At 41.1% G+C, this 59,493-nt stretch overlaps 1 protein-coding gene across 1 annotated transcript; it reads right to left on the minus strand.

Moving 5' to 3' along the window:
• Window positions 1-547: 547 nt before the first annotated feature.
• On the minus strand, window positions 548-57,985 carry LOC110541216 (thioredoxin domain-containing protein 8-like). Its single transcript, XM_021628007.2, has 6 exons — window positions 57,923-57,985; window positions 26,369-26,473; window positions 22,884-22,943; window positions 20,736-20,801; window positions 4,092-4,160; window positions 548-1,895 (listed from the first exon to the last, which is right to left on the minus strand). Exons 1-6 carry the CDS (start codon window positions 57,983-57,985, stop codon window positions 1,833-1,835), a joined length of 426 nt encoding a protein of 141 aa, XP_021483682.1. The 3' UTR covers window positions 548-1,832.
• Between the last annotated feature and the right edge of the window lie 1,508 nt (window positions 57,986-59,493).

Consider the following 59,493-nt stretch of genomic DNA (forward strand, 5'->3'; position numbering starts at 1 on the left):
CCAAGAGTTAATGTGTTGGAAACATAACCCTCAGAGTACCAGTGTTAGATGAGGGATGTTTAAGAGGTGATTAGTGGATTAATATTACGGTTTGAGTCAGGGTATCTCTCGGCAGCCCTGGCTGTCCTATGGGAAGGCTAGAATGTGGGAAGAGAATTTCAGGCTTGAGATAAGCACTTGGAGCTCTCAGTCTCTTCATATTACAAAGGCTGCTGTCTGGACTAAAAAGTGCAAAGCATCATGAACAATACAATCTCTAGTTTAAAATGGAAAGAGGCAAAATCTGATTTGACAACTGCAGTTTTCATACATACCTCCATCCTTCTACTTTCTCTGCTCCTCCCTTCCTCTTCTTTCTTCTCTGCTCCTTCATTTTTTGTGAAGAACTAGGAAATGAACCCATGGCGTTCAGCATTCTAAGCAAGTGCTCTATCCCCAGGCCAAACATAAGTGACTCACTAAAATGAGCACAGATCTGAAAAATTTTTGAGACAGGATCCGAAATTTTTTTTGATCCTTAATTTTATTAAGCAGAGAGTGTGTCTGGTAGAGTTACAACAAAAAGTCTGACATTATTGTAGATGCTCAACTATATCACATTCCTTCAACCCTTAGTTTCAATTCAGGCATCCCACAGTCAGGGACCTAACAGAATCTTCTGGAAAAAAATCGAGAAAGCCATCAAATTACTTCATGACTTTTTTTCCCCATGAGTAAGGAAATATTTTTAAATTAAAAAAACAATTTTTTTCATACAATACATATCGATCATGTTCTTCTCCTCCCCAATTTCCTCCCAGACCCTTCCACCTCTACTTTTTCTCTCTACATGTTCTTTCTTTAAAACAAACACCCCCCAAACTCCAAAATACCCCCCAAACACAAAAATGGAAAATCAAAATAATTACAAGATTAACAAGACAGGACAAAATAAAGCAAAGCTCCTCCCCCACAAAATAATACAAAAAAAGGTCTACACAAATACTATTGGGTTAATTTCTTGTTGGTCAACTTACCCCTGAGTGTGGGCCTGACCTGAAGTTAATATGCTTATTGGTAAATACTGATTTTTCCCTTGTCAGTAGGTATCAATTGCAGATAGATTTTCAAGGATCAGAGACTGATCTACTTTACCCTTCTAGTGCTGGGACCTCATCTGGCTTGGGCATGTGTTGGTCTTATGTATGCTGCTACAGTGTCTGTGAATTTCTATGTGCATCAGGTTTGTGCTGTCTAGAGGACAGCTTCCTTGAAGCCATCCATCTTTCACATAGATCCCCATGGAAGAGTTTGATGAGTATGTCCCATACAGGACTGTGTGCTCCAAAGTTGCCTTGGTGTTTATCACACAATAGAAAGCAACCTGGGACAAGTAATATCTCCGGGTGCAGTTCAATGGTTAAGAGTCCTTGCTTAGCATGTGTGAGGCCTTGGACTTAATTCTTACCCCCCCCCAAAAAAAAACAAAATAGTAGAAAAGGAAGCAACGCTCCCCCAACCGTGGCATACCTAAGAATAGCCAAGTTTGTTTATCCTGTGAGCTGCATCTTTGCTATCTCTAGAAAGCTTGGTGATTTGCTATTACTTAGCTTTACATGGGAAGGTCATGAAAACATCACCCAAGGAACATGCCCAGAGCATGGCTGACTAAAGAGAACAGTAACATAGTTCCGGGACAGCAATGGTTTCAAGCAAAGTCTTGGGAGGATAGTAATACTATATTCCTCTTACAAAACATCAGGAGAGAGTGACAGGACATGCTGAAAACCAAAACACAAAATTTGCTGTTGCTTTAGAAAATGTCACAGGTATATTTGGTTTTGGGTGGCAGTTTACATTAGCTCTTGAATCTTCTCTTCCAGTGTTTTAATGTCAGCTCCATGAAATTCAAAAATCTGTTTCAAATACACAAAGGCACAAAAATCTTTATTGATTCAAGCATTGCAAAGACATCAAAGTGTCAAGGAGTTTTGTGTATGATCTGTAACATTGTTTCTCATTTCCATAATTTTAAGACACTTCAAGTACAAATACACATTAAGTAGATTAAATTCATGACCTTTTATTGTCACAAGATCAGGTACATTCAGGCGGTATAGCCATAAGCAATGTGATACTCTTTCAAATGGGTGATATGAGTATTTCTCCAGAATTGTAAGTATTTACAATTCTTAATGTATGACCAAAAAACATACAACCGTGCTGGAGAGGAAGGAGCCCAGTCCTTGACCTCAGAGCTTTTTATGTATTGGCATCAAGGGCTTGTTCATTTATATACACAGTTTTCTAAAACTAAAAATCTTTTTGTGACTTCCGCCCAGGTCATGGTTATAGAATTGAGTCCAACAAGTGCATATTTCCTCCAACCTCAACTCAGGGTACACTTTATAGTGTATGGCATATTTTAATTGCAGTATTTTTTAGTAGTATATGAAATAACGGACTCTCCTTCTCTTTTCGATACAGGTTTTAGGCAGCCAACTCTGACCGTAAAGTGCTGATTCTCCTGCCTCCACACATAAAGTGCTGGGATTACAGGCATACCGAAAACATGCCCTGCTGAAACATCTTTTTAAATAGGTCTATGTTTGATTTGGGGATACAGCTTAGCTGGTGAAGTGCTTGATACAAAAGCATGAGTTACTAAGTTTAATTCCCAAGAACCCCGCTAAAAAAGTGAGGTGGAGTGAGAGACTGTGTGTGAGAGCAATCCTAGAGCTGGGGAGGTGGAGACAGGTGGATCCCTGAGTCTTGATGGACAGCCAGTCTAGACTAATTGGTGATCTCCAAGCCAGTGAGAGACCCAAAACCATCAAGATGGATGGTTCCTGAGGAACCATGCTGAGGTTGTTTTCTGACTTCCACAGGTACTCACGTACACTCATAAAAACACACACACGTGAGCACAATGCACTTAATAAGGACATTAACCTGCCCTTTCAACCCACTATCACATCACTACTAAGTGTATTAGTCATTTGGATTGATGGAAGCATGTAAATAAACTGAGGCAAAGATCAGGTGAAGTTGAGCTCTTGGTAAGCAGGAGTTTTAAAACTATCTCTTAAAGTAATTTATTTTTATTCTTATTTTATATACATTGGTGTTTTGCTTACATGTATGTCTGTGTGAGTGTGTAGTTCCAGATTTTCTGGAACTAGAATTACATACAGTTGTAAGCTACCATTTGGGTGCTGGGACTTGAACCCTGGTCTTCTGGAAGAACAGATAGTGTTCTTAACTACTGAGTCACCTCTCCAACCCCCAATAAGCAGGTTTTGAAGCCAGGAATGTGTTAGGACTTTGGAGTAAGTTGTAGTGGAAGTTTTGGTGTCTTTGAAAACTCACTTATATTACTGTAAACAAGGTTTTGTTTTAATACCAGGTGTGAGATATGGGACTCATTCAGATTGTTCACAGTAGCAAACTGCCTCATGTAGGCTCTGAGAGGGGTTCTTTGCCAGCTTCAAATAGTTTAATGCTGAGAACCCTGGAGAGGGGATAAATGCCAGAACCCAGACTGAGGGGTCCATTCCAAGTAAGGAGAATGCTGGTGCTCCCCCTCCTGTTTCTGGTCGTCGTTGTTGCAGTTTGAGGAGAAAAAGAAGGAGGAGGAGAAGGAGAAGGAAAAGAAGGAGAAGAAGAGGAGAAGGAGGAGGAGGAGGAGGAAGAGGAGGAAGAGGAGGAGGAGAAATTGTTGTTGTTGGAGATATCCTGAAACAAAGACTGGACTTGTCCCAAGGAATCCAACCATCCTAAACAGCAGGGAGTAGCCAAAGAGAACTACACCCCCTGTCCCCACTAACATTCTTTTTCTCCTACCTGGTGTTGGAAGGGATTGGGGTGGAAAAGGGAGATAGAGGCATGACAATCCAAATAAAGTAGAGTTTAAAGCTAGCACCCACAGTAGGGGCTGGAAAATTCCAGAACAAACCTCTGTGCTCAGTATGCTGCAGAGAAGTAACTGTCCCCACACCTCCTGTTTCTGCGTTCCCACTCAGTAGCATCCCTTCTGGGTCCACCATTTTATTTACTTCCTGAATGCAACCCCCAAGTGTGGATTACTTCCATCTTGGTCTCATTTCACTTACCTTCCTGCTCTCCAGTCCATTTCTGACATAGCAGCACATTGTTCTTTTGAGTCTTGAGAATAGAGTGACCTATGTGTGGGTGCAGAATTTCATGATTTATCTGAGTTGCCGGTATGTATTCATCTTCCTATAAATAGTTCTCCTGGGTTCTGACCAGGGAAGGAAGGTATCAGAAAGGATCTGCCAATGGGCTCCTTTTCAGGGCTGAGGAAATGTCACTTTGCAAAATGTTTGCCTAAAGTCCTGGGTTTGGTCCCCAACACCTCATAAACCAACTGAGGTGCTGTACTCCTGTAATCCCAGCACTCAGGAGGTGAAGGATGAGGGAGGATCAGAAGTTCAAGGTCATCATGAACTTCATGGTGAATTTGAGTTCAGCCTGGGCTATACTAGACCTTGTTCTTCCTGTTGGTCTGATGCCAACTGGAGAGTGGCTCTGCAGCACGAAGGGAGTTTCACATTCGGGTCCTAAAGGGACTTTGTCTCTTGCCTCAAGCCAGAGCTGGAATGGAACGCAGGGTTTTGCTTTCCACTTCAGTCTCTGTTTTTCCCATGGGAGCTGGAAGGGCAGGCATCATTACAAAACAGTGGCTCTCACTTGACCTTCTTTTGGACTCTGTGTCCCAGGATCCTCCTAAATCTTCATCCTTTCTTTTGCTACAGGGGAGTCTGAGGCAATTAGACACCATATGAGGGAAGCAGAGCATTTCCAGAGAAGAGAGGGTGTGTCTGTTTCCATGACTACCACCATGCAATTCTAAATGGTCTTCTGGACTCCCAGGGCCCCATTACAAGGTGTTTATCTTATCGCTTGGAAATAACCTCAGTGGATAATGTTTTGTCCGCTTATTTCAGCCCACTTCCTACTTCAAAGGACAGTGTGAACTCAAAAGGGAAGGTTGGGGTTCACTCTACAGAGAATCCTTTTACTGAAAAAAATCTGCATCTCATAGTGGGATGGTAGAAGCTATGGAGTGCAAAAAAATAGTGCACATCTCTGGAGAGGGGTGATTTGCCTGATTTTGCCGTTATGAGATTCCTGCTGTACAGCCACCAAGAACATCCAGGAGCAACGAGAACCATGGCTAACGTGGAGTCTAACATCTTTCTGGAGATACACCGAATCTACCACAGGAGACTGTCACCTACCATATCATATGAGCCAGAATTTCACAAAATTCCATAACTTCTTAGTAAAACCTTAGAGTATTATGGAAAAAAAATCATATCTCTCATATCATTACCTTATCTATGCTCAAAAGCAACCTCAATTCTCAATTTTCACAATGAGTTGCTTTTGCATACTTTTGAACTTTACAAGCAAAATTCTACAGAATGTATCATATGTCTAACTTCCTTCACTCATGTTATTTATCTGTTGAACAGTAGTCTGTATGAATTTCAGTATTCCTTTGCATGAGTATAATGTAATTTATCCACTTGGGCTATGGGGAATGGGGAATGATGCTTCTGGGATCAATCTCTCTATCTCTGACAGGATCTCATGTAACTCAGGCTGGTCTTCACCTTACAATATACCCAAGGATGGCTATGATTTGTTGTGTGCACAACCACACTCTGTTTATGCCATGCTGAGGACTAACCCAGGGTCAGCTAGGCAAGCATTCTACCAGCTACCAAGCATTCCTAGCTCCAGAAACTGTCCTGACAGAGGATGAGTTCCTCCACATCCTTGACACTTGGTATCACCAGTCTGTCATGTCAGCCATTCCCATGGCTTTAAATGACGTTGCCTTTGCTCTCCAGTTGGTAACTTTTAAAGTGGACTACAGCAATAATCACATAACTTTCGTATTCAGTTTTGTGCATTTTATATCCCTCTCCACCATGACTCGCAAAACCACAAATGTACTTACAAGATCATTTCCAAGCTCCTTCACTGTTTTTTCCCTCTCCACAAAAATCCACTCTTCTAATGATGTCTAAATTTTGTCTCCTCACCTCACCACCATTCATTACATGAACTCTGAACTCCAGGGATATTTCAGATAGGATTTATTTGCTTAAGATACACAGATTGAGAACCCTTTGTTTGAAGTGCTTAGCTGCAAACATTTCAGATCTTGAAATATTTGAAAATAAATGGGATATCTTAGGAATGGGTCTAAAATCTAACCTGAAATTTGTTTATGTTTCACGTGTATCATCTATACATAGCCTGCTTTAGATTCCTTTATGTTGCTATGATAAAACACTCTTACCAAAAGCAACTTAGAGGTTAGGAATTATTTCATCTCACAACTTCCATATTGCAATCTGTCACTGAGATGATGAGCAGTAGTGCAAGGCTACCGCTACCTGGAATCAGGAACCACGGGGGAATGATGCTTGTTGGCTCAATCTCTGGATCACTTTCTGTTTTATGCTTAGCTTTAAACAGCCCTGGACCACTGACTAAGGAATGGTGCCACCAATGTTGGGCTGGTTACTCCTACATCAATCAATAAACAAGGCATGCCCACAGACCAACCTGACTCAGGCAGTTCCTCAATTGACATTTCTTTTTCCAAGATGACCCTAGCCTGTGTCAAGTTGACATTTAATGCTAACCAAGGCAGTAATTTTATACAATGCTTTTTCTAATTTTTTTCATGAAACTAAGTCTGTGTTCATTGAAAGATCAGTCTTACAGCATCATGCTGGTACAAAATATCAGATTTTGGAACATTTCTGACTTTGTATATTTGGCTTAAGGATACTCACATAGTTTGCTTTTAGAACTTGCACTTAATGAGTACCTACAGTGAGCCAGATCATTGTGAACAAAAAGCTACAATCCCCTAGGAGCTCATGCATTACTGATAATTTTATGCCATTGTTGTATAAGTATGGAAATGATTTCGGATGCACACCCATGCCAAGCTATAACTCTCTGCTTCTCATCTAGTCCCATCCCTCCCTGATGATAGCTATTCCATGAAGCCTTCTGAAGCATTTTCTTTTCCATCTATTGCACTCTGAACTTTCTGCTATGATGTTATTGATTTTGTCATCTGTCTACCCATTAGCTCAAGAATGGAGATTATAATTTTTCATTATATTTTTAGTGTCTAGTTTGTAACTCTCACATAAATTAGCCTTTATTAGAAAAAGCTCAGCTTCACTCAATTTTGGTCACTGAAATATGAGTTCAAGACTCTGGATAACATTAAATTTCAAGAATTGTTATCTATCTCTCTGATGATTAGTGTTGAGAGGGCCTGGTTAAATATTCATTTTCTTGCTAGACAGACCAGGCCTGAGTTTTCTGTTCCTCAGAAAAAGAAACTTGAATTGCAGGAAAAACCACAGAAACTGTCTTGGCCAGAACAATTGACCTAGGGAGGTAAGGTTGCCTAGCTACTGGTCTGAGAAGCACCTAAGCCCTGATCAGAGTCACGTAGTCTTCACAGCAAAGACCAAGCCCCAATCGAAGTCACGTAGCCTCCATGGCACCAGCCAATCCCAGCCGAGATATAAACCTACAGTAGGAATCCCCCTCTCTGGATTTAAAAGGGGCCTTCAACTCCTCTGGAGTTGCTGCCATGTTATGAGGGTGGTGGCCCCAGCATGCTAGTCTTCTGCAGAATAAATACCCTTTGTTGTTTGCATGCTACTTGAGTCAGGGGTTGTTCTTTCTGTATCTACTGGACCCTTAGAGTGTTAACTGACAACTTCATAGACCCTAGAATCACCTGGAGATGGGTTTTGGGCATGCCTGTGATGATTATCTTGATTACATCAATTGAGGTAGGAAGATCCAGTCGCTGTGGATGGCATCATTCAATGGGATCTTGGACTGTATAAGTAAAGCATGCGCACACTCACTGTTCTCTCTTTGTGACAGCAGATATCATTTGACTAGCTGCTGTAAGTTCTTGCTGCCCCAACTTCCCTGCCATGATGTCTATACATAGAATTAGAAGCAAAATTGAATCGTTTCTCTTCTAAGTTGATTTTTTGTTAGGGTATTTTATCACAGCATCAGGGAAGTAACTCCTTCCTTCCCACTTTCTTGCCAACCTTTCTTTTTCCTTCCTTCCTTCTACTTTCCTTTGTCATGCTGGAGAACTGAACCTAGGCCCTTCACACATGCTAGGGAGGAGTTCTACCACCAGGCTACACCCTCAGTGCTGTATTCTTTGTCTAGTAGACCAAAGACAAAGGTTGCATCCATGTGGCATGTATCCCTGTCTAGTGGGCTTTGCATTTGGGAAGTTAGTAAGCAGACTGACTAAATGAGGAACAGCTGCTGGTCAGAGCTTATGCAGGGGGCCTTGCTAAGGAGAGCTATGCAATTGTCCTGGGATATCACTGAGGTTTAGGGGAACGTTAAAGTCCACAAATGCTCCAGAGTGCTTGCCTAGAACCCAGACTTGTTTTCTCATAAACTTTTAATCCTCTCTAGATTATATATAACAACCGCTACAATATAAGTGCTGTGTAAAGAGTTGTTACCCTGCATTGTTTTAGGAATAATAACGTGAAAGACAAGTTTGTACATTTTCAGTATATACATTTTTCCAAACATTTTTGATATGTTATTGGATGCATGCAAGAATGTGGAATCCACTTATAAGTAAGTTCAATGGTTCATGTGTATTCTGACCAAAGTGTTTCTTCCTTTTAATATCTCAAAGGCTTCAATCAGAAGTATCAGGGAGTGAGTTTACAGCTCTCTTATGCCACCTTTATTTTAAAAATTTCTTCTCCCCCTCACACCTTTGAGATAGGGTCTCACTATGAATCTCAGGCTAGCCTTGCACTTGCAATTCTCTTGCTTCAGGCAACCAAGTGATAGAATTACAGGTATGTCGCCAAACCTAGCTAGGTCATTTTTCATGCTGCTGCTGCTGCATGATAGAAATAATTGCAACAAAAAAGATAAGAGCTTGTTTTTTGAGGCATTGGGAGGAGGGAGACTATTCAGGACTAAAGGACTACCCAAATCCAACATGATTTAAAACAACTTTCATTACGGACATTTTGAAACACACAGAAAAATAGAGTATAAAAGTGACTCTTTCATGATTTACCTATCACTTAGGTTTAACTAGAGCCAGTATTTCCTATGCCAAAAACATTCTGACATTTACATCAAGTGTCTATTGCTGTTACTAGGAAAATGTGAAGGCCTCGAAGACTGTTTTCTTCCTGATGAATGTCTGAGAGTCAAAAATTAGAATAAAACGCCTTGCTAGGTTGAAGTATAATTTTGGTTGAGTGAATACTGAAGTTATATTTGGACCATCCGCATGGTCTGGATTGAGCTCGTCAATTTCCCAGATATTTGTACTTAGTTAACATCAGCAAGTTAACAATAGCAGCCATGGGGCTGTACTGGGCCAGGGTTATGGAAGGAAGCTTCAACCTCGAATACCTCAAACCATGAGGATGTCAGGAGTTGGCTACCTGCCCTCTCCCAACCTGGTATCACAAAGCTAGGTCATTCTTCAGGTACTGTTGCTGAATGCTAGAAATAATTGCAACAAAAATGATAAGATCCACCTAGGCTGACAGTTTTCCCATCATCAACCCTAGTAAGAATTTTTACTCTGACAGTTAGCAGGTTTCACTCCTTGGTTGACTTCATAAGGGTTCTCCCCACTCCATCCCTAGACCAACAGCTCCTTGAGTATGCAGATGAAGCATCTTCCAACACCCCAGCCCTGGCCAATGGGACATAGCTAAACAAACCTTGCCCCAGAGATCGTGGCCACTTCCCCAGGGGCATAAATACCTCCCTTACCCCAATAAACAGAACCAATTTCCCAAAACTATTCCCAGGCATGTTCTTTACAGGCTAAACTACCCTCCCTTCAGCCCAGCCCAGTGTGCAAGGGGCTTGACTACCTCAAAGGAGAAGTGAATGCCCAGCAGCAGAAATCTCTAAAGTACCAGCAACTGTACAACCATAAAAATAAAATAAAATAAAATAAACAGCACAAACCAACCACCCCAAGACCTCTTTGGTAATACAATTTCTAATTTATCATAGCATGATAAATACAATTTTCTAATTTATTATAGCATGAATAAAAGGAAAATGCCTTCTCATTTTAAAAGATGGTTTGAATAAGATGGAAAAGTTAACTTTAATGATAGAAGTTTTAAAAGCTGCCTCACCTGAGGAGACAATAGTAGTTGCTGTTGATTCTATCTTGCTTCCTTCTTCTGACTCAACCCCTTATCTCTCTAGAACCACTTACATTATGAACCTCATACAGAATCTCACTGGCTTTCCTATGCCTCAGGCAGACCTTGGAAATGCAAATAGTTCACTAAAGTCTTTGGAGTTGGCTAATATATTGAGAAGGCATCTGGAAGACATGCCTTCAAATTTGAGATTAGGGCAAATATTTGTAGTTGGCTCATGTTCTCACCACTTGTCTCTTTTGAATTTGTTCTAACAGGAACACAGTAATTTACTCATTTTCTTGAAGCTGCTTCCATGTCCTACTCTTTGGGCATCAGCGATTCAAATGATGACAAAATACATTTCTTTTACTGTGGTGGTAGCCAACCTCTTTTGTTCAGATAATACTCATTAGGGGTTTGTAGGCTATTCAGATTTGTTGTGGAAATGCAAAAGCAGACACAGAGCTAAATGAACAAACAGGCATGGCTGTGCTCCTGTGTGAGTTCATTTGTCAATAGGTGGAGGGTCAGCTGGAGTGTGTAAATTCTTATCTGTGCCATCAGCTGGTTCTGTTGAGCAGACATTTGGTGCTGTTGCAGGGCCATGTCCTTGATGTAGTGTGGCAGGATGGGGTATGATGTTGTTGGGGTTCATTTTAAGCTACACTGAGACTAGGAAAGGTGATTTTGGACTGTGGCTGCCAGAGCTGAACTTCTGCAATCACTGGGAGTGTGGAATGGGACTTTGTTCTTTGGAGTAAACACAGCTTCCAGGGTCGCTCTTCTCAATAATTTATACCCTTCCCCACATTTCCATTGGGAAAATCTACTCAGATGTCCAGCTTTGGATTTTCTACAAGTCTTGGCTTATCTACATTCCCACCCCCACCCACCCAAGTCCAGAGTTGAGTGTCTTTTCAGCCTAGATGAAGGAGTAAGCCCCTGTCTATTCTCTTTCTTTCTGAGGTGCTCTGATCAAGAGCACAGCTAATCTTTTCCCCTCAGTCCTTATAGACATCCCAGGAAACTGAACCCACCTTCCCTTCTTCAGACAGGAGAAAAGCCACCACCACCCTGTCCTCACTTTTAGGCCTTGAGAGTTCTGCAAAGCAGCAGGACCTTTTAAAAATCTGGGCAGTTAAGCTTCACATGTGCAGCCCTAGATCCTTTCACAGGCTGGCCATCTCAAGGGCTAGACTTCAAGAGAATCACTCTCCACATGTGTTCCAGCTATGATCTTCTATGAGCACCACTTACCACCAGAAGTATTCACGACAACAGGTCCTATTTTGCTTATCTGCGTGACTCATTGTGAGAAAAGAGCTAATGTCTGGTTGCTTATGCCGTGCATGTCACAGGGACAATCTGTGTCCTCTAACAAGAGAAGGCATCAAGCGATCTTTCTGGATCCCACTAATGAATATTCCCCCTGCCCCAGTTGCTCTTATTCAATATTCTTTGATGCAATAAATCTTAACTCTGAGTACAATTTGTTCTTGAGTCTTCCCATTTCTCATAAATCACCAACCCTTTAACTACTTCATGAGCTCCCAGGCCTATGGATCTCCAATATGATGCTGGTGACTGATGGGTGATGGATTGGGCCACACTTGGTGTTGAGTTGCTTTGTATAAATACCAAAACTGGAGCATGCATCTAGATTTATTGTAGCAATGGCTATGTAGCAAGATGTGTGTGTGACAAGCATCCTTGTTACTATGGAGACCTTCTCAGGCTCTGAGCTGAAATGGGCATCACTAAGCAGATGTGTTGAAGAGAAAGCACACACATATGTGTCTTTTGACAAGAGGGGACATCAAAAGATCTTTCTGGAGCCCACTAATGAGTTTGCTCCCCCCACACTTACTTTTATTCTTTGATGCACTAAATCCTAAGTACAGCTTGTTCATGAGGCTTTTTTTTTTTAAATGACCAAATGAAACACTGCTATCACTCAACAATTGAAAATTCAGAGATGATGAACAGGACTGGGTAGAAAATGTAAAGTGTGGGAAATCATCAGTAATAAAGATAAATGACATTTTGTTTTTTTTTTTTTCAATGCAGTTTATTCAGGAACCTTGAACAATCCTCGGACCCTGGGGAAAGCCAGCCCACAGCTTAAATAGCCTCTGGGTAGCCAACCCAGGCGTGCCACGTGGGCAATGCAGATAGGTCCACATACATGGAAGCAAGCCAGATCCTCAGCCTTAGCCAAATGTGGAATTGTTCGTGACAGAGAGCACTCACCATCGGGAAGGTGGAAGGCGGAAACCAGCTCCATCTTTAAGGCATAGCATTCCGCAGCTCTCTACAGTTCCCCTGTTTTGTTTTAGACGCATCAGGCAAGAGTAGAGGTCTGATCTCTGATATTAGAAATAAATTGTCTTAACCAAGCTTCTAGGGTTCCCCATATCATTTTCAATGACACAAAATGCTTGGTCAAAAATATTCACAACAGGTATTAGATATTCAATCTCTATTTCTCAGATACTCTGCTTTAGAGTTCTATTTCGACATTCCACGCCTTCTATCTACATTTTCATAATTCTCTCACTACCAATAATGACAGAGTAGCCTGTTAGTCTACTACTCACTTTCTCTGTAAAGATCCTTCCTAAATAACAATTTGGAGTTTAAAGGAAGAGTATGTAGCTAAAACTATCTAAAAATTAAATAGCATATATTTTTTTTTTATTTTAAAGCCAGATTCTCCATTTAGCAAACCATAAAACTTATTTAGGATAATTGTGTACTTGGTATTAAAGACTTCCTAGAATTCAATGAAAAGGAAGGCACAACATACCCAAATTTATGGGACACACTGAAAGCAGTGCTCAGAGGAAAATTTATAGCACTAAATGCCTGCAAGAAGAAATTCGTAACATCACATACAAACAACTTAATGGCCCAACTGAAAACCCTAGAAAAAAAAGAAGCAGATACACCCAAGAGGAGCAGACGGCTGGAAATAATCAAACTAAGGGCTGAAATCAATCAACTAGAAACAAATAAAACTATCCAAAGAATCAATGAAACAAAAAGCTGGTTCTTTGAGAAAATCAACAAGATAGACAAACCCTTAGCCAAACTAACTAAAAAGCAGAGAGAAACTATCCAGATCAGCAAAATCAGAAATGAAAATGGGAACATAACCACAGACATTGAGGAAATCCAAACAATTATTAGTTCATACTACAAAAGCCTATATGCCACAAAATTTGAGAATCTAAATGAAATGGATAATTTTCTTGAAAGATTCCATCTACCAAAACTAAGTCAAGATCAGGTAGAAAGACTGAATAGCCCTATATCTCCCAAGGAAATCGAAGCAGTCATTAACAGTCTCCCCTCCAAAAAAAGCCCTGGACCAGATGGCTTCAGCGCAGAATTCTACAAGACCTTCAAAGAAGTGCTAACTCCAATTCTCTTCAAGCTATTCCACAAAATAGAAACAGAAGGAACACTACCAAACTCATTCTATGAAGCCACAGTCACCTTAATACCTAAACCACACAAAGACCCAACAAAAAAAAAGAGAACTTTAGGCCTATCTCTCTTATGAACATTGACGCAAAAATACTCAATAAAATACTTGCAAACCGAATCCAAGAACACATCAAAGATATCATCCACCATGACCAAGTAGGCTTCATCCCAGGCATGCAAGGGTGGTTCAACATACGGAAATCCATCAATGTAATCCACTACATAAACAAACTGAAGGAGAAAAACCACATGATCATCTCCTTAGATGCCGAAAAAGCATTTGACAAAATCCAACACCCATTCATGTTTAAAGTCTTGGAGAGATCAAGGATACAAGGCACATACCTAAACATAGTAAAGGCAATATATAGCAAGCCTATAGCTAACATCAAACTCAATGGAGAGAAACTTAAATCAATCCCACTGAAATCAGGGACAAGACAAGGCTGTCCATTGTCCCCATATCTCTTCAACATAGTACTTGAAGTCCTAGCCAGAGCAATAAGACAACTAAAGGAGATCAAGGGGATACAAATCGGAAAGGAAGAGGTCAAAGTGTCACTATTTGCAGATGATATGATAGTATACACGAGCGACCCCAAAAATTCAACCAGAGAACTCCTTCAGCTGATAAACACCTTCAGCAAAGTGGCAGGATACAAAATCAACTCAAAAAAATCAAAGCCCTCCTATATACCAAAGATAAATGACATTTTGATAGAAATTTAACTGTTAAAAATTAATACAAAAGTCCTCAGTGATCAAAATGTTAAGCATTAAGTAAAAGCAACTCAACACTGGGTTGATTTGTATCCACCTCATCTTTGGCCTGAAGAAGAGACATGTAAGAGCCTCTCAGTTGCCAAGGCAACTGTAGCATCCTTGGCGGTGGTACTAAGTATTGCTAAACAGAGCTGAAAAGCTGCCTCACTTACTAACATTCCTTCCCTCTTGCTTAGTTTGGGGACTCTACAATTCTCTGCCAAGAGTATCGGCTGTTCCTGGGGCTGGCTGGCATCTAAAGAACCTGAAGACCATGTGAGACTTTCTTAGCCCCACTAGGCTGATTTATTCTCTGTGTGCTATTGTCTGTAGCAGGATGGAACCTCCTGAGTAAGCAGATGGCAACCTAGTGTAAGCAGAAGTTGCATGTGTTTGATGAGTTTAAATGGCCTCTCATGAACTTCATTTTAAAATTCATATTTATTTATACATCTGTAGAGAGACAGTCACAGCTGGATCCTGAGGTTCTGACACTAGCTTTATTGTTAAACAACTCATCAGTAACCCATAACTTAATACAATAGTTTAAAATCAATGACAATAACCATATTGTAAGGTATTCATTAAGTCCAGTGCTTGGCACTTTCTGTGCATTTACTGAAAAATTTCAAGACAAAACTTCAAAGATGAGTGATGAAGTATTCATCTCACAAAGAAGAAAAGTGAGCCTTAGGGTGGGTTATTACAATCCTAAATCACTCAGTAATAGAAAAATATAGGAACTCGAACAGTAGTTGTCTAATTCCTGAGATAGTGAGACAGATCAAGTGTTCCCTGGGGAGAAGGCAAGGCACCGTTTATTTTTGAAGTAGTTGAACATAAGCATTTGGGATGATTCTTCATGGCCACCACCTTCCTCATTTCTTGCTTCATCTATTATCTCCTCCTGACTTTGAGGTCACTGTGTGTGAGCCTTGCTTCAGTCCTGTCCTCTTACTAGAAAATAACATAGGATGCTTTTTGTCTCTATGCCTGCTTTCTTTTATAGCATATCCTTGTTGGAAATGACTTCCACAAGGTCAACAGGAACCTTACTGTTTGCAGACATCTGGGCAAGAACTTTCTTCTACTTAATGTGAGAGTCCAGCAAATGGTTTCTTCTGTTATTAATTATTCAATTGTGAATAATTTGTTTATTAGCATATATATGCCCATTTTTTTCATTGCTCTTACTAGTGGGCCTATCTATGTAAGTGCTTTGGGAACCGTTTTACTCTAAGGCATGAAAGTTGCAATTAACTTTTGATAGTTGGCTTGGGCATAAGCAGTTGACCAAGGCTTGCTAATTCTTTGTTTTGCTTCCTTTCCTATACTCTGCAGACATCTGCCTACCACAAAACCAATGTTATTATTGTAGTGGAGCCTTTGCTCCATTTTAGAGGAATGGTATCCATTAGAATCATCTGCATATATCAGTACATGTCTGTATGTTGATTTTTTTTAAAGAGAATTTATAGCCTTTAGTAGATATTTAGGATAGTCCTCAAATCAAATTTGTTATCTGTCTGTCTGTCCATCTGTCTGTCTAATCAAAATATATTATTTGTGCAGTTTTACTTTCTATGATTTCAGTTACCTAGGCAACCAAGACCTGAAAATATTACATAGGTAATTCCTGAAGTAAACAAGAAGCCTGAAATTACATGCCACTTTGAAAAGCATAATGAAATGTCATGCTTAAGGAGTGGATGGTCCCTGCTACCTGCCAATTAGGCATTTAGTTGTCTCATCATCAGTGCTTATGTTCAGGCAACCCTGTTTTTACTGACTAATGATGCCAAACTGTAAGAATAATGATTGGTGGTCAAAGAGAAGCTATAAAATATTCATTTTACATGAAAAGGTAAAAAAGTCTTTACTTACTAAGGAATGAAAAGATAGGCAAGTTTCTAAGCTCTACGGTAAAGATGAATAGGGCAACCCTTCCACCTTAGGTGGAGGCTTAGTCAGGAGGGTCTGTGGTTCCGAGCATCCACTGGTGGTCTTGGAATGGGTTCTCTTTTGATGAAGGGGAACTAGTGCACGCACAATAGAGTACTACAATCATGATATCGTAGTAGTATAAAAACTAGGAAGGGTCTTGGGTACCTCACCTACAAGATATCACAAGAATGAACTTATTTACCACAGTGAATCTTCCTGGAACATGATGCCTAACAGTCTAAGGCTTAGATGAAAACACAAAGTAATAGCAGAAAAGAATAACAGTCAGTTTATTATCTACCTGGAGTTTGTTCTCTCTCTCTCTCTCTCTCTCTCTCTCTCTCTCTCTCTCTCTCTCTCTCTCTGCATATACATTTGTACAGATGTATGTAGAGGTTTTTTGAGAAAGCATCTCTCATGTGGTGTGGGACCTATCAATTAGGCTATCCTCGCTGGCAGCAATCCTTAGGGTTCTCCTGCTTTTGCCTCTCCAGCACTGAGATTGCAAATGCACACTGTCGCTCCTAGCTTTTCAGGTGTGAGCTTTGGGGTTCAAACTCAGGTCTATGTGACAAGTTTACTGACTGAGCCATCTCTTCACCTTACCTCACTACAGCCATTTCTTATATTGGGTCCCTGCCAGTCAACTTCTTACATGAAAACTTCCAGCAGACAGGAAAGATCACTAAGTACCATTGTCCTAGAGCATGATATATGGCTTTATGTACTTTTTAAAAAGTTTTATTTTATTTATGGTATATATATATATATATATATATATATATATATATATATATACTAAAAAAAGGACATAATCAAGAATGAAGGCCAAAGAAAAGAACAAAAGCCTAATGATGAGGTAGTGTGGAACATTTGGAAATGTTGGAGACAAAATAGGTAAGGGGTCATGGAATTTGGGCATCTATAGAGAAAAAGGAGAACCTCTTTGCTTTTCCTGTGTGATGCAAGGAATATACATTGTGCCTCAAAGGAGACAGATATTCTCCTGTGTTCTAGGATGATTTCTGTGACTTTTTATGCTGTGGACCTTTAAGCACAGAGCACAGTGATTGTTTGCCAGATGTCTTATTGGAAACATAAAGACTTTTTTTATTTTAATTTTTATTATTTTTTCACAATTTATTGAAGCTCCTTCTCTCAACTCCTCCCAGTTCCACCCTCTCTCCCTCTTCCCCCCCATTTCTTGAAACAATCCTTAATAGAAATTGTACTGTAGCTTGGAAACAAATGGATAAATGGTACTTAATTGCTTCAATAAGTCAGTTTCCAGTTACATGTCCCAGATACAGGCATGGAGCCTTTATTTCTGAGGCGGTTTCAAAGACACGGATTCTGTTTTTCTCTACTCTCAAGAAGAGAGTTGATGGCAGTGAAAGCCTTCTTGCTTGCTTTTCCTGACACAAAAATTCAAATAAACAATTCTTTTGCCTGGCCACTCCAATTCCCCTCCATTGCAGTGACTCTCTGCAGACCACTGGGGCAGAAACTGGGGGGAAGAGTTTAGAGATGCCATGGTTTAACCCTAAATTTCCATGCATTGGGAAAAGTGGGACCCCATGTGTACTGGCTGGGTTTGTGTTTCAACCTGATACAAGCGAGAATTCTCACAGAGAAAGGAGCCTCAGCTGAGAAAATGCCTCCATGAGATCCAGCTGCAGGGCATTTTTTCAATTAGTAATATGGGAGGGCCCAGGCCATTGAGGGTGGTGCCATCCCTGGGCTGGTGGTCCTGGGTTCTTATAAGAAGGCAGGCTAAGCAGACCAGGAGAAGCAAACCAGTAAGCAGCACCCTCCATGGGCTCTCTTCAGCTCCTGTCTGCACGTTCCACCCCTGTTTGAATTCTGTCCTGACTTTCTCCAGTGATGATCTGGAAGTATAAACTGAAACCCTTTCCTTCCCAACTTGAATTTTGGTCACAGCAAGAAAACACTGACTAAGACACCTTGGAACCCTAAAGACCTGCTCAGACCCCATTTGAGATCTGAGTCAAAAGAAGTAAAAGATTTAGAGTGTTATTCCCTTTAGGCTCTTTGCATTCTTTTCTTGGCTCTTGCTTTTGATATAGAAGGTTTTTTGTTTTTGTTGTTATTTCTTGGAAGGTTTTCATGTGATTACATGCACCAAATGATTAGCAATAGATGCATTCATATATTGTGGTAGAAATAATTTCAAATTGGTTAGTTTTTAAAAAGAGACTTTGGTTTTATTTTTATTTACATGTCTCTCAGTGTGTCTGTGTATATTTGCATGTAAATGCAGGTGTCTACAGAGGCCAGAAGGGAGCACTGGATTCCTTGGAGATGGAGTTGCAGGTGCTTGTTACCACAGGACGTTAGTGCTAGGAATTGAACTCTTTACAGATGAGCCATCTCTCCATCTCAACCATTCAGTTTTTAAACTCCATAATCAAGATGCTCTGCTAATAATATTAAATGGAAACATTAAAATTCTGGCACTGGTTCTGGTTTGATAAGAATTGGCTTTAATGAACTAAAGGGTCCATACTGATGAAGACAGAGTTAATTGTTTGGTTAAAACCTAGAGATGAAGCCTTGAGACTAAAGATAGGAAATAGGGCTCCTGATAGAAAATAGAGTATGGACCCTGGGCAGAAAAACACATAGCCTGGAGATGGCAACTGATGGAGAGGATGTAGTCAAGGTGCATGGATGTGTGACTGATTTTGCAAGAGCATGTTCTCATCTTCGAGAAGGTAGCAAAGATGACATGCACAGGAAATTAGACATGTAGGTGGGGCAAGCTGAGGAAACACATGCTAAATAGTTTGGTTCTCCCTAAAGGCCATGGGAAGGACTAGGTAATGTTTAAAAAATTATTAAATCTACTGCACCAGTTATAGTATAGCAAATACTTACCAGTAGAAACAAAAATAAAACTCTACAGCTGGCAGATTTAAAAAAAAGTGTCATCTCCCCCCAGTTTAGACATAATCTTTATAAAACTTAAGCACGATTTTTTATTTTTAAATTTTTTATTATTATCATTTATTATTTATTCAATTTATATCCCAGCTGTGTCCTCCTCCTCATCTCCTCTCAATCTCACCCTCTCTCCCTCTTCTCCCCCTATGCCCCTCCCCTAGTCCACTTATAGGGGCGGTCCTCCTCCCCTTCCATCTGACCCTAGCCTATCAGGTCTCATCAGGACTGGTTGCATTGTCTTCCTCTGTGACCAGGCAAGGCTGCACCCTCCCAGGGGGAGGTGATCAGAGAGCCTGTCACTGAGTTCATGCCAGAGAAAGCCCATGCTCCCCTTATTAGGGAACCCACTTGGAGACTGAGTCTATGGGTTACATCTGAGCTGGGGCCTAAGCATGATTTTTAAACTTCACAATATTTTTCGCAATATTTTAGTTGCATACTATATCATGGAATAGGTAGCTCATAACCCACTTAGACATTCTGCTGAAAAAGACATAGAAATTGCTTCTATTGTCAACATTAGAAATAATGTTATGATTATTATATATTCAGTTACTCTTTTCTCCTTGTGGTGTTTCTACAGTAATATTGGTGTAAAAGACAGTGTATATTTTGTGCCTCCTACGTCTGTTGCAAAATGACATTTCATGAAGCACATGGGAGTAACTATCAACGCCCCAGTAGAATCTGAAAGCACGAGCTTTATCATGTGCTGATAAAGCTATAAATCACCATTTTATACCATTAACATCTTCAGGAGAACAACTAGTAAAACATATTAAACCACTAATGCCAGAATGGACCACATACTTCAGTCACGAAGACATATTTAATGTTTGCAACAACCCTGTGAGGGAAAATTTATAATGGCCTCTATTTGACAAATAGTGAAACAAAGATAGACAGAAACTAAGTAAGCCACCGAGGGTATCGTAGGTAAAAATAGGAGAACTGGTATATGTGGATCAGGGGGATCGAACCCAGGCCGTGCGCATCATCATGAGGCTGTATTGTCTTGTGATAATTTTTGGTGGCTGCTTCCCCACATCCTGTGTGACTGTATGCGCCTCCGTAAGAATTTTATCATTTCCTTATCTGGGAGGTTCTTGATACTTCTACCCCATAGCAGAGAGAATAGTGGGATTTTTATGATGTGCATGCCTCAAATGGGGAGAGATTTATTATAAGTCATGAATTTTCTCTACCCCTCAGTACTGTGTGGCATTTTCAAACTAAGAGTTATATTTAAAAAAGTATTTTCATTTAAGCAAGGAACACCAGGCTTTTTATTTTAGCTCTGATGGTTGTATCATCTATTTATCCCTGCTGCTTTCCATGGAAACATACCTTTTGGGTGTGCTTGAACATCTGAAATGTGGGTACTGCATTGACGTGACAAAATTGAGTCAATTCCTGGGAAAGAAAAAAAATGGTATGAAGTCTCATTTTCGGTGACCTTTCTCTGTACCAAGTGTGTTCCTTGGTGCCTACTAAGAAGCTTCATCTTAAAGCCACCTGACACTTTACAGAATTTTTCTAACATACCTGCAAAGCCTCCAGGACAACCATGCATAAAGAGGACCATTCTGAAACTCCTAGGGTGTCTCATTCCAGAGCTGAAGGAGAGGAGCGAGTTGAAGGTCAGATGGGTGCTAAGTGGCTCAGTGAGCTGTGCTTAACAGCTTTGGATGGTGGCTGAGGAGCCCCAGGAAGCCTAGTATAAAAATACCTCAGTGCAAAAAGAGGAAGGAAAAGGCCCGTCTCCATCAGTCACACCAAAGACAGGCATGGCATACTTAAGACTCCCACAGTTTCTTTAAGCCTTGTCACCCTTCCTCCTCATTACTCATCTTTAATTCTAAAGCATTTGGAGACCAAAGACAAGAGGTCAGAATTCCATAATTTTAATCCAAATCCAGCTGCTTCCAAGTGGTATGTTTTTGTTTCCCTTGTTTTTAAGGGAAGTTGGATGAAATTATCTGTTCATGGGAAACAGAACTGAACATCTCTCACTGAGAGTTCTGTTGATTGACTTTAAATCTCTTTTCCACTCACAGTACATACACAAAGAAGCAAGTATATACATACTAAGTTGTATTTTTAGCTATGATCATCATGGCAAAAACTAATCTATAAGTTATTATTAGAAAAGTGTGTCTTTTGCTACATTTTAAAAGACAAAGCTGTAGCCAAAAAGTAGAGAGTAACTTGGATTGCCAAGAATGTGGGGAAATTAGAACTCTCTTATTGAAGTGATGAGAATGTAAAATGATGCAGTTTCTTTGGAAAAAGGTTTTTTAATTTCTCTATATACTAATAAAGTGTAGTGGCAACAATTACACATGTAGATATAACCAAAAGAAATCAAGACGTATGCTCACATGGAAATATCTGCAGCAAAATTCATACAAATATTATCACAATAACCCAGATCTTCCCTGGTATGCAAAATTTGTGTCAAGTTGACAAAATTATGACCAATTATGACAGAAAAGATAACAAAATTGTGATTTTCTGTTTAGTTTAAAGCTCAACTTCAATCCAGTAGGCCACTTGTCATCACCTCTGCTATAGTTGGAATGCAGAATGCCTCTCATGGGTTAGTAGCCTGGTCTCCAGCATGGAGCTCTTGGGAGAGGTGGAACTTTTAAGAGGTGAGGCCTGTGAGGGCCTTTAGTTCTTTGGGTGTATGCCCTTAAAGGAGACTGTGGGATGTTGGCTCTTTCTCTTTTTCTTCCTGATCATGACAGGATCGCTTTGTTCTGTGACATACCCCTGTCCAAATGTGCTGCCTTCTACATGTCCAAAAGCCAACTGGGCTTTGATAAACTCGACTCAATATCCAAAATGGTGAGACAAAATAAACCTTTCTTTTTCTCTTAGGCATTTTGCTATGGTGACAGAAAGCTAATTAATATAGTTACATGTCCTCATTATAAATTAGCAAAGCCTAGGAAGAATAATTCTGTGGAGATATTTTATATAGCGATAAGACATATATGGCTTGAGAATATGAGGATTATTACTTTGATGGAGGTGAGAGATGAAGGGGAAAGGACAGATCTAGGGATAAGAGGAAAGGAGTTCATGGAATTTTTTCATGCTTGAATAGCAACCTCCCCTCCCCACAACAAACACAGATTGCCAAAGTGAGGTATGTCAAAATGTCTGTAATCACTGAGCTAGTTTTTAGAACACAATAACATAACCTAAAAATAACGTTCACCATGGTTTCCTTGTAATGTCTGCCTATAGAGTAACAGGCTGAGGAGCAAGTAGTGAAATGAAGAGTCTGCTACAGTACAAGAGGGTGTCATATATTTGCTAATATTAAAAGAAAATTATGTAAGACAATTTGCTACATTTATCACGAAAACAAAAATGGGGAATTCCATTTTTTTTTAACCAGGTGGCATCACACTGTGGTGACACAGAGATATTCAGTGACATTGCTTTTGGGCTTTGGTGGTCCACAGAGGACTTAGGGGGTCTTACCTCAGATGAGTCCACATCCACATTAGCAAACATGACATTTTGGTATTTTACAGACATTGCCTTCAAGACAAAAGAACAAAATAACATAAATATTATTATTTGCACCAAAAATACATTCTGTAAAAGAAGAAAGGTATGACTTGGTTGTTAAAGAGATGGAAACAGCATTCTGAGGGTTCATTACAGCTTAGAATTTGGGACTCCTTACGGTCAAGCAAGAATCCACTGCAGAGTATAAGAACAAAACCGAAGACTGGTGTTTCAAGAGTCAAGGACAAAAAGCTACCGTGTCGGCTGTGGAGGGCAAAACAGTATTTTCCTGAAGGTGTCAAGGGATTACCTGTAGCGGTTTTCAAATTTTGTCTAGGGTGAGGGGGGTGGGCTTAGCTCAGCGTTAGAAACCGTGCCGTGGTCCTGGCACCCCAGCCAATGGTGCAGTTCTTTGAACCAGATGTGTAGCTGGTACTTTCACCTTCTCATCTTGACAGGGTTTAGTAGGTGTAATGCAGGTGGCAGTAGACAGTTTCCCTCATGACCGTCAGCCTACTTCTCCTCCTCCCCCGACTCACACCCTCTACAATCTATCATATATCGAAACTAATTCTCTAGATTCCCTTGTCGGCTGACTTGCAGCTAGCCAATGGAAAGCCACACAAGAAATGAAAGGCGATAGGAAGGATGCGCTCTCTCCTGCTTCTGTTTTCTGGAAATGCCTTTGACAGCAGTGGTGACAGCTCAGGAGGAACAGGTAAGGACAGTAGTGATTTATGTTGGCACAGGGTTATATTCCAGACACCTGTGTGCACACTTTGTGGTCACTTGATAGTATCTCGATTTGTTTAAAAATGATGTTACAAGCCTTTTCATTCACCTCTGCCAAACGAGACTATTCCTGAAAGGTAACACACAGGGTGTCCAAAGCTTGGCCAAGTGGAGTCAGTGCCAGATGGAGCTGTCCCTGGGGAGGGAGAAGCAGGAGGGAGATGTAAGGCAGGAAGTGTTTAGGTGGATTCGTGAGAAGCCCTGCTGCTGGCACGCCCCACCTCACAATTTTGTGTCGATTGTGACTGAGATGGGGGTTCTTTCCTCTATGGTCCCTCGAGATGGTGAAATGGGAGAAAATTCTTGTATAATTAGCACAAAGACCTTTGAGGCTTGAGAATATTTTTCAGATTAATAAAATGATTCTAAGCTGGGTGTGGTGGCACAACTCCAACTCTAGCACTTGGGAGGCTGAGGTAGAAGAATCATAACCTTGAGGCCAATTGTATTATATAGGAAGTAGCCTGGGCTGCTTGGATAGCCTATGCCACAGAGAGGTGTCTTATCCAGAGCCTCCCCACTCTGCCTTCTGTAGACTTAATAAGCATCTACTTCCTGGTGTTAAATCTTTGGTTAGCATTATTTCTGTTTCCCAACTTGATCTCTGATGGATAGAGTGACTAGAGGAGATAGAGCCATCCCTCCCAATCCTTCATGGACAATGAGTTTAACAGGATTACTTGAAATACATGAATATGCTCCCTTACAAAAGGCCGAGTTACAAGTATAGCAAATACAAATTTTTTTCTGTTCACGTTTCCCTCCAGCTGTCACTTATTCACAGAAAGAAAAAAAAATTGACAGGTATCCTGCTCTGCTCTATCCTCAGATACAATGAATGAAGTTTACATAATTCCTCTTAATTCATGTGTACTCATTGATCTATTGGAAGACACAAGCTTTTAGCTTTTAACTGTTACAGGTATACTCTATAAATGTTCATGTGTTGTTTCATTTTATTTGATCAAGAGCAAATCGTACTGGGTGGTGGCAGCACTTGGGAGGCAGAGGCAGTTGAATCTCTGTGAGTTTAAGACCAGCCTGGTCTACAGAGAAACCCTGTCTTGAACCACCGCCTCCCTCCCCCCCCCCCCCGCAAAAAAAAGCACAATTGTTAGGTCATAGATTAATTTAATGTTAATTTTTAGGTCTTAACCTCTACTAAGTTATTTATAGGCCTTTAGTTTTCTTCTAACATTCTGTTATATGTGTGTGTTTAATTTATATGCCTTATGATAAATTGCTAAATTATTTTCAGAGTAATGTTTTTTTTTTAAGATTTATTTATGTGCATTGATGTTTTGCTTGTATATATGTCTGTGAAAGTACCAGATTCCCTGGAATTGAAGCTACAAACAGTTGTGAGCTGTCATGTGGGTTCTGGGAATTGAACCTGGATCCTCAGGAAGAGCAGCGGTGCTCTTAACCATTGAGTTATCTCTCCATCCTTGTATCATTTTATCTTTCTATCAATGCAGTTTCTTCACATCATCACCAGTAAAAACAAAACAACAACAACAACGAAAACCATAGACAAACAAACAACAAGAAAACCCCCCAAAGACTTGGCTTTTCGGGCTGGAGACATAGCTGCCCATAAAATGCTTGCCATTCAGCCATAAAGACCTGAGTCTGACCCCACAGAATTCATGTGAAAGATAGCCAATGTGATGTTACGCACTTGTACTCTCTGCTCTGGGGAGGCAGAGACTAGTGGATCTCTGGAGTTCATTAACCATGAGCCAGGCCACCCTACTTAGTGAGTTCCAGCCTCAAAAATCAAACCACCACCACCACCACCAATAACAACCAAAAAGAGCGTAGACAGTATCTGAGGAATGATGGCAGCTGAGGTTGTCTTTAAGACCCCATCTCCACACACACACATACACACACACACACACACACACACACACACACACACGCTTTGGTGGCACATTATTTGCCTTTTATTGGCTCCTGGAGTTTGAGCAGCTTTAACTCTGTGGCATTTCAGTGGATTCACACTTTTGTACCTGAGCACTGCTTATTTCTGTGCCATAGTTAGGGAGCATCCTTTCTTCCTTTTGAGTGACAGAATGATCTTTCAAACACAAAAATGTTCTTTCTGTGCAGTCCAAGAATTTTGGGCGCAGTAGGGATGCTGAAGAGTCATGTAGAAGAAGAGTGGGTAGCCTAGTGGGTAAAGCACTTGCCATGCAAGTGTAAAGGCTGGTGTTGAGATATCTAGAGGCCACATGGAAGCCTATGGATACAGTGGCCTGCTTGTACCATCAGCATTCAGGAAGCAGAGACAGTGGAGGCCCAGAGCAACCTGGCTAGCCAGATTAGCTTGAACGGGGAGCTCTGAGTTCTGAAAGAGACCTGGCTTCACTTTGTGAGGTAAAGAGTAATTGATGAAAACATCTGGCATCTACCTTTGACTTGCATGTACAAACTACACACATACAAATGCCATAAAAGAAATGTCGTGTAGATTGTCTATCTGATATAAGTTCATTTACAACTAAATGATAGTTGCCACTGTTAGGATTAGATTTGGCAGATTCAAGAGGTCAAGTGAGAACATCCAAGATGTTTAAAAACATTTAAGAATGGCTGGGGAAACTTTTGGGGACCTAAATTCCTTTGACAAATATGAGATAGACACCAGAAATACTTACCTGGAAAGCAGGACCAATCTTTTTGCAGGGGCCACACCATTTTGCTGAAAACTCTATCACCACGAGCTTGCGTCCAGCAACTCTCAACAATTCTTTGAATTCCTTCTGAAACCAGAACACATGGCGAGGTGTGCATGGTCATGGCACCTCACAAAGTCTTACAAGAAATAAAATGAAAACCTTACAAAGGGTACAAGAACAGAGGAAGCCCTCAAATCCAGGAACCTTACCTTACTGTCTTACAGGTGGTCCAACATTTGCTAAGTGAATTTGATGCTAGACATAGTTGTCTTTGCGAGTACACATAAGTGGTGATACATTCATCAACAAGTTAGAAGTCTGCTTATTACATGGGGTGGTAGTAGTGGCTACCTTTGGGCAGAAACAGGTCAGCCAGGGAGAAATGAAAGGATGAAGGTGAAAGCAAAAACACTGTCCAAGCTCAATCTCTGTATTTAATAATTTTAAAGTCAGTTGAAAATGCATTAATGATGACATTTTCTTACTTCATGGGAGTGATCACTCTTAAAATATTAATCAGTATCAATTTAATGATTTAACTTTTTTTCCTAAACATCCTAAGTAAACATTTCAATAATTGTTGATATCACCTAATTAAAATATTCCATCCTGAGACCTCAGATCACTCTATTTATATTTTTGCTCGTGACTGTCCTACATTAGCAGTTGGAGCCCTGTTTTCCCCACTGGAGTCAGGTCTAGCTTGGCACTATTTCTCCTCTGGTCCCTAACTTGCAGATGGTAAGCCCTTATGGAATGCTTCCTGGGTGAGAAGGTGACAGTTACAGAGAGAACTCTTTACATGCACTTTCTCACTCTCTACTCTGATGTTCTGAACTGTAATCTTTATGCTCTCCCTCATCATTATATATCTTCATCCTCTCAATTTCATAGCTAAGGGCACAAATACTCATCAGCCTTCCCATGGCCAGCCAGCGGATAATGGTGTAGATTGTTCACTTAGGCAGCTTGACTCCAAAGCATATTTCTTCAACCATTACGCTTTTCTCCCAGTGATGAGCTCCACTCCTTTCACTGTGGTTAACAGAATCACCTTACACATCCCTGGAGTAAACACTGATCATGTTAGTTCAGAATTGGATTAGGTTTAGCAGGGCCTATCCCCATTAAGGGTGGGATTAATGCCATCGAGATGGCATGCTTGCCCTTCAGCAAGGGAACTTGATAATTAAGTTCCCATTTGATTTAGTTTCTGGCAGGTGAGACTGCTGATGCAAGGAAGATACATTCACTCCTAGGGCCTGTATTTCTGTAGCAATGGGTAACTGGGTTCTCACACAGCCAAAACAGGCCTCTGCTTCTCAGCTGTATCTATATTTCCTGTGATAATAGAACTTACGCCCAGGGCATAGCACAAAATAGATAAGGTCTATCTGTAGCCCTCTTTCTACTTGTTATTTTGAGACAGAGTTTCACTACTTGCCTTATCTGGACCTTGCATTCACTCTATAGCCTAGACTAGCCTTTAGTCACAGTCTCCTGAGTAGCTGGAAGAACCAGCCTGCAGCACCAAGCCTGGCCTCTCTTGAGGTTACATAGTGACTTTCAAGTCAGCCAGAGTTACACCATCTCTTTTAGTAAGACCCTATAGCAAAAGACATAAAACAAACAAAAGAATTGAAAAGGCTCCCTTGACGTAGAGCAACGAAAGGATACTGGGCAGAGGGAATAATGACTGTTCATCAAGTCTCATTGAATATTGCTTTTGAAGTGTCTTTCGAAATATTTTATGAAGCCAACGAATACTTGCCATGTCATTAATCACCTGCACCATGATTAGCATATGGGACTTGCTTGATGAGCCCCTCCTGTCTGTTCAGGTGGATCACCCCAGCTGTCCTATTAATTATGGCATTCTGGGTGGAATATAAAGGGAACTTTTCTGTGACATCACTGAATGGGTCATCTCAGAACCTAGAACTTGGGCAGACTTTGAACCTAATTTTACCTTTTAGGCTGTGACTAGGCAACTAGTTGGCTTAGTTGAAAACCAAGGTCTTTGGATGCAGAAGCCAACCGTTGGGCTCTCTCATCTTAAGCTTTTTTTTTTTTTATTTTTGTCATTAACTTTTACGCATTTATTTAGTCTCTGACCCCCCCACCTCAGCGGAAGCCATGCATACTAAATGGCTCAAAGCTCATTTCATTTAGGAGTTTAAAGAAATTGTGCTGTGTAAAAAAAGAGTGCTAATACCTTAATCCTATAAAGGGCTTCCTGGAAACTCATTTATGACTCACACATTCCATAAACTTTGCTGTTTTGTTCTGACGACTTAGAATATACTGAAACTTCACTTTCACACAATCAGAGGTTGGGAAACTTTCCAGTAAGGGATAGATAATAGTTTAGGTGCTACAGGTCACATACAGTTTTCAGAGCATAACTTTTGTGTTTATAACTTTTAAAAATGGTAAAAAAACAATTCTTTGCTGGCAAGCTGCATGTGTACACACACAAACAGAGGCAATCAATAATTTAAGAGTTTTCAGAATTGGAACAGAACAAATAATCTGGCCATGTCTTCTGTTCCTCGATCCCTCAGAGCAACAATGACAACAAAAATGTGAGAAATAGCTGGTTCTACGATAATATAAAACTGAGGAAAATCCTCTGTTTGGGGTTTCCATGCTCCAGTCTTGTGTTGATGGAGAGAAAAGTGGCTCAGCCTGGCAGGGACACACATGCATGTGCTAACTTGACCTTGGCTTTTCTTTGCTGTCAGGATGCTTTTCTTCCTAGCTAAAGGAGATAGTTCGGAATTAACTTTCAGACACAGTCTGAAAAGTCTGCCTTGTCCTCCAGTTTCTAGAAGGTCATGAGGCTGGGCCTTACGTCTGTCCTCCAGTGCTGAGGATGAAGTGGCTTTCCCAGCCCTGGGGCAGAGAGAGAACAGAGGAGGACATACTGTTTATTCTCAATTAGGATTTAAGCAGCATTAAAAGCCAGAAAACAGTCAGGTTTTACAAAAACTAGTATATTTTTGAAAACATGTTTGCCTTATTAGTTCATAAATAGGGAAAATTTCTATTCTCAGAGAAATGGTGCCAGGTAGGAACTTTCTAGAATAAAAGAAGTCTGGGCTTTTCCTTTGGAGCCAACTGACTGCATTGTTTTCCTAACGTGTGCTTGCATTCCTAGACTCTTTCCTGACATCATCATTGGAATCATGAAAGTCTGAGCCAGTCTGGAGAAGAGTTTCCTTACGAGACGCTAGAGCTGTATTTCTTCTTCTTCTTCTTCTTCTTCTTCTTCTTCTTCTTCTTCTTCTTCTTCTTCTTCTTCTTCTTCTTCTTCTTCTTCTTCTTTTTAACTTTTGCTTGCTATTTAAAAACTTTAAAAGCGTCCTGAGAGAAGGCCAGGATTTTAAAAACTTCAAAAGATGTCAAGAAAAACAGTGATTGAGTGGGGGAAGGAAATAAGTAGAGAGAGGAAAAAAAGAAAAGGTAGCAGGGAAAAAAAAAGAACAAAAGATAAAGAGTTAAAATATGATCAATGAAAGAGGGCCAGGAGGGAATTGTAGACAGTGAAACAAGGACTTCTAAGCAGGACTTTCGTTGCCGGGAAACGAAGAGTGAATTCTCTTCAGTGCCCTAGTCCTTGCTATTCGGATCCCACAAAGACCTTGATTCAATGTGAAGACCCCATCGGGCTTGGTGGAAATTCAGGGCTTCAGGCTCTACACCAGATCCGCTGACGTTCTGAGACTCTCTGTTATTCGTGTGCGTGCCGATGTTTGAAAAGTACGACTATTAGGTCCATTTCTAACCGAGGCTCTACAGACCGGGGAACGAGCTAACTCAGCGTGGCCTGGCAACTGCGCGCATTCCCAGACCCCACCCTGGACTTAGTGACTCAGAACCTCTGAGGGTGAGCCCAGCAGTGCGTGCTCCAACAAGTCCTCCAGCCATTCTGCTGTCCGCTCAAGTCTGAGAAATATTGCTGCAGATTTAAGCAGACCTGAACAGAACACAACTGGATTGGATTGTGGTTGATCAGGTGCGTGTGTGATTCGGGGCTTTCACACCCCGAATGTGTGGGGTAACATTCGTTATTCCTTTTTCCCCCCTCATTATTTATTTTATTCCCTTTACATTCTTGTAGCCCCATCTCTCCTCCCCTCCCAGTCTCACCCTCTCTCCCACTCTCCACTACCCTTTTCCTCAGAAAAGGGGAGCTCCCTTTCCCATCCTCCCCAAGCTCACCAAGTTGCATCAGGACTGAATGTGTCCTCTTCCCCTGTGGCCTGTCAAGGTGGTCCCTCCAGGGGAAAGTGATCTAAAAGCTGGCAAATGAATCTGTGTCCGATGCAGTCCCCTCTTCCCTTACTAGAGTACTCACTTAAAGCCTAAGCTGCCCACTGCTACATCTTTATGGGAGGCCTACGTCCAGCTCGTGCATGGTCCTTGATTGATGTTTCAGTCTCATCAAACCCCTCTGGGCTCCGGTTAGTTGGCTCTGTTGTTTTACTTGCGGAGCTCCTGTCACTTCCGAGTCCTTTTCTCTTTCCTCCCGCTATTCTCCAAGACTCCTTGTGCACTGCCCAAATGTTTGGCTGTGAGTCTAGGCATTGTTTTGAGGCGCTGCTGGGTAGAGCCTCTCAGAGGACATCTAAGAGGCTCCTGTCTGCAATCTTAGTAGAGTATAATTCATAGTGTCAGGAGTTGGCACTCTCCGAAGGGTTGGGCCAGGAATCTGTTGGGCGTTCCCTCAATCTCTGCTGTATCTGCTCTATCTTTATTCCTGCACATGGGCAGGGTAAACTTTGGGTCGAAATTTTTGTGGGTGAGTTGGTGTTCCCTGCCCTTCACTAGAAGGTTGGTCTACTCTGTGGTCTCTGGGACCAGGAGTCTCTGCTTGAATCCCCCTCATATTTTCCCAGGAGCTTGCCCTGACTTAGGTCTCCAGCTTTACCTCAAGACCCAGCTATACTTCTCCTGAGTGTGTACCCAAAAGATGATCTGCCCCATGTTGTTGGTTATTAATATTCATTATTGATTTATCTTTTAGTTAATCAGTGGTTATTCCTAAACCAGCCGTATACCCAAATCACCACCCAGAGACTAGGATTTATTTAATTAACCTAGAGCACAATGCTGGGCAATAGTTACTCCATCCTAAACCTCCAAGTCCGCATAGTTTCCTACCATTCAGATTTCGAACATTATACTTGCTTTTAGTCATATCTTAGGTCCAGTTCATCTCTCCTCGTGGTTCCAGGTCCTCTCCTGATGACTCTGCTCCCTTACTCCTCTTCACTTCCTTCTCCTCCCCTCCGGACCAGGATGTCCCATACTATTCTTTCCATTGCTCAACATTATGGCTGGTTGTTTTATTGACAATACAGAGAAGAAATGGTGGCATGTTTATACAAACTTGAGACAGGTGATGCTTAGAATAAGCATCAGAATGCAATGTCCGGATTGAAACCAGATAGTGGGGTAGAGAAATCAGCATTTGAATGAACAAGGGTAAATTACAATCATTCCACAAGAGCATTATGCCAACAGCCATACAACAAGGACACTTGCTCTTCATAGCAGCTTTATTTGTAATTGCCAGAATCTGGAAACAACCTAGATGTTCCTCAACCAAAGAATGGATAAAGAAACTGTGACACATTTGCACAACTATTAAAAACAAAGAAATCATGAAGATTTCAGGCAAATGGATGGAAATAGAAAAGATCATCCTGACCTAGAAAGACGCACATGGTATGTACTCGTTTATAAATGGATTTTAGCCATGTAGTACAAGATAAGCATACTACGAGGCACAGACTCCAAGAAGATAAGTAATAAGGAGGGCCCGAGGGAGGATGCATAAATCTCACTCAGAAAGGGAGATAGACTAGACAGAGGTAATGGCTGAAGAGAGGGAACAAGGCAGGAGAGGGGACCCAGAGAGTTAAGAGTGTGGAGATCAGACCTGAGGAGAGCAAGAGGACAGAAGGCCTGTAGAGAAAAAGAGAAACTGAGGATGGGGACATCTCTGTGACATTCAATATTCTTAACCCCTTTGTGGCTTGGTGCTAAATCAAACAGGATGTAAACCATCTGCAATACATCTGCTCAGTTCCTGCCAGTTATTAACCCTTTTGATTGCTGGATTTGGGTGAGATCTTCCCAAGCAGGAACTTGTGCGACCTCAGTAAGGTGGGACAAAAGGATAGGGTAGTGATACATCATGCATGATTGTATGTGTGTGTGTGTGTGTATGTGTGTGTGTTACTATGGAGCAAAGCCAGGGCCTCATACTTGCCAGACAAGTGTTTTACTACTGAGCTATTACCCCTCCTCCAGTTTTCCACCAGGTATTTTAATAATTTATAATCTATATGGCTGTCTCTGTGAGTATCTGCAGACCAATGCCTTGTGATATTGACAATGAATGAAACAAACAGCTGCCCTCCCTAGACACCAGTTTTTCTGTACTCTCTCTCTCTCTCTTTTTGAGACAAGGCTTCTCTGTGTAATAGGCTTGGCTGTCCCAGAACTCACTTTGGAGACCAGGCTAACCTCAAACTCACAGAGAACTCAGCTGCTTCTGCCTCCCGAGTGCTGGGATTAGGGCATATGCACTACTATACCTAGTTGACACCAAATTTTCAGCGTCCGTACTCAAAAAGCCAGTTTGTCTTTCTAGAAAATAGATGTGTTTGTGGGGCTGGGGAGATGGTTTAGCAGTTAAGGGCACTTGTTGCCCTATTAGAGGACCCTGATTCATTTCCCAGCACCCACATGGCAGCTCACAACCTTCCGTAGTTCTAGTTCCATGGCACTGACTGCTCTTTTCTAACTCCTTGTGTGCCAATCACACGTAGGATGCACTTGCCTACACACAAACAAAAAAACAGGTACACAAAACATAAATTTAATTTTTAAAAAAAGATTAAAAATTGTATTTGTCTGGAAATTCAGCATTGAAATGAACATCTCTATAGAACTTGTTGCTGTCAGTGATTCCCTTTCTATCAGGAACAAAACTCTATTACATCCTCTGACCCAAGGCCAGGGCACAAGCTGTATTCACTGGCACAGGCTCAAGGAGCCAAGATGGCAGGATTTTCTGGCGTTTTGCCTTTTGGGTAGTATGGACAAAAAAAGAAAAGCAAATTCAAGGACTCAAAGAAAGACCAAGATGGAAACAACCATTCTCCTGCTTTGCCCAGCTCTTACTGAGCACATTCAGGGAAATGAGATGCTTTACTCAACTGAGTGAAATGCAGTGCCAAGGGCACAGTTTCTAAATGTGAGTTCTTTACAATCCTAGCTCAAAGTCATTTTTCCATTATGTGCTTTAAGATAGGATTATTTTGTGGTTCTTTATGCATTCTAATATTTTTTTCTGGTATCAAAAGGTAGCTTTAATTTCCAAACTAACCTTTTATGGATCATGATTTAAATATCTATTACGACAAATCTAAGATAAAAATACACAAAGGATAAAGATGTATCTAGCCATTCAATAAATTAAAACACTTCTCAGGCATGGTGTCACTATGGAAGCCAAGGCAGGAAAACTTCTAGTTTGAGGTCAACTACACAGAAAGACTCTTTACTATTTTTCAAATTTGTTTTGTGGGTGAAGAAAGAAGTGAGAAAAAATAGTTTGCTCCAGCCAATTTTCTATCAAATTTTCTCCTTTAACTTATGATATTTCTCATAGAAACTACTAGAAGTCATGTGTGATAACACAATTTTAAGGAATTTCCAAGTGATTTAAATGTCTATTCCTACCTCACATCCACACTTACATATTACATAGTTAATTAAAATATAAAAGTTGGATACCCAGCACTGCCCCCTTCTAGAAGCGTGGGGTGGTGGGTGCCACTATGATGAACAAATATGTGAAGGAGAGGTGGGAAAACAGAAATGCGGAGTGCTCTATGGAGAGAGGCAGAACTAGAGACAGATGAGAGAGAGGGCTGTGGTTGACAAGCTGTCATTGCTCAGTAGGGTAGGTGGGATAAGCCTGGAGCTTATGCAAATGCAGACTCAATTGTCACCTTCCACTCCTACCCTCCCAGTCTGCTGACCTCCAGAGCCACTTGCCTCTAGGCAACAATGGAGACCCAAGATGAAGAAAGGTTCACTTTATGGACTGGACTACCTTAAAGGACCATTATGGTTCATGATGCCACCAAAGGCCATGTTGGTGTCTGTGGTTCATGCTGCTGACCCAGGACACAATGAAAACCTGAGATCCATATGGATATATGTGACCTGTGCTGCTGACTGATGCCTTGGTGATGTCCTTGGTCTATGCCGCCTCAGGGGGCCATGCTGACGTGAGTGGCATGTATAGCCACCTGAGGCCATGCTCAGGCTTGTAGGTCCTTTTAGCCACTGAAGGCCATAAGTGGGTTGGTGGTCCCAATACGGCCAGTAGCTGCTGTCACCACCGAAGCCCAAGCAGATACCTGTTGTTGTCTGGGCTACAGCCTGAGTCCGAGTTGATGTCTGTGGGCTCGGGAAAGCTGGTCCTAACCCTCCCCAGCTGTATGGCTCTCCTCAGATGATGGCTTCTGGCTTGGATGCAGGTGGAGACAGACTCATCCTCCCTTGGTCTGGCCACTAGGAATTTGACCATGTTCCAGTGAGTATATGGACATCACAAATGAGATATCCCCCCCTTTATTCTTTTGTTGTTGTTGTTGTTGTGGGGGAGAGGTCACAGGGAAAGGGGGCAGGCATAAGGGGACTGGAGGTGAGTGTTACTGGGGTGCATGATGTGAGATTCCCAAATAATCAATAAAAAATAAGTAAAAACTAATACCATTACTTTTTCTTTGTAAACTTTTCTCGGCTTCAAACAAAATTATGAAAACCATCAGGTGGGTGTGGTAGCATAGGCCTTTAGTCCCGGCACTTGGGAGGCAATGGAAGGCAGATCTCTGTGAGGCCAGCCTGGTCTACAGAGTCCAGGACAGCCAGGGCCATTACACTGAGAAACCCTGTCTCTAAAACCCAAAAACCGAACAAAAAATATCATTGATGGTAAAGATGCATAAAAGTGAATCTGTCTGAGAAAGACAATGAGGTTAACATGTGATACACAGAAATGTGAATTCTAGGGAAGACAGATGTCTGGAGACTCAGGTCCCCCTATGTAGGGCAGGTTTGAGCTGAGCTGTAAGAAAACTGGGATGAGATAAAGAGAGTGGGATTAGATTACAGAAGGACTTCAAAGAGAGGACTTTGAAGTTCGTAAGCAACAAAGGAGTGTCCTTGAGTATTCCTGAGGAGGGAAAGAGGAGTGTGATGATGCTATAAAGGCTAAAAGGAGCTGTCTTAAATACAGAGAGGCATGCTGGGAGTTGCAGAACTTTGGTAGAATGAAGAATTTTATTAGAACAGCCATGCAACGGAAGACAATCTCCACCTCTATTGACTCTGCAAATATTTATCAACTTTTTATGTACTCCAGTTATTTAAAGAAGACAAAAGGGTCAGAGACCTCCACTGTTGGTCAACCTTGCAAAAATAGTTCACTTATCAAAATGGGAATATGGACTGTCACATGCCTTTTTTTTTTTTTAAATTAAGCCCCAAGAAATGCTGTCTTCATCACTATCTCTCCATAGCTACCAAGGTGGGGTTTATACATTCCATGGCTCTGGTGTTGTACGTTATTAATATTTATTATTGATATATCTTTTAGTTAAGCAGCGGCTGTGCCTAAACCATCTGTATACCCAAATCACCACCCAGAGACTAGGATTTATTTAATTAACCTAGAGCACAATGCTGGGCAAGAGTTACTCCATCCTAAACCTCCAAGCCCACATAGTTTCCTATCATTCCTATCAAAGAGATTTGACCCTCTTTACTTTCTTTTAGTCATCTCTCAGGTTCCAAGTTTTCGCCTGCCAATCTCTGCTCCTAGTCCTCCCTATCTCTCTTCCTTTCTCTCTTCTCCAGACCAGGAGGTCCCACCTTATTCTCTCCATTGCTCAGCATTGGGGCTGGTGGTTTCATTGACAACACAGAGAGCAAATGGTGTCCAGACTGAAACTAAATAGTGGGGTAGAGAAATCAGAATTTGAATGAGCAAGGGTTAATTGTACACATTCCACAAAAATATTATACCAACATTTCCCCCTTTAAGTTCATTAAAAGGCTTCTTTTCTTTCCATACAATAATAATTAAGAAAAATATGAAAACTATTAGGTAAGATTTACATGTGTAATGTCCAGTTTACATGCCTTTGGCAACTTAGGAGAAAGTATTTGATTATCTTATCTTGGCAAGTGTAGAGTTCTATACCTAAATTAACTTTTATCCTTATTGGCATTACATATATGAAAACATTTTCTTAAATTCTAAACAATTTAAGCTTAATTGTGGAACTATAACTATTTGGTCTTCAACCCCATCAGAGACTTGAGAAGAAATAAAATTAGTTACTGGAGTTAATAGGAAGTGCATGTTAGGAGCTTCCAAAAAATAAAAAACTGACAGAGACAGTTTGCTGCCTCAACAGTCACCCATAACTCTCAATAATGTTGGGAGCATCATCTTCAGCCTTCTGGCTCAGAATAGTTTGACAGACATATATATGAAGCAGGAACTTTAGGGCTTGCTTATCCTATCTTGGCAGAGTTTGGCAGTCGACTTGTACTGCATTTAAGCTTGCCCATTTTTGGCAGATTTTGTCTGTCGTGAAGCAAGGGTATTTTCTTTACCCGTGTGGCTCATTTGCCACATTTGGAGGTTCTTTGATGCTCATCATCTTCTTTGAGGTAGGCAGGGTGCTGCCAGGAGATGACCTGTCTCATTGTCAGAGAATCTTTAAAATAATAAAGACATTTTAAAACGCCATATTCAGTAGGTCTCTGAAGCTTTTGAAGACTTACCTATCTTTATGTCTACAAAATCATATCTATCTGTTAAACCTAGGATGTATACACCTGTGATAAATTAGACTAGTGTCTGACATGACTATGAGTTGCTTAACTAACAATTAACTTGCATTACCTAATACCCCAAACAGTTTGTAGTAGCAGTTTAAAAGTATTGAAAGTAACCTTGAATTTGTACCAATATACTAAAATTTACCAATGTATTAAAAATAGACTTATTTTTGTATCAATATAAAAATCCTATACCAGATTCAAAAATAACCTTATTTGAGAATAATAAAACCTTAAGATAGATTCAATAATCTACCTTTTGCCTTATTATTCCTATAAGATATCCTTGTATTCTCCTTTCTTTCTTCTTAACCCCCTTTCTCCTTATCTAAGAAAGAGAGAAAAGGAAAAGGAAAAGAGAGGAATCCCTGAGTCTAACTTAGTTTCCTTTCTGAATAAAACAATTAATAATTTATAACTGTCTCCCAATGACAATAAACATTCATAGATACAGAAAACAACCAAAAACCTACCCAACCCTCCTTAAAGGAAATTAGACGTTGTTCTCATGAATTTCTTCTAGCTGACATTCTGAACACTCAGAAATCCTGTTAGAGGGCCCAAAGGAAATAGGGAAAAATGGATAATTAAGCAAGCATTAACATTTGTGGTCCACTCTTTGAATGTCGAGAAATTTCAGGCTTAATAGAAGTCCTGTTTGAAACAGTCTAAAATCAATTGAGATTAGTAGCTTTCTTCAAAGCTCTCTTAGGAGCAGGCTTTGACGAGAAACAGCAATTGAAGCAGTTGAGGCAGGAACAAGCAGAATGCTGGAATAAATATGTCAAAGTTTCAGCATGCTGGAAGGAGGATTCTGTCAGTTTTGATCCAGTGTCTCCAGTGTCCAGTCCTTTTGTTCTGCAAACATATAATTTCTCACAAGCATTATACAGTTCTAAAATTATAAATGTATGAGATATTCAGGATAAAAATAAACTGTAAACCAATTTTATCTATGCCAATTAAAAGAATGGCATAATAAAATTTGAGGATATTATAGCCAAGGATTTATTGGTCATGTATTGTTGAAGTTCTGACTAGAGACATATTTTATTTCTCAGTCAGTTTCAGAGTTGTTCCCAAGTAAAGGGATCAGCAATATAAGTTACCATTATTATTGAACATATAACCATTATCATGTTGAAATCAAAATATGGTTGCAAAAAACCATTCTTTTTTTGGGCTCTTGGGTGCCTGCTGTATTAGGCCAAACTACTACCTATTTCCTGAGAGAAGGCCTCCTATTAGAGAGACAAGCTGGTTGCCTTGAGCAATAGAAAAGGCATGTCTTAAGTAAATTTTATATAAACTCATTTTTAATTTGGAATTTAAGCCTATCCTAGGCATCTTGTATCTGTTTAGAAGTTTTGGCTTAGGTTTTTATATATGTTGTAGGTATTTTTGTCCTATCCCTTTTTTATATAGAATGTGCAGTTATGCCTTTATAGCCAAACCTTATATAAACTCCCTTTTACTTTTAGCATTTAAGCATGCCCTAGGCATCTTGTACCTGGATTTTTATACTGGTTGTGGCTATTCTTTGGCTTGGCCCTTTTTTATACAGGATGGGCAGTTATGCCTTTATAGCCAAACTTTATATAAACCCTTTTACCTTTAGCATTTAAGCATAGTCTAGTCCTCTTGTACCTGGGTTTTTACATTAGTTTTGGCTATCTTTGGCTTGCTCTCTTTTTGATATGCGATGGACAGTTCTGCCTTTTAAACATATGAATTATAATTTTTGAGTTTTTAGGACTTAACTAGGCTGGCGTGTACTTTGTTACCTGTAAATCTCCTGTGTCTTTTTTGCATCAGGTATGACCAACATTTGCCCCCGTGAAAATGTCTCATGTTGAAAAGGATAAACCAACTTGCGGAGCAGTGTGACACCTTAATTTAGCATTTAAAAGTTGTTTGACATGGGAGGCATGCAGTTTGCATGTTTGTCTCCCAGCCCAATTTTGAGTCTTTATATTGACCAACAGAACATATCTCTTAAGCCAAAATCCTCTTTGGCACCAGTTCTGCGGAAGTCCCCCTTTCTGAGATTGGCTGGCCTTTTCAGAGCGGTGTAACATCATCTCTCCTTATATAAACCTAAAATTGATGTGAATTCAACCTTTAGATCAGTAAGGACGTACCATCTGTTTTTAAGCAAAAAGAACTTACATGGTAACCTTAAGGAAATTTTTGTCATTTTGAATCTTAGACTATCTCTGCTAGTAGCTAAACAGCAGGAGTTGCCACCCTGGTTTTTATTATGTAAATTAGGATGATCCAGAACTGCCTATTATGTAAATTATTATGTAAATTAGGCTGATTCTGAGATCTGCCTGTTTCTATTTACTTTGTGTTGGGATTAAAGGCACGTGCCTTCATCAACTTGTTCAAATATTTTTTCTCAAATCAATATCATTGTAACTCAAAGCCTTTAAATGAAAATCAAGCAAAGAGACAAGCAAATTTTAAGTTTTGGATCAGTTGTGCAAATTTAGGCTGTAAAAAGCAAAACCCAGTTGGTTATATTTTGGAATCTAGTTGTTGTTACAGTGAATTGGTGGACTCTTGCCAGAAAGAGCTGACAAGTATCTTGCAGCCAGAGAGCTTTGAATTTTAGCTGTTATTAATCTAATTTTATTATAAAGAGTGACCTTTCTATTGTCTGTAAATTAGTATTCCATTCCTTGTTTTTTTCCCCCATTTTCTCCTTGATCTTTCTTGGAGAAGGCATGGAGAAGAGCCATTACCATTAAACATATTGCAAACAGATCCATTGAAAGAATCAGACTAACTTTGTAACCTATGTTTCTTTTAATTGCCTTATAACTTATATTTTCAAGTTTTAGGCCCATGTTAATTAAAGCCTCTTAGTGCTTCTCCATAGAACAGAGGAATGTAAAAGTTCCTGACATTGGCCATCTGCGAGGGCAGAGATAAGGAAGAGAACAAGCAGAGATCTCTACTAGGTGGAGAGAAAATCACCAGCCGGAGCCTGTGAGATAAACTTAGTTTGGAAACTGGGCCAACTGGCCCCAATCCTTCTTCTGAATAGCTCCTGACCTTTGACCCAAAGCCCATAGCCCCCATTCCTCAGAACAGACACGGGATGAGTTAATCACTCTCCCACCTTTAACTGTGGCTATATCTCATATGGCAGGAAATTCCAAACTGACTTGAAGATCAGATATTCCCCAGATATTTACAACAGGGCTGACTGGACCTAAGGGTGCCCAGAACCAACCAATTATCTTAAAAGTTAGATACCTCCTCCAATCCTGAATTGCAACCCCTGAAAATTCCCATGCCTTGTCCTTTAAAAACCCAAGGCCTTTTGTCTCCCAGTGTCACTCCTTGCTGACCAGCAGGGGTGACCCCATTTCGCAATGGTTAAAATAAACCTCTTGCAATTTTGCATCAATCATTGGCCTCCTGAGTTCTCTTCATCCCCCTCGGGAAATTAGGGTCCCCTAGGGTCACCCCCCTTGGGCATAACACCATGACTATGACAACCAAAACAAAGCCAAAAGGGATTAAAACACCCTCTACCTTGGCATTTTTTATTTTAAATGCCGTTTTAGGCCAAGCTCTGTCTAGAAGTCTGACTGCTTCCAGTTCCTTTCTTTCCAGCCACGGCTGCTGAGCTGAGCCAGTCACAGTATAAGGAAGCCAAGCTTGTGTACCCCTCCTATTAGACTATAGCAGCAGCCAGTTTTGTTATGTTAAGTCGCAGGTCTGCCCACAGTAGGCGTTATTTTGTGTTATTAATATTTACTATTGATTTATTTTTTACTAAACCAGCTGTATAACAAAATCACCACACAGAGACTAGGAATTATTTACTTAACCTAGAGCACAATGCTGGGCAATAGTTGCTCCATCCTAAACCTCTAAGCTCGCATAGTTTCCTACCATTCAGATTTTACCCTTTTTACTTGCTTTCAGTCATAGCTTAGGTGCAGTTCATCCCTCCTCATGGTTCCAAGTTCTCTCCGGTTGATCTCTGCTCCTAGTTCTCCCTATCTCTCTTCCTTCCTCTCCCCTCCAGACCAGGATGTCCCACCTTATTCTCTCCATTCCTCAGCGTTGGGACTAGTTGTTTCATTGACAACACAGAGAGCAAATGAAGTCCGGATTGAAACCAGATAGTGGGGTAGAGAAATCGGCATTTGAATGAACAAAGGTACATTCCACAAGAATATTATACCAACTATCTGGTCTATCCATTCTTAGATGAAGAGTGGAAAAGCGGTTATTTGCTCATTAGCTTTGCCATGTAGGTGGTTTTATAGTCCCCCCACAAGTCGCAGGAAGGAGAAGATCTCTTCACCTGTCATGCAGCAGGAGGAAAAAGGCCAAACTTCTCTCACACACCCTTTTGGTCCCAGAGAGCAGCTGTCAAGGATAGTACATCAGACAGTAGCTGACTGACATTAACTTACTCTACCTCTTTGATTCCTGACTTTGAGGTGACCTCCAAATTCAAAATTGATCACCGTTTCACAATTTCCTTATTTTTAAAATTAGAGGCATGGATTCCCATTAAAAGTTTTCAGTTTTAAAGTGTGGCAAGAGTCGCTGTGGTAGACAAAATGCTTGATTGGAGCTGCCCAATGCTGAAGGACAGGAAGAAAGGAGAGTTAGTAAAGGAGTCCATAAATGTGTATTGTTTATAGATAAAATGTATAGTGCGACTATAGAATTATTAATAAGCAATGAGCATGTGGAGCTGGGGTGATGGCTCAGAGACATCTGAATTTGGACATGCCTAAGCTACCAGCTCTGGAGGCTTCTCTCAACCAATCTAGCTGAAAGGGAGAATTTTGGCTTCAATGACAGACCCAAACTCAAGTAAATAAATAAATAGAGATATACTTGAGGAAATATACTCCGATGTAGGATCAAGCCTCCACACATACCTACACAGGTGAGTGTAACCACAGAACATACACACATGTGTAGCTACCCCCCATATATAAAAACTGTTTTCTTAATGATAAAAAATTCATGTGAGATAAAAATGTTTGACATTGGAATACATAACGTCAGACTTCAAAAATTGGAGGCTACTAAAATATTTAAGGCAGAAGTCACCAGTCTAATTGTCATGTGAGTAGGCACTCCAGGTATAGAAGAGACCCAGTGTTCTCAGCTTTAGGGAAGCAGAGGAGGAGAAAACTTTGAGTGTTGTAATGAGGAGGTTCATGTTGAGGGGGGCATTTGTTCTTCTATGAATAAACTGAGGTGAAGTCAGTGGTAGGTCAGTATAGGTACAAACAAATTATTTTCTTTTTAAAAACAGTTCATCTTATTTTATGTGTGTATTTTGCCTGCATGTATATATGTGCACCATATGCTTGTTTGCTGTCCAAGGATGTCAGAAGAGGGAATTAGGTCTCTGGAACTGAAGTTACAGTCAATTGTGAGCTGCCATGTGGGTGCTAGGAATCTAAGCCTTAGTCTGTTGGGAGAGCAGTGGGTGCTTTTAAACACTGAACGAGCCATTTCACCCCCCCTTCCCTTCCCTTCCCTTCCCTTCCCTTCCCTTCCCTTCCCTTCCCTTCCCTTCCCTTCCCTTCCCTTCCCTTCCCTTCCCTTCCCTTCCCTTCCCTTCCCTTCCCTTCCCTTCCCTTCCCTTCCCTTCCCTTCCCTTCCCTTCCCTTCCCTTCCCTTCCCTTCTTTTCCCCTTTTCCCCTTCCCCTTTCCTTTCTTCCTTCCTTCCTTCCTTCCCTTTTCTTTCTTTCTTTCTTTCTTTCTTTCTTTCTTTCTTTCTTTCTTTCTTTCTTTCTTTCTTTCTTTCCTTTTTGAGACAGGGTCTCTCTATGTAGTCCTAGCTGGCACTGGAACTTGATTTGTGGACTAGGCCCACCTCAAACTCAAGAGGTTTGTTTCGCTGGGATTAAAGACACACACCACCATGAGACCTGAGTACATACTCATTCTAAGGGAGGGAAGGAAACAAGAACTGTAGTTTACAATTAGACTGGAATAGGTCAGCTTGTACCTCTGACTTTGCACTGCAACGTCTATATCTTGCAATGACTTATGTGGCAATCATGAGGCTGGGAGATGTCATACAAAGAAAACTTGCAATAACAGGGAAAGCAGACTGTCTTAGAATGAAAACAAAAAGTTAAATGGCTTACTTTTCTTCAGGTATTTTATTAAAAATGCTTGTAAAAGATCATGTATTCTATGATTTTAATTAAAATTACACACACAGATTATATATACATATATATATATATATTTATTTAAATAAGAAAATTTAAGAACAATGAAAAAATAACCCATCATCTAAACTGGGGAAAATGGTTGTGAGCGTGTCACTGTGACTTCTCCCTCGTTCTGTCTTGCAATTGCAGGATCATTACTAAATATGGAGTGTACAACATGCTTTGAAAATATGTTTCAACTGAAGAAACATCTTTTGAATCACTCATGTATTTTCTCTAACACCCTGTTCTAGGAGCTGTGACTGAGCAGCAGAACAGAAAGTCACACAATCCCCCTCCTGGAGTCTGTGTGTTCTTTCCCCACAAAACACTTTCTGAGCAAGCCAGCTGTATTAGTCACTTTGACATTATGACCAAACACCCATCAAGAAGCATTGTTAATGGAGAAATGATTTATTTTGGTTCTTCCATAGCAGCTTGTAGCATAGCTTGTCCACAACCTGGTGAACCAGGAATCGAAAGACTTAGGGCTAGAATCAGAGAGAACTCTCACCCTATATCTCCACCTGGCCAGCTAGGTCCAGAGTCTACAACCTTTTAAAACAGCCCACCAACCATGAATTCTTCAAATACATGGGCCTGTGGGAGGCATTTCTCATTCAAACCAGAACAGTACCGTTCTCAGCAACCACATTCTGGTCTTCAAAGAATTTTTGTTTTGTTTTGCTTGACAAGTGCATTTTGGGTGGTATGGCCAGACTTTTTTTTTTTTTTTTAACTGGGAAAAAACTTAGCCCCTGGCCATCTCAAGTAGTTTTTTTCAAGTGAAATTAGGAAACTGGTGCAAGGAACATGTGGTTCTCCCTCTCTCAGGAACCACTGCCCTGTACAACACTGACAAGCCTGCCCAGGAAGCTTATTCTTGGTGGAGTGTTAGCTGCCAATAGCAATCTTATTATTACTGGGCTCAGCACAAGTTGCCTGTCTGCAAATTACCTCTTACTAGTATTTACAGACGATTCACTCTCTTTTGTTTTAACTTCTGGTTATCCTCCTGCCTCTGCCTCTGGAGTGCTAAGATTGCAGACAGTGTACTGGATTTGGCTCAGAGGTCTTAGCTTGATGACCTGTTTCTTAGAATATGATACAGTTAGTCAACAACAATAACAACAACAAAACCACCCAAAAGGACACATGAAATGAATAGCAGAATCACTGTGTACTGAGTAGGGCACACAATGGTCTATCACCTCTGGATGCTTTGAAATGTTCTGGATAAGTCATATGTGATCGTGCGAATAAGACTGGGATGCATCAGATATCTTTCCCATTCTAGAGCTATCAAGTTCAACCCCTTTTATGTTAGCCTACAATCCAATGCAGTTCATTATGGCACTTTCATACAAATGTCACCATGCATTGTCCTTACTCATGCCTGCCACCCGCTTCCCCTTTTCTGCCTCTCGCGGGTCCTCTCACTCTCCCCACATAGTCTTCTTACTGCATTCATGGCACATGCATTCTATTTCCCTCTCTTTCACTCCTCTTCCCCTAAGATTTCTTCCCCCTTCTCCCCTTTCCCTCTTACTTTCATGACCCCATCCCCAAATACAGAGTTAAATCTAGACCTGTCTGAGAGGAAACATATATTTTTTTATCTTTTTGAGTCTGGTTTATCTAATAATGATCTTCAGTTTCTTCCATTTCTCCTGCAAATATTGTTATTTCATTTTTCTTTATACCTGAAAATACTTGCGTGGTGTACGTGTGGCACATATTCTTTATCCACTATCTGCGGATGGGCATCTAGGCTTGCTCCACACCTTGGTTAGTGTGAGCACTGCAGTAGCAAACACGGGGTACTGGCATTTGTGTGGTTCCTTGGCTGTATAACACAGAGTGGCACAGGTCATATATTGCAGAAATGAGTGAAGTAGATTAAAAGAGCCTGCTGGTTATTCGTGAATCACACTGTAGAAAAATAGAGGACATTTCCCTCTTCTTTTTAACTTTTTCAGTTCTCTTCTCTTCTCCTCTTCTCTTCTCCTCTCCTCTCCTCCCCTCCTCTCCCCTCCCCTCTCCCTCTCCCCTCCTTTTCCCTCCCCTTCCCCTCTCTCCCCCTCTTCCCTCTCCTCCCCTCCCGTCCTTTCTTCTCTTCTCTTCTCTTCTCTTCTCTTCTCTTCTCTTCTCTTCTCTTCTCTTCTCTTCTCTTCTCTTCTCTTCTCTTCTCTTCTCTTCTCTTCTCTTCTCTCTCTCTCTCTCTCTCTCTCTCTCTCTCTCTCTCTCTCTCTCTCTTTGGTTTTGCAAGACAGGGTTTCTCTGGGTAGCCCTGGCTGTCCTGGAATTTGCTCTGTAGATGAGGCTGGACTTGAAATCACAGAGCTCCTCCTGTCTCTGCCTCCCAAGTGCTGGTAATTGTATTTTTGGTTTTTGAAAAACCTCTACACTAACTTCAATAAAGTACTGCCACTTTTCTATTATCTCAATTATTAATCTGCTTGGAGGATTTCATATTAAGTAAGTGTAATTTAAAGCCTGCATTATTTCTTGGAAGGAACATTGAACACTGACTCCGTTCCTGGCTGCCTGTGTGGCAGACAGAAAGAAAGCTCTTTGACCTCTCACGGGTGGGTGTTTCTCAAACACTTGCATGTGTTTGTCTTAAGCTCTTTTCTCTGAAATACTGGCACTCCCTGGGCCAAGCTGAGCTGTTCCAAGAACCTGCCCAGATCAAGGGATGCTTCCGGGCATGTCCTGGAGGATGAGATCAGCATCAGACTGTGTACACTTAGTACATGGCTCTTCTGGGTGTGTCCAGGCACCATCCATCTGGCGAGGTTTAAATAGTGTGTACAGACATGGGGGACAGAGGCCTTCACCTCTTTCCCAGCCTCAGTGAATACTTTGTTTCATCTTTTCTTGACCTCACACTATGAATTGCTCTGTTCCTCACCCTGAGACTCAGGCTAAAAGACCAACCTGCTTTCCTGAGCCTGTTGCTTGACGATTATGGGGCTCCTCACCCTTGATAATCCTATGAGCCAGTTCAGTCAAGCTACACACACACACACACACACACACACACACACACACACACACACACACACACACGGTTCTCTTTTTTTAAAGAGCCTGGACTAATCATCTCCCCACAGCCGACATGGCTTTTGTTTTCGCTTACGGCCAGTGTTGCCTACCTCAGAATCTATAAGGAACTACTATATAATGTAAATATTACCAGTAATTCTGTGCCTCAAATGGCATCATGACTTCAGCCCACCACAGATCTAAATATGTTTGCCAGCTGTTAATCCATCAACTGCGGTGATCTTACTGAGTTTTGGGGTATCAAATGAGATTATCTGTGGAAATGAGTCTGACAGCCACAAACGAGCCCACAAATGAAGGAGGTTATTATTGTAATTCGTTTAACAGTCCCTGGGGTACTCATACTAGGGGATAGTGGTAAATAGTTAGAAGTAAATGGAGCCTATGCCTTAAGTGTACTGAAACCGGCTTTCTCTTCATGGCTTGCTTAGGGAAAATATTCTTGGGTATTTGACAAAATTATTTCATTACAGAGGAAAAAAAATGTAGAGACTTTACAGTATAGAGCAATTTAGTTAAACTAACAAGTGAGTACATTCCCCTGCCTTTTGCCTTAAGCCATGCTTTTGTGCACATGTATGAAAGGTGAAAACAAAGCAGTAAATTTCACTACTTGCAAGCTGCCTCCTCCTCCTTTCTTTCTTCCTCCTCCTCCTTTCTCTTAAGACTGGGTCTACTTTGTAGCTCTGGCTAGCCTGGATGGACTTGACTATGTAGACCACGATCTCTTGGAACGTATAGAGATCAGCCTGGGTTTGCCTCCTAAGTGCTAGGACTAAAGGCATGCACTACTATGGCTGGCTAGGCGTGTTTTTTTTTTTTTTTTTTTTTTTTTTTGGAAGCCTCAGTTATAGTTTTTATGTGATATGTGCTCCATAGGCTCATGCATTTAATCACTTGGTCTCAAACTGGCAGTGCTGTTTGGAAAGCTGTGGAACCTTTAGAGGGTAGAGCCTCAGTGGAGGAAGTATGTCACTGGAGACAGCGTTGAGGCTGTATAATCTGGGCTCACTTTCTGGTCTCTACTTCCTAAGTGCAGGTGGAATGTGGGTGGTCCAACCTCCTGCCACCATGCCTTCCCTGCCTGCTGCTGTATCTTTCTTGCCATGGTAGACTGTATATCCCTGGAACTGTGATCCAAAAGAAACCTTCTCTTTCTTAAGTTGTTGTTATAGGGTAGATTATCAAAGAAATAAAGATGACCTACCCTTCCCACCCCCTTTCCCAGTGCTGAGATAGAATACAGCACCTGTTCCGCCACCAGCCTGGGTTCCCAAACCTCTAGTTCTTGCAAGATAAGTCTCCTGCAAACCCCTGGACCTTTGCTGCTGTTATTTTCAACATAATTCTGCCTGGGCCACATGCTGTTGTGGTAGTTGAATGGAGCCTATAGACTGATTTTTGAATAATTGATCCCCAGTTAGTGGAATTGTTTGGGAAGGATAGTAGGTGTGGCTTTGTTGGAGGAGGTATATTACTGTGAGCAAGAACATCCTGGCCATTCCCAGTGTGCTGTCTTTGCCTTCTGCTTATGGATCAAGACGTGAGCTCTTAGCACTTCTTGCCTCCATGCCTTTGTTCTGCCATCATGGACTCGAACCCTCTGAAACCCTAAGCCAAATTAAACACTTTCTTTTATAAGTTGCCTTGGTCATGGTGTCTTATCACAGCAATAGAAAAGCAACTGAGACAGTTATGTCTAATTTGAGAACTATATCTGAGTCTGCTGGGTATGTGAAGGATATTGGAAAAGGCATAATCCATGATTCCAAATGTGCTTAATAAAAATAAATCTTGAACATAAACACTCATAAGAGTCTTCTTTGGCACTGGAGCTGGTAGTTAATCACCCACCTTCTAACCTGGAGACAGTCTGGTGTTTGGATGGAACTCTTTGTATTTCTCCCCTCCACTTCCTCCTTTCTCCCCTTCTTTTCTCTCTTTCTTTTATTTCCCATCCATTCTACCTCTCAATAGAGATAAAACATAATCACTTTCTAAAACTGAAAAGTGTACATGTTGAAATTTCAAAATGAAACACCAGGCTTTATGCAGAAGGCATGGGAAGATTACAGCTTGGAGGAAAGAGCAGGCTTTAGGGAAACAGATTTTTAGAGGATGGACTTCCATCCTACTCTGAGGAATTTTACCTTCAAAATTGCTGGTTCTCCCACAAAATGTATTCTAGTGTCGGGGATGTGAGCAGTGCTCTCTGCTGGCCATCGCGTGACTCTGTTGCCACAATGAGTATGTAGTGATAAGCATGTCATAAGCAAGTCTGACCGACTCAGGATATCTATAGAAGCATGGACATCTGGTAGGGGAGAGGCAGAGGCAAGGGCTGAAAATAATCGCTCAGCATGTGTTTCAGAGATGTTATATTCTTAGGATTTAGTACCAAAGAGTGGTGGAACTTTTAAAAATTTAATTTAATTTTTTAATTTTTATTTTTTACAATTTATTCACTGTATATCCCAATTAACTTTTGGGGTGAGGAAGAGCAATGTTAAAGGAAGATAGAAGAGGAGAGCAGGGAAAGCAATGGCTTGCTTCTCCATAATGTTAAACATCATCATTGAAGTCTGGGAGGGAGGGGCCACACTGTTTTAGAAAGCAAGGAGCCTAATGGTTGGACCAGAAGGCACTTTGCTTACCTCCTTGAACCCCACCACTTTAGTCTGTTGAACTTTGATTTTATTGCCTTTACATAACACAAAATTACTGAATCTTGATAGGCTCATGTGTGTTTGTGTGTGTGTATGTGTGTGTGTGTGTGTGTATTTTGTGCACGTGTTCCCAAATGTTTCTGCCCAAGAGAGAATGCAGTCACTATGGCAAAGGCATAGGGAGGATAACAACAATTCCTCAGTCAATACCATATAATTTGCTATAAAAATGGATAATAAGGAAATCTAGTCAGGAATTCCACCCAGAAGGAGACAGTGTCAGAGAGTGGGAAGTTATTGCCTGACTGAGTGACGATGCCAAAGGGCAAGCCTGGTCCTCGCCATTGGTGATCCTTCACACCATCTGCTCTCTGTCAGTCTTCTTTCCTCTTTGTATGTGTGCATATACTTATGCCCATGTGTGCTATATGTGCATATATGTGCATGTGTGCATGCTCATGTTAGTGTTGCACATGTGTTTGGAGCTCAGCATTTGACACTTGGTATCTTCCTCTGTCATTCAACTTATTTTCACTGACTCAGCAGGCTGGCCAGCCAGTGAGCTCCAGGGATTCACCTATTTTTGGCCCTTACCCAGCATTGGAGGTTATAGACAGGGTATGCCTAGTTTTTTTATGTGGGTTCTGGGGATCCAACTCAGATCCTCATACTTTCATGGTGCAAGCATCGCACGGACTTCGCCATTTGCTTCATCCCCATTCCTTGTTCCCAGAGACATATGTGAGCTCCTTCTTAGCCTCATCTCTGACCACATTGCTGCACCTTCAAAGCCTCTGTTATAAGAGTGATGCACAGTGTGTGTTCACACCCTTTTTGACACTCCAGGACTACACAGTGGATGATGTTTTTCTGGTGTTCTAATTCATCTGTTCTTGAGTAGATAGAAGGTCTAACAGGCAGAAGGAGCCATGAACCAGGAGGAAGGAAGGGCTGGGGACAGTGGCTGAGGTTCTGTTTTTCACTCTCTCACTGACTATGTCACTCTGGTAACTCTCACACAGCCCGAGCTTTACTTAATTCTTGAATCTGAAAATCAAGACAGGCACAGCACTAAGCTAAGGCCCCTTCCGAGCACTGCACTGTGGGAGGGGCTGAAGAATCCCCATTATTGCAGAAGCTGGTTACTGGGAGGACACATTTCTGTCCACATAATCTGAAGTAGGAGCAAACAAGAGAAAAGGGAAGAATGATCATGTCAGCAACAGAAAGACATGGTAGAGGGAGGAGTCCAGACACTGCTGCCAAAAAAGTAGGCCTGCTGTGTGTTTATGTGACTCACCAGAGAACAGATGAGAGGCCAATGTTGGGTGGAGAAGGCATTTTAGATGTGTGAAAGTAGATGAGCCTGTTATAAAAGGCAAAGAGAAGCTCTCAATAGACTCTTTGTTCTCATATTCTCTACTCAGTTCTTAGGAAAATCAATGATGAGGGTGCTGAGACAATGACAGACACTACAGGGTTAGTTTGATCAGCTTTTATTGAATCCACTTTGTAAGAGGCATCATTAAATTCTCATACACTTATACTCTGGCTTTCTGTTGTGAGAGGTATTCCCATTTGACAGAAGTAAAAAATGAAAAAAAATTTTTTTTTGATGAATAAAACACATTCACTGGCTAAACTCAGTCGAAAATCTGATTGAGATTTGAGTTGATTTTAGACACTGATTTGGGGTGTATCATGGAATGCCTCTGGCCTAGGTTTCATTAGTCTTCAACATCTTCTAATACCTAGGCCTGAATATTGAACACAGGCCTATGAAACTCAGTGAGGTGGGTCCATATGATTGTAGTAGGGACACCAGGAAAGGAGGTTAGGAAAATATAATATTTTGGTCACTAGATCTCAGAGCACATTAGGCCAAGAATAGGTGTTCTTCAACTCTAGTTGCAAGTGCCCACATCTCAATGTTGGTTCTTCTTTTTTGCTGGAAGAAGTTTGGGAACATTTAAGGCTTCAGATTCATATGCTGGCTGTGGTTATCTCTGGGAGGGGAGTGTCTCAGCTTTAGACATCATTGTGATGGTTGTGTCATAGGCTCCTTCAGTTTAACCCACTTGGGTGGATCCTGTGTGGTGTTCAAAAATCTGAGCTCAGAGCCTAGTATCATGAACTGTTAGTGTGATCATGGATCCACGAGGAAGCATTCTAATTGAGAGAAACTGACTGACTTAGCAGGTTGGGTAAGTACCTGTAGTATGAAGCCTGCTCCCATTACTCCAGCAGGAAAGAGAGACATTTGAACAGCACTTTGTTCAAGTCACATGGCTGGTAAGGCCCAGGTTGGAATTGATGTGGGTGGTAGAGTTCCAGAGCTCTGCACCCATAAATAATAAATAAACCTTGCTATTAAAGATCCCCAGACACATAAACTAGCCAGCCTGCAAAGAGAGATGCACTTTAATGGAGATGTGTTTCAAGTGCTTCGAAGACCAAAGGATGAGATAGTTAGGTTCAGGGAGTGAATCAGCTACATTATCATTTTAAGAAATGTCACATTTTATTGCTCAGTACTTTCAGAGCTTATATCCATGGATTAAAAACCCTAATGAACAATTATATGGTTTGGAGATAAAAGAGAAGGATGAATTTTTATGGGCAGCAGATGCAGCATAACTTTATTTATAAGATTAAAAGCCCCAAGTGTTTCAATAAATAGTTGGTGAGTGCTGCACAGGAGGTGGGTTGCAATACTTCAGAGTGGGGTGATCTGTAGTGGAAGTTTTAGTGTCTTTAAAAACTCAGTTATGTTATGTAAACATGATTTTGTTTTAATCCCCGGTGTGGGATATAGGGCTGCTTTAGACTGTCCACAGCAGCAGACTATTTGTCTCACATAGGCTCTGAGAAGGGCTTGATCTCTGCTACCTGTGCATAGTTTAATTCTGAGGACTCTGGAGAGGGAATAAATGCCAGAGCCAGGAGAGAAATGGGGGGCTCCAACAAAGAAGAATGTTGGTGCTGCTTCCCCCCTGCTGCTCCTGGTTGCTGTTGATGTGGTTTGATGAGAAGAAGTTGGAGATATCCTGAAAGGAAGATTGGACTTGCCCCAAGGAATCCAATGACCCTAATCAGCAGGAAGTAGCCAAAGAGAACTATGCTCCCTCCTTCCCCACTAACCTTCTTATTCTCTTACCTGGTGTTAGAGAGTTGGAATGGATTGGGGTGAAGAAGGGAGAAAGAGATATAAGTAGCCACAATAAAAAATATTAAAAATATTGCACTAGAGTGGTCACTCACAAGGCAGTGAGCACTCACAAGGCAGTGCTTTAATGCTACTTCTGATTCGTTTTCCTTTGGATAGAATAATTTTCACTATCAAGCCCTTCCAAAGCCTATAGCGATGCGTGGCTATGTGCAGTTTCTTTGAACACTAAATGACCCAAGGCAGCCCCCATGGTAACTATCATCCATTGGAGCTTCCCGAGCAATACTGTCTTTGATAATGGAAAGACAAGTTATAAAAACAGAATTAAAAAGTTATGTTTCTGAGGAGGTGCAAGCTTGGGGCAAGCTTTGAGAGTTCGTTGGCTCACCCTACTTCCAGTTTGCTCTGTCCAAATCACATCTGGTTGCAGATGTGATTTCTCAGCTTTCTGCTCTGCCTTTCTGCTGCCATTTCCTCTCTCCATCTGTGGACTCTCCCTTCAGAACCATAAGCCACAATAAAATCTTTCTTCCATTAAAAAAATATAGTTGCTTTGCACCTGTACACACACTCACACACATATATAAAAACATCTAGAATATTCCATTTTTAATGATCTAATATTCCTGGAAACTCCTTTGAATGTATTTCTCTAAATTGTATGAACTATTTCCTTCCCCTAAATCTTATGTTTTTCTTCCTCAGAGCTTATTGTGTGTTTACTAGAGGGCAAGTGTTACCAAGGACAAATGATGAAAACAACACGATGCTTCTTCTCTCAAAGGAGAAAGCCAGGTGAATGGCAGCTCTGGCGTGGACTGCATTCAGGATTGAAGTGGAGAGGTAACGATTACTGGTCAATGGGAAATCAGAAGGGTGTGGAGATTGTTATTTGGAGAAAGGAATGAAATGAGTCAAATGAATGAATTTAAATGTATCCAAATGCAAAATTAGAGAAACCAGAGAGATTCTCTGTAATAGCTTGTATTTTTTAAGTCTAGAGGGAGGGTGTGAGGAACAGCACTAGGAATAGAGAACACTAACTTCCCACTCTTGTGTGTCTTTTGCACATTTTACCCCTGTTTGGCTCTGGATTTTGAAACCTTAGAGTTAAACTCTAAAGCATAAGCAAGCAGGCTGCAGCAGGAGCACCTGTGGTCCAGCCAGCTTCACCCTCGCACAAGTGCTCAGATGTGGTTTGAAAGAGGTTGTGCAGTGGACTGGACCATGATGACTAAATCCTGGTGCTTGGATGGGGAGAAGCATGACTCTGTGTTGTGAAGATCTGTTTTGCCTCCACTGAAATCACAGAATTAGCAAAATAGTATAGTGGGTTTTTTTGTTTTGTATTGTTTTTGGTTTTTGGTTTTTTTTTTTCGAGACAGGGTTTCTCTGTGTAGCCTTGGCTGTCCTGGACTCACTTTGTAGACCAGACCAGGCTGGCCTTGAACACACAGAGATCCACCTGTCTCTGCCTCCCTGAGTGAGCCACCTTGGCAGCTAGTATAGTGCTTTAGTGATGTATATGAGATCAGGATATGAATAATGGGTGTGCCTTCCTGTTTCCACCCACATTTAGTTGCTAGGCTTGTCAGCTTGACAGTCTTGGCAGCCTATGCAGAGTGAGGAACCAATGCCAGCTTGGGCCTGTTTTCCCTTCCAAATTTCCAGCATGCAGGACTCTCTCCTAACACAGAAGTAAAACACTGCAGTACCACAGGCATCTGTTTCTGGGGTTTGGTCTACATTTGGGGCCTGTTTGACTAGCAAGCAGGGCAGTGTCAACACCAAGGTCATAGACTTGTTTGAATAGTAATAAATATATTTGTGGTGTGTGTGTCTGAGAGAGTGACACTATCAGTGTTCTGCCCAGTTCACGATCCCCAAAAGACCAGGAATAAACAGACTCCGCTGTAAATACGTGAGGTTCTTTTTTATTGTAAATTACAAGCTGCAGCTTGGGCCCACACCGCCCACCGCCGAAGCAGTGGGAGCCGAGCGCCCCGTGCCCAGGTAGATTCTGGTCCATTCCAGCATGCTTAAGGCAGGGGCAATTCCTGCCTGGCAGGCATCTATTGGTCAAAATGCTACATTTTGAATTGATTGGCTATAGGAAGGTTCCCAGACCATTAATGATCTGGTGTCCCTCTCTAGGGGTATGGGCCAGTTTCCTAGCAACTAGTGGGTGGGGAAAGAATACAGTGAGGTGGCCCTTCCCCTCAGGGCATTCCTGTACTTCTTTACCTACCTAGTTCAGGCCTTAATTAATAATAGCTGCTAATTTTTAATCTTTTGGTCTCTCATTAGACTTACTGATTCTCCCAAGTCTCAATAAAATTCACACACACACACACACAACACACACACACACACACACACACACACACACACACACACACACGCACACACGCGCGCGCGCAGAGTGTTTTCATTTAATGTTGGGTTTGGGTATCTATGTTCATTCGTGTGTTCTATTCATTGTTATCACTGACTAGAAGGGACCACGGGACAGAGAAAGGCAGAGTTCCTTCCTTTACTATCCTAGATTGATTGACCTTGTTGTATAGTAAAATCAACAGTACCTGAGACTTCTGGAACAAATAAATGGTAGCCCTCAGGAAGATAATTCAATCAGCTTGAGCTCTTGTCTGACAAACACAAGGATCTGAGTTTGAGCCTCAGAACCCACATCAAAGAAGCCAGGCATGATTGTGAGTGCTTGTCATGTCAATGCTGGGGGAAATGGAGAGAAGACCCTTGTGGTTTGTTGACCAGCCAGTCCCATCTACTTGATGAGTTTCAGGCCAGTGAGAGACCATATCTCAAAAACAGGACAGTGACTTAGGAATTACTTCCAAGGTTGTCCTCTGCTCTCCACGTGCACATGTATACACATGCAAACACAAGAGCACAAATACAGTAAGAGTATTGTGAGTGTGGGGTCATAATGGTGGAGCTAGGTGGGACCAAAAAGGTGGAACCCAGTAAGGGAAATACCTTGTGCAAAGGCATCTGGATGAGAGGCTGCCATAGTCAGAGTCCCCAAGCTATTCATCATGAGTAACTCTTTGTTTTGCAGTTATGACGTCTGGAACATTGGGGCCGTCCTTTAAACACAGCCTAGGGGTATTTGGTGGGACTCTCTCCTAAGCCAGAGGTGCCTTGTGATTAAGACTTTTTTTTTTTTTTTCAAACATTAGACATAGAGGCCGTAATAACAAGCCACCACACTAATAAATCTTCCATGAGGTTGAAAATGCTGGGGTCAGGGCCGAGTTCGTGCCCTGGAAAGGGTGCTTTGATGGCCTAGCTGAACCCGACCTTGGGTTTGGCATTGGTCACATGGCATGCTTCTGAGTTCTTAAGTAAAGAGAGGAGCTTTGCAGAATGTGCTGAGGCAACTGGGGAGGGGATGAGCAGGCGCAGGAACAAAAAGAACCGATGAAGATTTATTTGGTTACTTATAAATGACAGGCATCCACAGAGCTTTGAATCCTCACAGCTTTAAGCAACAGTGCAGGGGGAAAATACATTTTAAACGAGAAAGCTGAATACACACTTTAAGGTGTGCAAAGCAAGGCTTTGGAAGTATCTCCTCTCTAACCTTTTCACATGCTCACAGGAAGCAATTTGAAGAATGTGGTGTCCTTGGGAAAAGTATGCTGGTAGCCATTTTGTGGTTCTTGCCTCAGTCTCTATCAGGTTTTTCTAGTTTGACCCGGCTCCCTATTACCTTCCATAACAGGATATACTTTAACTTAAAGAAGCATTAACCTCCCTTGAACTCTGCTGGGAAAGTAAAAAGATCTAGCGTTACAAGATGAAAGAAAAAAATCTCAATGACTCACTGAGGGGTGAATGTGTAATCAGAAAATCTCAGGACCTAGGACTAGAAAACTCGCTTGACAAACATTTCAATGAGGAGGGTCCAGGACCCACAGTTCCTCAGAAGAGGAAGCTGGGCAGCATTCTGCTTCTAACTGGTCAGACGCCCAGGAGCCTGTTTCTTGGAGTAGCTGTTTCTGTGGTTTCACTCTGTTCAAACCTTGAAGTATTCAGGAAAAGTGTACCAAAAATGACATGTATCTTAAGTAGCTTTGGCTGCTAGGTTCTGCTTCCCCGTAGCCCTGTGACCCTTGCAGTTGGCTTACTGCTTTTCATGGTCATGGTCAGGGCTGCTTGTTTGTTCAGGTCTCACACAAGCTCAGGCACTGGCCCAGGTTTTTTGGAATTGGTGCAACTAACAAGAAAAAGAAGGTTGTTGTCACTTCCTTAAACTCATCCAGGAAAGTACTGTAGTAGCCATCATCCAAAATTTGTTGCTATGCTGGTTTTTAAGGAAGCCCCAGAAAGTGATGCTGGCAGGACTTGGCTGGAAATTTTGAGATATTATAAGTATCTGTCTCTTACTGAACCCTTTACCTGGAGAATAGATAGTACATTGCTATCTATCTATAGTACAAATGGATAAACTACAGGAATGGTTTTAATGCTTGATTTATAAATACCTTAGTTTAATCATCAGGCAGTTTCCTTTTATACAGCTGTGCACCACCAGGCTTTCCTACATCACATTAAACTAATAGTCATCTTGATCTAATTCTTCTCCAGTGGTTTCTGAAGGTGTATTTAAACAAAACTAAATGGAGGCCGGTTTTAAATTTATATGGTATCTGCCTAAGCATATGATGGACCATAAACATTAAAGTGGGAATTTTACTTCAATTACTTTTTATGGAGATCATCACTTGTTATGAAGAGGAAAGTGTATTTACAAATGCAAATGTGATGTAGCTTTTGGTTTTAATGTTGAGATAAGGTCTCATTATGTAGCCCCGGCTGGCTTGGCAGGATGGCTGCGACTTGCAGGCCTGTCTCATCAAATTCTATTCTAAAAGTAACGTATCTTCATTGAAAATAAGCTAGTCATGAAGTGGAAAATTGGATTAAGATGTAAAAATTACCTACAGTCCCCTGTCTTACAGAAAATAATGATTAACAAAATTTGGCAGATCTCCAAGTATGTTGTATGTACATATTTTAGGGAACTGAGAACCACTAGAAACATTTCATATTCTATTTTCAACTCATGTCACAGTGATTTTTCACGTCATTAACAATCTTTTTTAATGTATTTGCAAAATATTGAATGGTTTTAAAATATTTAATCCTATAAATAAGTAAACCATAACCCACAGAGTCAAGTCTAGGTTTTTGAATTATATAAATCATTGCCAACTTTGATGACACAACAATGCAGAAATAATTGTTTTTGTGCACAAATATCTAGTGCAAAGTTGGGTTTCCTTATGAGATTTCCTGTGAGTTAGAGAGTTACTGAACTAAAAGGCATAAATTCCAGTAAAACATTTTTGTTACATGGTTATCAACTGTTCTGAGGAAAAGTAGTGTCCACCCACTACAGAGGTCTTAGAAATCTTATCTAACAGCCAACTACACATTATCATTAGACAAATACCACTACCACCAGCACCACCACTATCATTACAACCACTGTCACCACCATCATCACCACAACCATTACCGCCACCATCACCACATCACCACCAGCACAACTACCACCATCATCACCACCACTACCATCACCACCACCGTCACCACCATCATCACCACATCACCACCAGCACAACCAGCACAACCGCCACCATCATTACCACCACCGCCACCACCATTACCACCGTCACCACTACCAACATCACCACAACCATCACCACCACCATCACCATCACAAGCAGCACAACTACTACTACCATAACTACCATCAGTAGCACTACCACCACCGTCATCATTACTACCATGACCATAAATATCACCAACACCACCATTTTTACAATCATCATCCCCACCACCAGCAGCACTGTTACAAGCAGTAGCATAGCTTCCACCATTCCCAGAAGAAGCTCTGCCAATTTGTTAGGCAAAAATGTAGATAATTCTTATGGGATTTCTTTTATCAGCAAGAGTTTTTTCCATCAGTATTCTCTCTTGCACTTTTTTTTTCTTTTTAGTACTAAATTGCTTTTTCATATTTCTGTCTAACACATAATGTTTTCTTAGGGACATCTACTTACTAATACCTTACTTAATTTTTAAAAATTTACTATTATTGTGTGTGAGAGAAATATGTATGCTTGTGAGTGTGGTCATACACATTGCCTAGTGTATGTGTGGAGGTCAAAGGACACATTTCAGGAGTCTGTTCTCTCTCTCCTTGTGGAGTCAGCTTCTGTCAGATGGTCCTGCTGAACTCCTCCAGGAATTCCTGTCTGTCAGGTCCCATGTTACAGTCTGATGCTTTCTGTACTCTCTTCACTTAGGGTGTGACATGCTGTGAGCATGCATTTCAAGTGGCTCCAGGACGAAGTCTGTGTGGGAAGATGAGTCCCACCTGCAGAGCTGCTGAGAGCTGGTGGAATCTTTGAGGGGTGCGAGGAAAGTAGGCCACTAGAGTCCTCTCGAAAGGACTTTTGGGGCCCTGGCCTATGCCTGCCTGTGTCTTTGTTTCCCACGAGGTGAAAAGGCTTTCTTCTCCAGCACATTCTTCCTGTCCTGTGGTAACAGACCCAAAGAAATAGGGCCAGGCAATTTTGGACTGAAATATGGTCCAAAACAACCCTTTTATTAAGATTACCTCAGACATTTTGTCCTGGTAATGTGTGACTAACATAGTCCGATAACTCCTCGCTTCTTCCAGTTCTCGTCACCTACTGTCTCATTTCCGCAAACACATTTCTCACCTATCTAATCCTGTCTTGGCTCATTTTCCAGAGGGCCCAAGTTACCAGTGACAGCCTTCTCTATCACTCTGATGTCAATGTTCTATGTTGTTCATTTTATTCCATAGACACCAAGCTGGCTCTCTATACTTGGTACAAATTGAATCACTCAAAGGTTAATTAATAACAATTTAATATCTGGCTAACTTAATTATTCTTCTTTACATTCCTTTGAATTGCTCTCCATGCACTTTCATGTGACACTAATTTTTTTTTTTTCTGGTCTGTGTTAGTGTAAGACAGCTATGGTATT

Source organism: Meriones unguiculatus, chromosome 3 (assembly GCF_030254825.1).
Source record: "Meriones unguiculatus strain TT.TT164.6M chromosome 3, Bangor_MerUng_6.1, whole genome shotgun sequence".
Taxonomy (NCBI): domain Eukaryota; kingdom Metazoa; phylum Chordata; class Mammalia; order Rodentia; family Muridae; genus Meriones; species Meriones unguiculatus.

Bases quoted from the DNA above. Each gene is read 5' to 3' on its own strand.
- LOC110541216 (XM_021628007.2), bottom strand. From the start codon at position 57,985: ATGGTTGTGGTGATGATGGTGGTGACAGTGGTTGTAATGATAGTGGTG. The intron at 4,161-20,735 runs GTATGTTTCCAT...ACCCACACATAG, and splicing joins TGTTCAAGCACACCCAAAAG to GTCACTCTATTCTCAAGACT. The intron at 1,896-4,091 runs GTAAGTGAAATG...TATTTGAAACAG, and splicing joins ATGGACTGGAGAGCAGGAAG to ATTTTTGAATTTCATGGAGC.